Source organism: Taudactylus pleione, unplaced genomic scaffold, assembly GCF_031769625.1.
Source record: "Taudactylus pleione unplaced genomic scaffold, aTauple2 ptg001378l, whole genome shotgun sequence".
Lineage (NCBI taxonomy): Eukaryota > Metazoa > Chordata > Amphibia > Anura > Myobatrachidae > Taudactylus > Taudactylus pleione.
In genome coordinates, this window is record NW_028285778.1 from 39,424 (window position 1) to 111,512 (window position 72,089).

Here is a 72,089-nt window from a genome sequence, read left to right on the forward strand (position 1 = left end):
ATTTCCCTAACTGCAGAGGAGCCATCGATGGAAAACACATACGCATCAACCACCTGCCCACACCGGATCATATTACTACAACTATAAAGGCTTCTTCAGCATCGTTCTCATGGCAGTGGTGAACGCCAACTACGAATTTATGTTTGTAGATGTTGGCAAGAATGGGCGTGCTTCGGATGGTGGGTCCTTCAAACAAACGGCATTCTACCAGAGACTCACCAACAAAACCCTCAACTTGCCATCACTGTACGAGACACAGCGCAGCCTAAATTATGTTTTCATTGCAGACGAGGCTTTTGCTTTACATGAACATGTGATGAAGCCATTTGCACAGAGGGGCCTGACCAGACAGAAGAGGATCTACAACTATCGTCTATCCTGTGCACGACACACTGTGGAAAATGCATTTGGAATACTCAGCAACCGGTTCTACATTTTCCATGCCACCATAAACTTACGTGTGGACAAGATAGACTGGGTCGTGATGGCGTGCTGTGTGCTGCATAACTTTCTGTGAAGAAAGACTACACAATGAGGACCAGTCACAGCTAGACCAGAAGATGTAGGACATCCGGAAGAGATTGCCCAGTTTACATCAGTGATTTCACCTCCAATTCAAACAACATCAACTGCACATGCAAAAAAAGAGAGGGAGGAGTATATGGCCTATTTCAACTGAACAAGTGCGGTGCTATGGCAGGACTGTCTGTGAACTAACTGACTACAGTGGACATTTGGGATTATTTAAAAAAAAAAAAAGTTTTGGTGTATGAACAAAATCTCCTTAGATGGTCCACTCACTTCTGCCGCCTCTTCTCCCTCTTGCTCGGCCATCAGGACGACAGATGGGCATTGTGGCTCCTATTCACTGATGAAGCTTATCAAGTTATAGTACCACAGCATTGGATGATGCACGTCATCGGTGCCTGCTCCGGACCTTTTTGATTCGGCCATTTTTTCTTCTTGATGTACACCGTACACAAGTTTTGGATTTTCAGACGGACTGTTTTGAGGGTAGCATCCGCAATAAACTTTTTGGTGTACTCCAAAAACACCTCCAAAGCTGCCAATTTTTGAGACTTATTATGGTATTGTCTACAGCTTATCCGCCATAGACATTCTTTGGACTGTAGGATTTTGAGGAATCCAGTCACTGACTCTCGCTCATAATCCATGGACATTCCTAGGAAGAAGAAAAATATGGACATATAGATTTTTAGCTATAATTGGAAATTATTTTGTGATTTTTAATGTTAATGTTAAATGTTTTAATATGTTTATTTTTTACAGAATTTTAATATTTGTTATTGTATTGTAATATGTTTTTTTTACAGGAATGTAATGTGCTTTTATTTGTATTGTTATGTTTTGTTTTTTTATTGAAGCACGACACAATGATACAAGTGTAATAGAGACATATCAAAGAGTAAGCATGGGTACAAAATTGGTATTACAAGTGAGTGATGTGCATACGATATCACATAGAGAAAACAAGGATGTATCCATGCGATACAAAGGCAACACATGAAGCACATAGTAACTGTATAGAACATAATAGAGTTAATGACTAGAACCACAGTGTAGACAGTAAAGTACTAAATTGTCGCCTCAACCACTTATCTTAATTTTTCTATCCAAACAAATGTGACTATCTCTGGAGTGGTGTTAGGATCTGCGCTTAGCAGATAATTTTTTAATTGCCATTGAGACACTGCAATTAATCCTGTCTGTGTGCTGATCACATGTGTTCAGTAATTAACTGTCTGCCTGTGTGCAGTATCAGCTGCTCACTAATTTATTTGCCAGTGTGCATAGGCCAGCTGCTCATTGGTCTGTCATTAGGGAGGCTTACAAGGCTTTCTCTGATTGGCCTTTGTATCTGTTATATTCCAGCCAGTCCTGCAATCCTTGCCGGTGATAGAGTATCTTGTGCTTCCGGTTGTTCCAGTCTCCTGATTCTCAGTCGAGTTCCTGTGCCAGTTCACTGTGTTTGTTTGCTGCAGTTTGTACCATCCAGGCAGCGCAGTCTGCATTCCACCTGCTCGTGTCGCTTGTGTCATCTAGGCGGCACGGTGTGCTTCCTCCTCCTGAAGCACCAGTCTAGCCCGGCAGCTTGTGTCAACCTGGCGACATAGGCCACAACTTAGCATTCCTAGTGCGCAATCCTGTGCATCGTCTCGTGTCATCCCGGCGGCATCGGTAACAACTTTGTGTTCCCACTGCACAAACCAGCGCACCATCGCCAGTGTCATCCTGGTGGGACTGGTAGCTACTCAGCATTCTATGTGTACAAATCCGTGCACCATCACCAGTGTCATCCCGGCGACATTGGTAGCAGCACTATGTCTAAGACCCATCAGCCCAAAGGCTGCTTCTAACCCTGGGGTCCCAGGTCACAACGTGCCATGGCAAACCAGCCCTCAAGGCTGCTTCACCAGCCCAAAGGCTGCATCTTGATCCAGGCCCTCAGGCCACCAGTCAAGGCAAACCAGCCCTCAAGGCTGCTTTACCAGCCCAAAGGCTGCATCTTGCTCCTGGCCCTCAAGGCTGCTTCAACAGCCCATTGGCTGCATCACACCTTTGGTCCATTGGCCGCCACTACCTACATCTAAATCGGCCCCAAAGGCTGCTCCAACACCCCAAAGGTTAGCTCTCACCTCTAGCCTTTCGGCTACCACCAATTCATGCAAATCAGCCCTCAAGGCTGTTTACACCAGGTCTAACCAAGACTAACCCTCAGTCTTTAACATTATCGCCGGCCATACAAACTAGAGGTTAGTCATGAAACCCGGACTCAATCCAGCACAAATTCTGGCAGCCCAGATTCAAGTCCTAACCCAGGAGGTCCAGGAACTTTCCCTCAACATTGAAGAGAAACGGACAGCACCCATTCGTGCCATGGGTCTTGAGCCCAAACTCAATCTGCCTGACCATTTTTCTGGAACTCACAAGGACTTTGTTAACTTTAGAGAGAGTTGCAAACCTTATTTTAAGCTTAGGCCTCTAACCTCGGGATCTGAAGTCCAACGTGTAGGCATTATCATTTCCCTCCTGCAGGGGGACCCACAGACTTGGGCATTCGGTCTTCCTCCCAGTTCTGTGGTCCTTCAGACCGTAGACTCCTTTTTCGCTGCCCTCAGACTGCTTTACGATGACCCAGACAAAGCAGCTTTGGCAGAGGCTAGCCTCCGGTCTCTGAGACAGGACAGCTGGGCAGTGGAAGATTATTGTCCTGTGTACTGGAAGTGGGCTGTGGATTCTAGGTGGAATGATCCTGCACTGTGGAGTCAGTTCTGATCGGGGTTGTCAGACCAGATCAAGGAGAAAATAATGACATACAGATACAGTACATCCTATAGCAAGCAAATAGCTAACTTACTCCTCCATAAATAGAGAAATGACAGACCAAACCGAGCGTGTCAGCATACAATCCACCCAGCACACACCACAGGACGCCAAACTGTGACGTCTCACCGTATCCCAGTGCATTCCCTTGAGGCACGCACGCCGTTACCTGGCAACACATGACTCCAGGTCGAGAGCCTTCAAGAAATGTATGGTGGTCCATCATTCAACTTTTAGAGCGGCTGTTGCTAACCAGACCAGCGACCAGCCAGTGGCAAAACATTTAGATTTTTCTGCTTTTTTGTCTACTATAGATATTGTTGTGGTATTTATAGTTGTGGGATTTATGATTATTTTTTTTTATAATTTTTTTTGTATTTTTTACTCTTTGTCTCTTATTTTGTTTGTTTATTATTATCATCATCTTGGCTTTTATTCTTTGGTTAGATATGTCTAGATTAGGTTGAAATTTCTTGGGTGATTGGCATTGTTTTATTTACTTATGTTTTTTGTATTATAATTTTTTCATTATTATTTTTTAATATTTTTTTTCAATATGTTTCTATTCATTAAGGTTTATCTAATTTGTTTATTCATTTTTCTTTTTGGGTTTCTCCCTTCCCTTTAACTATGGTTTATTATACACTTACGGGGGGGTTGTTTCTTTGTTTGTATGTTTCCGTTTTTCATCTTGGCCTATTTTTTTGTTCCATCTAACTCTTGCTTTTAGTCTGTATTATTTTATTTCTAGCTGGTTGTTTGGGGTTCTTATACTGTAGCTTTCTACACTTGTATATCTCTTACAGCATGATTGGTTCACAGGCTCCCGGCCGCATAATATAGCCCCTCATGGGCATCTAATGATATACACCACAAAACATGTGGTGCATGTGACAACTTGACGTATAGGGATATATTTGCCACTGTGCAGGTGTCGAAAAGAACCCCCCGTGTTCGATACCTGCAAGTTACACAGTTTATGCACCTGTAACAACCCAGTCTCTTTGTGGTAGGTCGCAGTCTGTACTGATCAAAGTTGATGATGTCAGTCCAAACCACCAGGTCCCTAATGTTCCTGCCCCAGCAATAACATGCTATGGGAACTTTGTTCTTAAATGATTTCAAGTCTTTATCTGTAGACACTATAGGCCATATTGCTCTAGTAGCCTTTTGTACAATAGGGCTGCTTGCCCCGATCACTTGATCTTGTTTATTTTTAGATTTAGGTTTAATATCTTTTAAAAAGTGCTTCTCTAGGTAATTGAAGAACCTTATTCTTACGTTGCTGGAGAAGATCTTCCGGATATCCACGTATAGTGAATTTCTGTATCATCTCATTAAGTTGTTTTTCAAGTAGCGATCTGTTATTATTGATCCTGGTCACACGTAACATCTGTGAGCAGGGAAGACCGGACTTCAATGCTTCAGGATGAAAACTAGAGTATCACGATAATGTCCGTGTCCTTCTGGAACACTGTAGTCTGTAATCCGTGCTTACTCATAGTAATCCTCACATCATGATATACAATCTCCTTATAGTTCTGTATGTAAATTTGATGGGTCCCCCTAGTTGGTTAATAGTCTCAATGTGTTGATGTAGTATTTCTGCATTGCCTGTCCACAAAATGAGGTCATCAATATAACAAAAGGATATGCCAATTAATTTCTGTATAATCAAAAAAACTATTTTTTTTCTCCTGTGAAAACAAAAATATTTGCATAGGTTGGTGCGACATTCGAACCCATGGCGCATCCGGCCTCTTGCAAATAAAACTTGCCATCAAATAAAAAATCATTTTGATGCAATAGCAAAGATATTAGTTTTATAATAAAGCTAGGTCCCGGGCCCACATAGGGAGAGTTGTCAATAATAATTTCCTGTACTGCTTTCAACCCCGCTTCATGGGGAATGGAGGTGCACAAGTTGCGTACATCAAGGGTACACAGCAGAGTATTGTTAGGCAGGGTTCCCAGGTGTTGCAATTCAACCAAAAGGGAAGTCGTATCCTTAAGGTAAGTCTTTAGTGACACACGGCTGCAACAAAATATCTAAACATTGTGAAATGGGTTGGAAAATTGAACCATGGGCAGAAACAATCGGCCGACCTGGTGGGCTAGTCGCACTCTTGTGTATCTTTGGGATGGTGTATAATAAAGGAACGTACAAAAAAGCGCTCTGTGGTATTGGAGTCTAATGTCTGAGTGCCAGTTGGGAAGTGTAATGAGACAATATAACTAACAATTGTGTTAATATGTAATGGGTCTTAAAGACACGCTGGTAGGCGAAAACTTTAGGCTGGGTGTTCAGGACCAAAGTCCTTAAACGGGGATAGTCTGATTATGAAGTGAAGCTTCCTGGTGCCATAATTGTATAGCTATAGTATAATCTTGTTACCAAACTGGTGGGCAAAAACTTGGGGCTGGATGTTCAGGGCTAACAAGCCCCAGATGATATATTGCCCAAATAGACAGGATTTTTAGAACTGCTATCAAGAGGTAGACCACAGCTCCCGTGGGCAAAAACTGTAGGCAGGATATTCACATAACGTAGTACCTTGTAATGTTTAAACCAGGTAGGCAAAAACTGTGGGCAGGTGGTTCCAACCACAGAGCATTTTCTTTTTTGTACATTTGTTGAAGGAATTTGGGATATTTCCTGAAAGAGCAGCTAGTGGTTCAACATCTTGTCTTCCCCCCCCTATGAGCGCCGACTGCTGTTATCTGTTCTTGATTTATAATAAAGGAACAACAGTGTATTCCTGACCAAGTGCCTCCATGATTTGTTTGGTAATGATACCATCTGTGACAGCCTGTTGTAACACATTGTCAATTTCCAGTTTGAATGACATGGTGGGATCTCTCATTTACTGTATGTAACTCCATCATTAGGCCGATTCATGATATCAGACCTATAAATCAGACACAATCTGTATGACAATCGCTCTGCCCTTGTCAGCAGGGTGGATAACTATGTCATCATTTTTACTATATATTTTATATACACACACACAGAGATATATATATATACACACACACACACACACATAAATAAAGAGGTAAAAAAAATCACACTGTCAGGTCTGGATTATTTTGTGAACCCGGGGTGGATGCAGGAGTACATACAGGAACGGGTTTGCAGTACTGAAATGCAGCAGGTTTAATTGGATTATTAATATTCATGAAATGGTAGTAAACAAGTAACTGGCAGTAAATAAACAAGTCCGAGTGATGTGAGGCAGAAAACATGTCCTGGCAGAAGAGCAAAGTCCAAATAGTGAGGCTGAGAATCAATGACAGGGAGAGAAGCAGAGAGTCCAATGGAGGAGTAACTGAGGAACAGAAGTCTGTATACTGGAGTGGGCTCTGAGTCCGGAGAGCTGACAAAGTCACAACAGTGAGGTAAGTATCGGGGTATGGCAGGGTAGATGCGGGTATTCGGGAACAGCCTGAGGTGGAGACAGATCAGGAAACGAGTCACAGCTGGAACTGCAATAACAGGAGCTAAGGAGCACAGAGAACTCTCACACAGCTATGCCGTGTATACGTTGCACTGGCAACTAGAGGGTGTGCTGACAACCCTTAAGTACCATGGGAAGGTGCATGATTGGTTGCTGAGAGTTCACACCAGATGCTCTGACCTAATTGGCCCATTTATGTCACATGTCCAAAACCAAGATGGCGGCACCCAGCAGTGCCCATCCATGCACACCTCACGCCAACCTCCAGACACCAGCATCCCCACCGGTAGGACCGCGCCAAAGCACCCGTACAGGCAGAGACCGCGACTCACCAGATAAAAAACAGCTCTGACCGTGACACACATAAGTGAAGTCATACAGGAGCAGGTGAGGGGGTTCTTCTATCTGAAAGACCACAGAAATATCAGGTGATAGCGTTCAGTTCGATTGATTAAATCATTTGGGTGGAGGGAATTCAGTTAGAACATCCAGATTTCCTCCTGAAGGTACAGATGAAATCTGTCACCACCCCTGAGAGTCTTCATATTGAACCTATACAATTTTATTGCATCTTTATCAAGCCCTATATGAATTATTTATTGTTGTTTAGATTTCCCAAGCGCTGCACATCCCTCCTCTTTTTATATCAATGACACACATCCCAATTATCTGCGGAAAAAAAAATGAAGATGTTAAAATACTGTGTGACCGAAGTGTTGCCATAATCTTGTTTTTTATTACAGCTCATAGAAATGCTTTTCTCCTGTGCGACAGCTGATGTCTACCAAGGTGCGATTTCCGTGTAAAACATTTCCCACACTCAGAGCATGGAAATGGCCTCTCACCTGTGTGAATTTTCTCATGTCTAATGAGATCTGATTTCTGTGTAAAACATTTCCCACACTCAGAACATGGAAATGGTTTCTCACCTGTGTGATATCTCTGATGTCTAACACAATGTGATTTCTCCTTAAAGCATTTCCCACACTCAGAACATGAAAATGGTTTCTCCCCTGTGTGACTTCTCTGATGTGTAACAAGATGTGATTTGTGTGTAAAACATTTCCCACACTCTGAACAAGGAAATATTTTATCAGGTGTATGAGCTGCACTATGTGTAACAAAAGCGGAGGTATCAGAAGAACATTGGTTACAATTAGAGAGATAACATGATATAGCTGCACTGTGAGGTACTGGATGTATATTTAGCATAACAGGATTATCTCCTGGAAATTTCTGTGTGATGTCATCTTCTATTTTAATATCTGTAGACAAGATGAGATCTCCCTCCAAGTCATTCCTGCTTGTGCGTCCATCTGCTGGAAATACAATAACTGTATTATTACTCACAGTTCTTTATATAGCACAGAGACACTGAGAAGCACTTTATATAGCACAGACACACTGAGTGGCACTTTATATAGCACAGACACACTGAGCGGCACTTTATATAGCACAGACACACTGAGTGGCACTTTATATAGCACAGACACACTGAGAGGCACTTTATATAGCACAGACACACTGAGCAGCACGTTATATAGCACAGACACACTGAGAAGCACTTTATATAGCGCAGACACACCGAGAGGCACTTTATATAGCGCAGACACACCGAGCGGCACTTTATATAGCACAGACACACCGAGCGGCACTTTATATAGCACAGATATACCGAGCGGCACTTTATACAGCACAGACATACCGAGCGCCACTTTATACAGCACAGACATACCGAGCGCCACTTTATACAGCACAGACATACCGAGCGCCACTTTATACAGCACAGACATACCGAGCGCCACTTTATACAGCACAGACATACCAAGCGCCACTTTATATAGCACAGACATACCGAGCGCCACTTTATACAGCACAGACATACCAAGCGCCACTTTATATAGCACAGACATACCGAGCGGCACTTTATATAGCACATGTAATGTTCTGGTTTAGTTGTGGACCCGGGGTGGTGACAGGAGCAAACACAGAAGCAGATTAAATAAAAAGGTAGAATTTTTAATGAGTGGCTTAGAAGATATGGGAATGGCAAAAGCAAAAGTCCAGGTTTAGCACTAAAGTGCACTTGATTACTGTAGTGAGGGTAATGGTAGAATGTCCAGATAGTGGCAGATAAGAACAGTCCAGGTATGTAGGTTAGTGAACTGAAATAAACACAGGCAGAGGTGATGGGTCCAGCTGGGAGTGAAATAGAGGCAGGGTGTAGGGTGTCAGCAGGCTCAGGCACTCAGGCAGGGGAAAAGGCAGTGGAGGATGCAGGGTAGTCCAGTGGGTTATTTGGAGCGGACAAGTAGGCTGGCAGATAGCGTATACACAGGAACAAGAGATGAGCACAGAGAACTCCCTCTCAGCTAGGCTGAGATACACGTTGCACTGGCAATGAAGGAAGGCTCTGGACCTTCCTAAATACCCCGTGCCGTGCTATGACTGGCTGGAGGGAAAACATGAGTCACCAGGATTGGGCAGTTGAATCACATGGTCAGAAGGCAAGATGGCGGCGCCCATGCCAAACGGAACAGAAACACCGCCAGGCCTCACCACGTGACAATGTGCCCGCACAGAACCACGCGCAGCCAAAGCCTCTCGCCAAACACCAGCGCCACCACCAGACACCCCCCGCCATAGTGACCTCACAGGTAATACCCACCGACCACCATGCCGAGACCCTCCTGGCCGTGACAGCACAGACATACTGAGCAACACTTTATATAGCACAGATACACTGAGAAGCATATTATTTAGCAGACACTGAGTAGCACTTTATATAGCACAGACACACTGAGCAGCACTTTATATAGCAGACATACCGAGAAGCACGTTGTATAGCACAGACATACCGAGAAGCACGTTATATAGCACAGACATACCGAGAAGCACGTTGTATAGCACAGACACACCGAGAAGCACGTTGTATAGCACAGACACACCGAGAAGCACGTTATACAGCACAGACACACCGAGAAGCACTTTATATAGCACAAACAACCGAGAAGCACGTTATATAGCACAGACACACCGAGCAGCACTTTATATAGCACAGACACACTGAGAAGCACTTTATATAGCACAGACACACTGAGAAGCACTTTATATAGCACAGACATACTGAGAAACACTTTATATAGCACAGACACACTGAGAAGCACGTTATATAGAACAGACACACCGAGCAGCACTTTATATAGCACAGACACACTGAGAAGCACTTTATATAGCACAGACATACTGAGAAGCACTTTATATAGCACAGACATACCAAGAAGCACTTTATATAGCACAGACACACTGAGCAACACTTTATATAGTACAGACATACCGAGAAGCACTTTATATAGCACAGACATACCGAGAAGCACTTTATATAGCACAGACACACTGAGCAGCACTTTACGGAGAATATTTAGCCATTCACATCAGTCCATGCCCCAGTGGAACTTACAATCTATATTCCCTACCACATGGAGACACATATACACACACACTAGGGTTAATTTTTGTGTCAGAAGCCAACCTACCACTATGGCCCGTATTCAATTAGTTTCGCATTCGCAATACTTTTTCCGCATGCAATACTTTTCGCCGACTACGCGTGTTTTGGCTGTGGAAACTTTTCGTGCGCGCCCCCACTATTCGCCTTATTCAATTCCAAAGGACGAGAAAAAACGAGACCTGTCGAAACTTAAACATGCGAAAAGTACTGTAAAAAAATGGAGAAATGAGCCTGACACCCCCCAAAAGATGCACTAACATTGGGGATCACTATAGATGTCCCCGATTAGCCCTAATGGAGTAATTTGGGGCACTTAACTTGTGACAATTGCTTCCAATTAGCGCCTGAGCACAAGTGATGAAGTATAACATTTAACTTTTATTTTTTGAGAAGATAAGTAGTCCTGTCAAATTTGGGGTACATGAAAATGGGTACTAGCATGGTTTAAAGTCGCTAAAGTGAATTTTTCAAAAACAAAAAAACGCACCCTCAACAAGCACCTGCAATCAAAAGCTCACCTCACCTACACTTGCAGACCCCCAAAAAACTATTTTGCTAGTTTTGAAGTTTGTACCTCGACTTTGTACTTTTTCACACCCATTTTCAAAGTCATTTTTTGGGGTGTCTCACTTTTTTTTTTACGCAGTTATCCTTTTTGGGGCTGACCCCAAGGGCCCAGAGTGGTTTCCCCACCTTTGCACCCCAAAATAAAAATTCTGCACTTTTTTCCGCCTGCTATTCATAGGCTAATCTTTTTCGCCTATTACATTACGTATTCGGGAATGCAAAAACAAGTTTCAATTGAATACGGCGGAAAGTTTTCGCCTGGCGAAATGACGTCATCCGCTATACTTTTCCGCAGATTCAGACTTTTCGCACCTAATTGAATACGGGCCTATGGTTTTTAAAGGGTTGGAGGAAACACATACAAACTCCACAGAGATGGCACCTTGGGTTAGAATTAAACTCATGACTTCAGTGTGGAGAGATAGCAATGCTAACCACTACACCACTATGTTACTATTATGAAGAAGTATATTTGTTTAATTTGCAGGTACAAACTACAACCACATTATTACATTTACAAATATACAGACTACAGCCGTGGCCAAATGTTATGAGAATGACACAAGTTTTGGTTTTCACAAAGTTTGGTGCTTCAGTGTTTTTAGCCCTTTCTGTGAGATGTTACTATGGTATACTGTCAGATGTTACTATAGTATACTGTCATGTTACTATGTTCTACTGTCAGATGTTACTATGGTATACTGTCAGATGTTACTATGGTCTACTGTCAGATGTTACTATGGTATACTGTCATGTTACTATGTTCTACTGTCAGATGTTACTATGGTATACTGTCATGTTACTATGGTATACTGTCATGTTACTATGTTCTACTGTCAGATGTTACTATGGTATACTGTCATGTTACTATAGTATACTGTCAGATGTTACTATGGTCTACTGTCAGATGTTACTATGGTCTACTGTCAGATGTTACTATGGTCTACTGTCAGATGTTACTATGGTATACTGTCAGATGTTACTATGGTCTACTGTCAGATGTTACTATGGTATACCGGTATACTGTCAGATGTTACTATGGTATACTGTCAGATGTTACTATGGTCTACTGAAGTAAAATTACAAGCATTTCATAAGTGTCAAAGGCTTTTATTGACAATTACATTAAGTTTATGCAAAGAGTCAATATTTGCAGTGTTGATCCTTCTTTTTCAAGACCTCTGCAATTCGCCCTGGCATGCTGTCACTCAACTTCTAGGCCACATACTGACTGATGGCTGCCCATTCTTGCCTAATCAATGCTTGGAGTTTGTCAGAATTTGTGGGTTTTTGTTTGTCCACCCGCCTCTTGAGGACTGACCACAAGTTCTCAATGGGATTAATGTTTGAAGAGTTTCCTGGCCAAGTACCCAAAATTTTGATGTTTTATTCCCTGAACCACTTAGTTATCACTTTTGCCTTATAGCAAGGTGCTCCATTGTTCTGGAAAAGGCATTGTTCGTCAATAAACTGTTCATGGATGGTTGGGAGAAGTTGCTCTTGGAGGATGTTTTGGTACCATTCTTTACTCATGGCTGTGTTCATAGGCAAAAATGTGAGTGAGCCCACTCCCTTGGCTGAGAAGCAATCCCACACATGAATGGTCTCAGGATGCTTTACTGTTAGCACGACACTGGACTGAAGCAGTATGATTTACTGCCGGACCCATGCCCAGCGGTTGGAATCCTGACAGCGGCATCCCAGCAGAGGAGGAAATCCTGATCGTCAAAGGTAAATATATACTAACCTATTTCTACCCCCTAACCCTCCCTTAGGGGTGCTTAACCCTAACCTTCCCCCAGTGCGTAAACCTAACCCCCCCCCCCTTCCCCACCGCCTGAACCCAAGTCCCCCGGGGAGTTGCCTAACCCTAAGTCCCCCCGGGGGTGCCTAATGCTAACCCCCCCTTCCCCTAGCCTAAACCTAACCTCCCGGGAGGGGGGTGCCTAACCCTAAGTCCCCCCTGGGAACCCTAAACCTAGCCCTCCCCCAATGCGGCTATCCACGCTCGGCGTCCGGCGTCCCTTCATTCGGGATGACGGGCGTCGAGCTCCCGGCGTATGTCTAATGACAGGCGTCGGCATATCGACGCCTGTCTTTAGACCCTTGCCATGATATGATATGATAGTCGGGAAGCCGGTTGTCGGGATTAGGTCCGCCGGCTTCCCGACTGCATACCCACAGGACTGATGGTAGGGCTCACCTTTCCTTCTCCTGACAAGCATTTTTCCAGATGCCTCAAACAATCTGAAAGGGGATTCATCAAAGAAAATAACTTTACCCCAGTCCTCAGCAGTCCAATCCCTTACTTTTTGCAGAATATTAGTCTGTCCCTGATGTTTTTCCTGGAGAGAAGTGGCTTCTTTGCTGCCCTTCTTGACACCAGGCCATCCTCCAAAAGTCTTCGTCCTGTGTCATGCCAACAGCAAAGCATCCTGAGACTATTCATGTGTGGGTTTGCTTCTCAGTCAAGGGAGTGGGATCACTCACAATGCTTGTCATTTTACTTCAGTATACCTGTTAGGCTCTGCAGTTTCCAGCCTGAGGCACGGCATTAATTACTGCCTGTCTATGTGTGCACATTGATTGATTCTTCTGTCTGAACACAGCCCAGGTGCTCAATAATCTGTCATTATGGATACCTGCTCTGGTTGGGCCCTGTTTCTGTAAATTCCAGCCAGACCTTCACTCAATGCCGGTGATAGAGTTTTTCGTACTTCTGGTTCCCAGTCTCCTGCGTGTCAGTCGAGCTCCTGAGTCAGTCTACCTGTATTTCATGTGTGCCGTTTATTCCATCCAGGCGGCACACTTACATCTCGTCCACGCGTGCTGCTTGTACCATCTGGGCAGGACGGAGCGCTTCCTACCCCAGAAGCATCTGTCACCATTCGGTGCCAGTACCATCCCGGCGGCACCGGTAGCTACTCTGCGTTCCAGGTGCGCAATCTAGCACACAGTCGCCAGTGTCATCCCGGCGGCACTGGTAGCAGCTTTGCGTTCTTGTTGCATACCTCACCTGAGTCTAATCAGCCCAAAGGCTGCAACGGTCCTGGGCCCCAGGTCACAATCAGCCCTCAAGGTTACTCCCACAGCCCAAAGGCTGCTAAACACCATTATTATAACACCTATAAAGGCCACAACCAGGCCTCTAGGCTGCTCCAACAGCCCAAAGGCTGCATCTCACCTCCGCGCCTCTGGCCACAATGAGCCAAAGCTCGCCAGCCCCAAGGCTGCCTCCCAAAGCCCAAAAAACCTGTACCACCTCCGTAAGCCTCGTGGCCACAATTAGTCCGTGCAAAATCCACCCTCAAGACTGGCACTATTTCTGACCAGACTACAATCAGTTTCTAACAATACCATAATAACATCTGACAATAAGGGCCAAAAACATTGAAGCAGCAAACTTTGCCAAAACCAATACTGGTGTCATTCTCAACTTTTGGCCATGGCTGTACAAATAAGACTCTAAATGAACAGATAAAATATTTGCTTATAAAGTCACAATCACATTAACAGCATATTTCAAACATGAAGATGGCACATATCTCACCCAAATACAGACTTTGCTGGGTAACGTTCCCTAGCCATCATCACAGAGCAGGAAGCCTCATTAGCCAGTGACAGTGGTTCACCACAATATCCATCTAGACCGCCCTCACACATAAACATGGGAAACTTGTAGACTACCAACAACTGCTGATTCCACGCTACACAAAGTTCTCCAGGTGGATATATATGTAGCAAAAGCAGCTCTATATGGTCCTCTGGTCATCCTCAGGGAGAGTAGCCCCACCAAAGTCATGCTACTAAATTAGGGTAATGAGTCACTGTATAATAAGAGATATGGTAAGAACTTACCCTTGTTATCTCTATTTCTACGAAGTCCATAGGGTTCCACAGGATACCTTGGGGTATAGGCGATGACGTCAGACATCGGGCACCACAGAGTTAATTTTCAGCCTCCCATGGTGCACTGGGGTCCATCTCCTATACCCCACCCCCTAGCCAGGGCAAGCCAGGTTATGTGACAAAAGCCATAGGCCGGAGAAGGAGGAGAAGAAAGTCTGAAACAATCAAGAATTACATTCTCACCAAAAGGAGACGGAAAAACCGGTGACCAGAGCAAAGCCCATCTGCAGTACAGGTGCGACAGGGCGGGAGTCCTGTGGAAGCCTATGGACTTCGTAGAAATAGAGATAACAAGGGTAAGTTCTTACCATCTCTCTTATTTTCTACTGGAGGGTCCATAGGGTTTCCACAGGATACCTTGGGGATATCCCAAAGCAGTGTCCTTTAAGGGCGGGGATGCTCCTGTGCTGGAAGGAGAATCCGCCGTCCGAAGGGAGCATCCTGAGAGGCAAAGGTATAAAAAGCATAATACCTCATAAAAGGTATGGACAGAAGACCACGTGGCTGCCTTGCAAAGCTGAACAGCAGAGTCACCATGGTGAGTTGCCCATGAAGGACCCACAGACAGAGTAGAATGAGCTCTAACAGAGGATGGTACAGAAAAGCCTTCATGAATGTATGCCTCTGAAATCGCCATGCGAATCCATCCTGCCAAAGATTGCTTAGTGGCAGGCCAACCCTTCTTATGGAAACTATAGAGGAGAAACAGAGAGTCTGATTTCCTAAATGAACTGGTACGGTCAACATAAATCCGTAAAGCCTGTATCACATCCAAGGAGGACTCACCAGCAGAGAGGTCTGGGGAATTAAAGGCCGGTACTATGATTTCCTCATTGATGTGGAAACTAGATACCACCTTAGGTAGGAACCCAGGGCGAGTGCGAAAATCAGAAAGGGAGGGCGACATGAGAGAGCCCCCAAATCTGACACCCTTCTGGCCGAAGCAATGGCCAGAAGAAACACAGTTTTAGCTGTAAGCCATTTTAAATCCACTGAGCCCAGTGGTTCAAATGGCGGTCCTTGAAGAGCCCTCAGGACAACAGTCAGAGTCCAAGGAGCCACAGGTGGAACAAAGGGAGGGTGTATGCAAAGTACACCTTGCATAAAGGTGCGGACATAAGGAAGTGTAGCAACCCTACGCTGAAACCACACTGAGAGGGCAGAAACCTGCACCTTCAGGGAAGCAAGGCGAAGACCGTGATCTAAGCCCGCCTGTAGGAAAGCCAAAACCCTGGATATCCTAAAAACCTGAGGATCATAGCCTCTAGGGCGACACCATTCAAAGAAAGTATGCCACACTCGGTGGTAAATTCTTGCAGAAGCCGGCTTCCGAGCTCTGAGCATGGTGTTAACTACAGAGCTGGAAAAACCCTGGACCTCAAGAGGGCAGTCTCAACAGCCACGCCGTCAAAGACAGACGACCCAGGTCCGGGTGATGGCAAGGACCTTGAGATAACAGGTCCGGACGTAGAGGCAACAGCATCGGAGCGTCTATGGATAGACTCCGGAAGTCTGAGTACCAGTGCCGTCTGGGACACGCTGGAGCTATCAGCAGGAGCGTGCCGCCTTCTTGCTTGAATTTGTGAATCACGTGAGGAAGAAGGGAGAACGGAGGTATGCAAACTGTAAGGTCCACCGGTCTGGCAGAGTGTCTACCACCAGAAGTGCCTCTGTGTCTCTTGTTCTTGACCCGTACACAGGAAACTAGTTGTGTCGGAAGACCATGAGGTCTATCTCTGGAAGGCCCCACTTGTTCACCAGTAGCTGAAACACCTCCTGGTGGAGAGACCACTCTCCTGGATGCATGTCTTGACAGCTGGGAAAGTCTGCTTCCCAGTTGAAAGACTCCTTTTATGAGCACTGCCAAGATGGCAGGGAGATTGCATTCCGCCCATGCTAGCATGCGGGACACCTCTGTCAGGGCCGCCTGACTGCAGATTCCTCCTTGGCGATTTATGCAAGCCACTGTGGTGGCGTTGTCTGACTGCACCTGCACGGGTTTTCCGTGGATGACATGTCTTGCTTATTGGAGAGCCTTGAATACTGCCCTTAGTTCCAAGATGTTTATTAGAAGTGCAGATTCTGTTGGCGTCCACCTTCCCTGAAAGTAGTGTGGACCCGTCACTGCTCTCCAGTCTCAGAGACTGGCGTCCGTCATCAGAAGGACCCAGTCCGCAATCCAAAAGGGACGGCCCCTGTTCAGGTGAGCAGTCTGCAGTCACCAGGCTAGGGACAGACGTTCCTCCGGGGAAAGCACAATTGTCTGTGTCTTTATCCGATTGGGCAACCCATTCCATCTGGAGAGGATCAACCTCTGCAGAGGTCTGGAGTGGAACTGGGCATATTCCACCATGTCGAACATCGACACCATGGAGCCCAGTAACCTCATTGCTGAGTGCACAGACTGCGGAGGCAACTGCGTATCCTTGCCTGTAATGCAGATATCTAGTCTTCTGTCACAAAGATCCTCTGGTATTGGGAGTCCAACAGGGCTCCGAGATGGAGCATCCTCTGTGAGGGAACCAAGGAGGACTTCTTCCCGTTTATCAGCCAGCCATGATTCTGCCGCACAGATATTGTCAGTTGCAGATGGTGCTGAAGGATTTCTGGAGACCCTGCTAACAACAGGAGGTCATGCAGATAGGGCAACAGGCGGACCCCCTGCATCCGCAGGTGGGCTGCCATGACCGCCATGACTTTGGTAAATACTCGAGGCGCAGTGGCCAGACCAAAGGGCAGTGCTTGAAACTGAAAATGGCGGTTTAGCACCGCAAACCTGAGGAATTGCTGGTGCGCCAAAACAATAGGGACATGCAGGTAGGCATCCTGAATGTCCATGGACACCATGAAATCCCCAGGTTCCATTGCCAATATAATGGAACAGAGGGTCTGCATCCAGAACAGAGGAACCCTCAAAGACTTGTTTAGGGACTTGAGGCTGAGGATGGGCCGGTAAGACCCATTGGGTTTCTGTACCAGAAAGAGATTCGAGTAATATCCCGTTCCCTGCTGGGATAACAGAACAGGCACTATAACTCCAGCCTGCAGCATAGAGTGCAGCATTTTCTGGGGTTCCAGGGCCTTGACCTGATCTGATGGAAGGCCTGTAGTGAAACAACCTTTGCCGAAAAGGAAAGGGCGTACCCCCGAGAGACCACTTCTCTGACCCAAGTGTCCACGGTAGTCAGATACCAGAACTGGGCGAACTGAAGATGCCGGCCTCCCACTTTGGGGTCCCCCAAGGGGAGGCCCGTCCAACCAGGCTGAAGGCTTATCGTCAAACTTGGGAGTAGGATGTCTTGTACTCCAAGCCTGCTTCTTTGGCTTGGCAGATTTCCTGGTTGCTGACTGCCTAAAAAAGGACTGCACTTTGGACTTACCCTGGGCCCTATAGGGCCGAAAGGACGAAGCACCAGACACTGATGGGACCGTAGCCGATGGCAGACAAGCAGACTTAGCTGCTGCCAGAGTAGCCACAATTTTGTCCAGATCAGGGTCAAAGGACCTGTCCATTAAAGGGCAAGCATTCCAAACCCTTTTTGGAATTTGCATCCGCTTTCCAAAAGCACAACCATAGGGTGCTGCAAGCTGCCATGGCTGCCGAGACTCTGGAAGCGAGGAGACCTATGTCCAGGGCTGCCGCATTAATATACATGGCTGAGTCTCTGAGATTGCCCACCAACTCTGCTTGTTCAGTCGACGAGTCAGAGTCCAGAGACAATTCCAAGCTATCAGCCCAGCGCTCCATGGCTCTGGCTACCAAGCACATGGCCATAGCCGGTCTGGACGCCCCTCCAGCAAGGGAATAAATGGATTTTAGGCATATTTCAACCATACAATCCGTGGCATCCTTTAAGGAGGACACGGAGGGCATGGGTAATGTAGCACTCCTCACTAGGCGTGTCACATGAGAATCCACCTGTGGAGGAGTTTCCCACTTGGAAAAAATAATTATCCTCAAAGAAGTATGCAACCGCCAAACGTTTCTGAGGCTGGAATCTGCTACCCGGATTTCTCCACGCCTCCTCTAAATGATCCACCAACTGACCAGATCGAGGAATACAGTGGCATAACCTTTAATACCCTTAAAGAAGGCATATTTAGTTTTGGCCATGGGGGGATCGTCATCTTCAACAACCAAGACCACACGGACTGCCCGTATAATGCCTGGTATATATATTTTAGGCAGACTTAGACCGCCTACTTAGTACGAAGGGGCTCCTGGTCTGAAAGGTCAAAAATGTAAAAGTCATCAGATGTCATGTCATCCTCATCATGCAGAACATTCTGAGACACTACAGGCCGCTTAGCAGGCCACAATGATGACTCCCCCTGTAACACGTCCGTTAGGTGCTGCACCCTATTGGACAGTGAACTCACCCACGCAGGCTCCTGCGAGGCTTGGGGGGGCGAGCTGTATAGGTGAGGACACTACCGACTGCTGTGATAACCCCATTTGGGGCAACGCAGGGGGTGTGGCCAGCTGACCCACAAGGGTTGTAAGTGCCTTAGCAAAACAAGCCCAGGGTGGTTCCTGCACAGGCGCAGTGACAGTAATCGGGCGTGATATCAGAAAACATGCCCTGCATAAACCCTAAGTGGTTACAGCACCCTCCACTATTGGTACATTACATGTGGTACACTTTAGCAGTAGGGAAAAATCACGTTCACTCTCAGACATGATGAGTGCAACGGAGGGTATGTGACCCCCCACAAATAAATGCTTTTATAGTGAGACAATAACTACCCTGCAGCACCGGACCGCAAGGGCTTGTAGCAGAGAAAGGACAGGGATAGTAAAATGGCTGACAGAGTGAAAGTACAGGCAGACAGCGCTAGCAGTAAGTCACATACAATGCAGAAATAACTCCCTGCACTACTAACACTGTAATCAACTACACAGACACAGAGCCTGGTAGGAAACAGTGCTGCATACTCTGACCTTAGCTCGAAAGAGAGGTATGCGGGGGCACCCGGACCACACAGCCACCAGCTTCAGCGTCCAGCAGCGCTTGCACATCTGAATAAAATGGCCGCCGAGGTGCAGAGAGGAGGCGATCCCGGGGAGGAACGCTGAACACTGCCTGCCAAACCGCTGTGGAGAGGCACTGTGCAGTGGGGGAGCCGTCGGCTGTCAGACAGGGAAGGCGCACTCCCCTGGCATACTATTAACCCCTGGAGTGTATCCTCAACGCCGCAGCCCGCTGTCCCTGGTGGTCTAGTGGAAGCGCAGGATCAGTACCTGGCTCCACGTGCATGCCTGTCCCCAGGAAGCCCCCTGCCTGGAGACAAGACTGTGTTATTGGCAGGAACCCTCCGTGGGACCCCGCCGCTTACCTGCCCCCCTTGAATCCGGCCACAGTCCAGGTTATCCGGGGTCACCGCTAGCTGTGACCTCAGATACCTACCAGCATCCCCGGATCAGTACCGGCGTTCTGGACCGGCGGGGTGTAGGAGCGACAGCATGGACATCAGTACTGACTGTCCATGCTCTACAGCTCATCTTGTACAGCCACAGCTGCCTTGAAGAAATTTTCAGGGGCCATTACAGCCCCCCTCTGTTATGGTGATCCGACTTCTGGCCGGGCACCTACAAAACTGGCTTGCCCTGGCTAGGAGGCGGGGTATAGGAGAGGGACCCCAGTGCATCCTGGGAGGCTGAAAATTAACTCTGTGGTCACCTATACCCCAAGGTATCCTGTGGATACCCTATGGACCCTGAAGTAGCAATAACCGCAGAGAGGGAAGGAGAGTGATAGGACAGAGCAACACAGAATTATGGCGGTACAGAGCGGGGGAGGCAGCAGGACAGAGTAGGGGAATGGTGCAGGGCACAGAGCGGAGGAGGCAGCAGCATAGGGTAGGGGAATGGTGCAGGGCACAGAGCAGGGGAGGCAGCAGGACAGGGTAGGGGAATGGTGCAGGGCACAGAGCGGAGGAGGCAGCAGCACAGGATAGGGGAATGGTGCAGGGCACAGAGCAGGGGAGGCAGCAGGACAGGGTAGGGGAATGGTGCAGGGCACAGAGCGGGGGAGGCAGCAGGACAGGGTAGGGGAATGGCGCAGGGTACAGATGTGCAAAAGCAGAATGAGGAAGTAGGGAGAAGGACAGAGCAGGATACAGAGACAGGTCAGCAGATAAAACGCAAAAGTACAGATCATCCAAGCACAGAGACTGGAGGAAGCCATTGTGATATGACGGGAGTGTGGTTATAGCTCTGTGTGTGTGTAAGAAGGTCGAGTTTGTGTGACATTTGCATTGTCTAATATAGAGTATATTTGGGCAAGTAACACACAGTGACATGATGTGAGGAGGAGAGCAGGAGTATAATAGGGGCTGATGGCTCCTGATGTATGACATACACCAGAGAGTGTGAGGAGGAGACTGGTCAGATCTCTGGGCTGGTAACACACAGTGACATGATGTGAGGAGAGCAGGAGTATAATAGGGGCTGATGGATCCTGACTCCCCCACTTGTTAGATAAATTTCTCTCATTAGTCTGTAGGACAGAGGAGGATGTATAATAAGAACGTGTTGTAGTGACTGAACAAGGAGAATATATGACTCTTTTCTGTAATGTGTTTATTACTCACCTGTGCTGATATCTGTAGGGATTTCCTCCTCCTTACACTGCTGATCACCCCTCATATACGTCTCTTCTTCTCCCTCTATATAGTCTGCCTTTATATCAGTCACATACGTCTCTTCTTCTCCCTCTATATCGTCTGCCTTTATATCAGTCACATACGTCTCTTCTTCTCCCTCTATATCTTCTGCCTTCATATCAGTCACATATGTCTCTTTTTCTTCTATATAATTTATCTTAATATTAGTCAGATCTTCACCCTAATTAAATAATAAAAATTGCATAATGTCTGATGTTACTACTTGAAATTACACAGTATAATATCAGTGTATAAGACACTCACAGCTTCTCTATAGATCACACAGAGAAAGTCACTTTGGTATATTGGTGTTGGGCATGGGTACCCGGCGGTCGGGATGCCACCACTGGTCAGAATACAGACAGCGGCATCTTGACAGTGAGAATCCCGAATCCCTTAAAGTAAGTATCCCAATCCTCCCTACTCGGTGCCTAAATCTAACTTCCCCCTCCCGCATCCTAAACCAGACCCTCCTCCCTTAGTGCCTAACCCTCCCCTAACTGCCGATACTTACCTTCGGGATGCCGGTGGTCGGGATACTGTTGTCGGGATTTCGATGCCGATATTTAGACAGTCGGCATCCCGCACACCAGGATGCTGACTACATCCCATTGTTTAGATCATAAATCCCATCTACCTGATTTTTCTGTGGGGTCCTGTGATTCTCCTCTGTACAATCCTGGGAATAATGAGGACGGGGACATCTCTCTGGGGTATTTCTGTTACTGGGTCCATCTGTAGGAGACACACAGTGACTGAGTACATTGTATATATGTGATTATCAGGTGATGTGTATATATAGGGGGCTCCCATACCTGCTCTCCCCTGTATAATAAATGACAGTCTTTTCTTACCCAGTGATGTGAGGGGCCGGTGATTCTCCATCATTACGTCCTTGCACAAAGCCCTGTGTTCCTCTATATACTCCCCCTCCTGCATGGAGACATAGACAGTGACATCCTGACACCTTATAGGAACCTGACACACACAATGATAGTCATCACCCAGACACATCCCCTGGTGTTACTGTATAATGTCCCATTCCCAGCAGTCACCTCTCCAATCATCACCCAGATACATCCCCTGATGTTACTGTATAATGTCCCATTCCCAGCAGTCACCTCTCCAGTCATCACCCAGACACATCCTCTGGGGTTACTGTATAATGTCCCATTCCCAGCAGTCACCTCTCCAGTCCTCACCCAGACACATCCCCTGGTGTTACTGTATAATGTCCCATTCCCAGCAGTCACCTCTCCAGTCATCACCCAGACACATCCCCTGGTGTTACTGTATACTGTCCCATTCCCAGCAGTCACCTCTCCAGTCCTCACCCAGACACATCCCCTGGTGTTACTGTACAATGCCCCATTCCCAGCAGTCACCTCTCCAATCATCACCCAGATACATCCCCTGATGTTACTGTATAATGTCCCATTCCCAGCAGTCACCTCTCCAGTCATCACCCAGACACATCCCCTGGTGTTACTGTATAATGTCCCATTCCCAGCAGTCACCTCTCCAGTCATCACCCAGACACACCCCCTGGTGTTACTGTATAATGTCCCATTCCCAGCAGTCACCTCTCCAGTCATCACCCAGACACATCCCCTGGTGTTACTGTATAATGTCCCATTCCCAGCAGTCACCTCTCCAGTCATCACCCAGACACATCCTCTGGTGTTACTGTATAATGTCCCATTCCCAGCAGTCACCTCTCCAGTCCTCACCCAGACACATCCCCTGGTGTTACTGTATAATGTCCCATTCCCAGCAGTCACCTCTCCAGTCCTCACCCAGACACATCCCCTGGTGTTACTGTATAATGTCCCATTCCCAGCAGTCACCTCTCCAGTCCTCACCCAGACACATCCCCTGGTGTTACTGTATAATGTCCCATTCCCAGCAGTCGCCTCTCCAGTCAGAAGCTGAATTTTCTTGTTGGTGAGTTCCAGGATCTTCTGGTCATTGTGTCTCTCATGTATCAGTGAGTGAGGTGGAGGCACCGTGATGGGGCTCTGGGTCCTGCTCAGTCCTCCTGACACATGGGGATGACTGCTGGGTGTCTCACAGTCACCGGATGTCTTCTTCACTACTGTGTAACCCTGTGTTTTAAGGGAGACATCAATGAGAAAAATCTTTTAATTTGGATTTGTAAGTTTAAGGGGTTAATTATGCAAAAATCTATTAACAGAACCAGTAGTCCATATGTAACAGGAAAGTGGAGTGTATCAAGTGCTTATCACTACTGCAGGACCAGGCTTCTACAGTTAGTTTATTGTTCTGTGTCCTCTGTATGTGGGCAGCCGGAGAATATAAATAGCATAGTGCAAACAGCAATATCACTCTATGGTATTGGCTGGGAAACCACAGAGCACTCAGTAAAGCTACAGGAGTAATAATAATAATAATAATTAGATGTATTATTTATTTGAATAAATTATATATGTGATGTCACTGTGACACTCCCAGATCCTCTCACCTCCCCAGTAATGTCCCTGTATTATTACTATAGATATAAGTGATGTCACTGTGACACTCCCAGATCCTCTCACTTCCCCAGTCATGTCCCTGTATTATTACTATAGATATAAGTGATGTCACTGTGACACTCCCAGATCCTCTCACCTCCCCAGCCATGTCCCTGTATTATTACTATAGATATAAGTGATGTCAGTGTGACACTCCCAGATCCCTCTCACCTCCCCAGTAATGTCCCTGTATTATTACTATAGATATAAGTGATGTCAGTGTGACACACCCAGATCCCCTCACCTCCCCAGTAACGTCTCTGTATTATTACTATAGATATAAGTGATGTCACTGTGACACTCCCAGATCCCCTCACCTCCCCAGTCATGTCCCTGTATTATTACTATAGGTATAAGTGATGTCACTGTGACACTCCCAGATCCCCTCACCTCCCCAGTCATGTCCCTGTATTATTACTATAGATATAAGTGATGTCACTGTGACACTACCAGATCCCCTCACCTCCCCAGTCATGTTTCTGTATTATTACTATAGATATAAGTGATGTCACTGTGACACTCCCAGATCCCCTCACCTCCCCAGTCATGTCCCTGTATTATTACTATAGATATAAGTGATGTCACTGTGACACTACCAGATCCCCTCACCTCCCCAGTCATGTTTCTGTATTATTACTATAGATATAAGTGATGTCACTGTGACACTCCCAGATCCCCTCACCTCCCCAGTCATGTCCCTGTATTATTACTATAGATATAAGTGATGTCACTGTGACACTCCCAGATCCCCTCACCTCCCCAGTCATGTCCCTGTGTTATTACTATAGATATAAGTGATGTCACTGTGACACTCCCAGATCCCTTCTCCTCCCCAGTCATGTCCCTGTATTATTACTATAGATATAAGTGATGTCACTGTGACACTCCCAGATCCTCTCACCTCCCCAGTCATGTCCCTGTATTATTACTATAGATATAAGTGATGTCACTGTGACACTCCCAGATCCCCTCACCTCCCCAGTCATGTCCCTGTATTATTACTATAGAGAATGATGTCACTGTGACACTCCCAGATCCCCTCACCTCCCCAGTCATGTCCCTGTGTTATTACTATAGATATAAGTGATGTCACTGTGACACTCCCAGATCCCTTCACCTCCCCAGTCATGTCCCTGTATTATTACTATAGATATAAGTGATGTCACTGTGACACTCCCAGATCCCCTCACCTCCCCAGTCATGTCCCTGTATTATTACTATAGGTATAAGTGATGTCACTGTGACACTCCCAGATCCCCTCACCTCCCCAGTCATGTCCCTGTATTATTACTATAGAGAATGATGTCACTGTGACACTCCCAGATCCCCCTCACCTCCCCAGTCATGTCCCTGTATTATTACTATAGATATAAGTGATGTCACTGTGACACTCCCAGATCCCCTCACCTCCCCAGTCATGTCCCTGTATTATTACTATAGAGAATGATGTCACTGTGACACTCCCAGATCCCCTCACCTCCCCAGTCATGTCCCTGTGTTATTACTATAGATATAAGTGATGTCACTGTGACACTCCCAGATCCCTTCACCTCCCCAGTCATGTCCCTGTATTATTACTATAGATATAAGTGATGTCACTGTGACACTCCCAGATCCCCTCACCTCCCCAGTCATGTCCCTGTATTATTACTATAGGTATAAGTGATGTCACTGTGACACTCCCAGATCCCCTCACCTCCCCAGTCATGTCCCTGTATTATTACTATAGAGAATGATGTCACTGTGACACTCCCAGATCCCCTCACCTCCCCAGTCATGTCCCTGTGTTATTACTATAGATATAAGTGATGTCACTGTGACACTCCCAGATCCCTTCACCTCCCCAGTCATGTCCCTGTATTATTACTATAGATATAAGTGATGTCACTGTGACACTCCCAGATCCTCTCACCTCCCCAGTCATGTCCCTGTATTATTACTATAGATATAAGTGATGTCACTGTGACACTCCCAGATCCCCTCACCTCCCCAGTCATGTCCCTGTATTATTACTATAGAGAATGATGTCACTGTGACACTCCCAGATCCCCTCACCTCCCCAGTCATGTCCCTGTGTTATTACTATAGATATAAGTGATGTCACTGTGACACTCCCAGATCCCTTCACCTCCCCAGTCATGTCCCTGTATTATTACTATAGATATAAGTGATGTCACTGTGACACTCCCAGATCCTCTCACCTCCCCAGTCATGTCCCTGTATTATTACTATAGATATAAGTGATGTCACTGTGACACTCCCAGATCCTCTCACCTCCCCAGTCAGCAGGTAGATGATCTCCAGGGTGAGATTTAGTATCCTCTCAGTTATGTGACTTTTGTCCATGTCCAACCTCAGTGATCAGCAACACGTCTCACCGTCACGTAACTTCTAGTAAAGATTCTCTAGTTCCTCACGTGTCTAAAAGTAAATATAATTATAATAAATATCAGAGTACATGTAACATATTCATTCAGGAAACACTGAGTAACTATTAAGCCCTCCTCTTTCCTGAGCCATATCACTCACTGATCACTATACACAGGTCACACTAATATCACACACCTGATACACACTGATCATTACACACAGGTCACACTAATATCACACACCTGATACACACTGATCACTATACACAGGACACACACCTCGAACACAATTATCATTATATACAGGTCACACAAATATCAGACACCTGATACACACTGATCACTATACACAGGTCACACACTGATCACTATACACAGGTCACCCTGATATCACACACCTGATACACACTAATCATCACTATACACAGGTCACACACCTGATAACCAGTAATTACTACACATAGTATAATATACACAAGTACACAACACCATATGACAAGATATTTCCCCAGGCCAGACCCCTCACAGCCCACCCACCTTTTCCTCCTCATTCCACCCTCAGGTCATTCTCCCCAGTAACCTAGGCTAAAGTCTCTGCCCCCATCATCTTACCCTACTTCTCTGCTCCCCCTCCCCATTATACACCCTCCGATAGCGCACCACATCTCCCAGCCCAGCCTCTCTCCCCCACTACTGCCCTATTCCTCTGTCTCCTAATATCTGGGCGACTTGTGTACAATCACCCATATTATTTTCTCTGCTCCCACATCTGCAATAATTACTGAGTGTCAGCAGTGTTGTACAGTCTGTGACTCCGCAGCTGTAGTGGGACCATAAGTCCCAGCATGCCATGTCATGCTGGAATACACAGTAAGGATGTACGTTACATGTGTGACAATCCTGCCGGCCATGTTTATGTAGCACAGGGGAGAGGCTGAAGAATTTATTGAAGGATAATCAGTTACTCACTGAGGATCTAGAACAGTGTTTCCTATCTCCAGTCACCAGGGATTCCTAACAGGGCATGTTTTCCATATCTCCATACTGGAGCCTTCATTACTGACTGACAATCTAAATGATCCACAGGTTAGCGATAATTATCTAACAGGTGATTCTGAGGAGACCTGGAAAACATGCACTGTCATGGATCCCTGAGGATTGCAGCTGGGAAACACTGGCACCCTACACACATGACAGTGAGAAAAAGTGCTGGGAGCAGAGGGAGCTCCCTACAGGTTGGCGATAATTAGAGGAATGAAAAGAAAGTCTCAGACAGGTGAGGAGTCAGCAGGGCCTATTACAGAGGACGTCTGTGCATCTTATACATCACCCGGTGTACACTATGGTGTCTCTCTGTTTATTCTGTCACTTACACACTAATAACCACCTACTGACGGTACTAACCGCCAGCTACAGCTGATACATCCTGTATGGGGGGTCTGAGTGCACCGGTCACCTCCCTTTCTCTATAGTCTGCTACCCACCGAGCAGTGACTGCTCCAGCTGTATTATAGTAACACCAGGGTCTGCTCCACCTGTATTATATGTAACACCAGGGTCTGCTCCACCTGTATTATATGTAACACCAGGGTCTGCTCCACCTGTATTATATGTAACACCAGGGTCTGCTCCACCTGTATTATATGTAACACTAATAACCACCTACTGAGGGTACTGACCGCCAGCTACAGCTGATACGTTCTGTATGGGGGGGTCTGAGTGCTCCGGACACCTCCCTTTCTCTATAGTCTGTTACCCACCGAGCAGTGACTACTCCAGCTGTATTATATGTAACACCAGGGTCTACTCCAGCTGTACTATATGCAGGGTTGCATAAAAATGGGATTTTAAAAAATAAAATAAAAAAATAAATAAAAAAATCGGATTTATTTGATTTAAATAAGATTTTTGGGATTTAAATAGGATTTCTTTAAGTAAACTGTTTAATTTTAGATGTTTACACCTTGTTTTAGTAATACATGAACAATTTTTGAAGTGAGAAAAGTAACAAATTGAACACAGTAATAGAATAAATACACACTAAACAGTTGCATCAAGAAGTACAATTAGGCTGAATTTCATGGAATCAGTTGTGTGAGTCTGAGTAAAACATAAACATGTCTTTGTCCACGTCCTCACGTTTGTCCTCAACAGAAAAGGCTCTTACCATGGAACCAGATTAGCTGCTTTTTCATTTCCCAATCTGTTGCGCGTTTGGAATTGTACAAAACCGTACGTTGAAAAAATCCTTTCAATTCCTGCACTTGATGAAACTGAGGTGACCATCTGCTTCATAGGATTTACTACAGAAGTGTCTAACTGAGGTGACCATCTGCTTCATAGGATTTACTACAGAAGTGTCTAACTGAGGTGACCATCTGCTTCATAGGATTTACTACAGAAGTGTCTAACTGAGGTGACCATCTGCTTCATAGGATTTACTACAGAAGTGTCTAACTGCGGTGACCATCTGCTTCATAGGATTTACTACAGAAGTGTCTAACTGAGGTGACCATCTGCTTCATAGGATTTACTACAGAAGTGTCTAACTGAGGTGACCATCTGCTTCATAGGATTTACTACAGAAGTGTCTAACTGAGGTGACCATCTGCTTCATAGGATTTACTACAGAAGTGTCTAACTGAGGTGACCATCTGCTTCATAGGATTTACTACAGAAGTGTCTAACTGAGGTGACCATCTGCTTCATAGGATTTACTACAGAAGTGTCTAACTGAGGTGACCATCTGCTTCATAGGATTTACTACAGAAGTGTCTAACTGAGGTGACCATCTGCTTCATAGGATTTACTACAGAAGTGTCTAACTGAGGTGACCATCTGCTTCATAGGATTTACTACAGAAGTGTCTAACTGAGGTGACCATCTGCTTCATAGGATTTACTACAGAAGTGTCTAACTGAGGTGACCATCTGCTTCATAGGATTTACTACAGAAGTGTCTAACTGAGGTGACCATCTGCTTCATAGGATTTACTACAGAAGTGTCTAACTGAGGTGACCTTCTGCTTCATAGGATTTACTACAGAAGTGTCTAACTGAGGTGACCTTCTGCTTCATAGGATTTACTACAGAAGTGTCTAACTAAGGTGACCATCTGCTTCATAGGATTTACTACAGAAGTGTCTAACTGAGGTGACATCTGCTTCATAGGATTTACTACAGAAGTGTCTAACTGCGGTGACCATCTGCTTCAGAGGATTTACTACAGAAGTGTCTAACTAAGGTGACCATCTGCTTCAGAGGATTTACTACAGAAGTGTCTAACTGAGGTGACATCTGCTTCAGAGGATTTACTACAGAAGTGTCTAACTGAGGTGACCATCTGCTTCAGAGGATTTAGTACAGAAGTGTCTAACTGACGTGGAGCTGCGTAGGACATCCACCAGGCTAGAGGAGATACTTGGTGTCCACTTCAAACATGTATGGTGCAAATGGTTTCATGGATGCACGAAAGTTGATGATGACCGGCATAATCTGATGATTAATGGCATGAGCAAACTCTATAGCAGTCTCAAATTCAGCAGAACTAAGCTTTGTTTCCCCTGTACTGAGGATCAGATAGATGGGATTATTCTATGTATGTTACATGTGACTGCATCATGTCAGATATATTATTCCATGTGTGTTACATGTGAATGCACCATGTCAGATAAATGTGATTACTCTATGTATGTTACATGTGAATGCATCATGTCAGATATATTATTCCATATGTGTTACATGTGAATGCACCATGTCAGATAGATGGGATTATTCTATGTATGTTACATGTGAATGCACCATGTCAGATATATGGGATTATTCTATGTATGTTACATGTGAATGCATCATGTCAGATATATTATTCCATATGTGTTACATGTGAATGCACCATGTCAGATAGATGGGATTATTCTATGTATGTTACATGTGAATGCACCATGTCAGATATATGGGATTATTCTGGGTGTAGCAGGTATTACCGCCAGCCGCATGGGGGGGGTGCCTAACCCTAACTCACCCCGGGAGCCCTAAAACCTAACCACACACACTGAAACCCTCCCCCGCGGCTGTCCGCGCCCGGTGTACCTTCGTTCGGTATGCCGGACGTCGGTCTTCCGGCATCTGGTTAATGACAGGCGTCTAGTTTTCGAAGCCTGTCATTAGTATAACGCCGGGATTAGAGAGTCTGGAAGCCGTGGGTCGGCATTTAGACCGTCGGCTTCCAGACTACATCCCAATTATTCTATGTATGTTACATAAGAGTGCACCATGTCAGATATATGTGATTATTCTATGTATGTTACATAAGAGTGCACCATGTCAGATATATGGAATTATCCTATGTATGTTACATGTGACTGCACCACGTCAGATATATGGTATAATTCTATGTATGTTACATGTGAATGCACTATGGGATTATCCTATGTATGTTACATGTGACTGCACCACGTCAGATATATGGTATAATTCTATGTATGTTACACGTGAATGCACCATGTCAGATATATGGGATTATTCTATGTATGTTACACGTGAATGGACCATGTCAGATATATGGGATTATTCTATGTATGTTACACGTGAATGGACCATGTCAGATATATGGGATTATTCTATGGGCGGAATTCAATAGTTTACGCGGTCCGGATCTCCCATCTAAAGTGACAGGAGATCGCGGGTTGCTATTCAATTGTTGCCATTTTTCGCGCTAATCGCGCCCAAAGTCGTCGAGTTTAGCCGCGTAAAGCAGCTACCCCCGACCAAATTGCTGGGCGTGACCGCGAAAAGTGATGTTTGGACGCCCAAACAGGTCACTTTTCGCACAGTTCAGCTCTCACCCCCCTGGGGCTGCGAGCTGAAATGGAGCGCTGACAGTTGATCGCGCCCGACAGGAGCAGCAATTAAAGAGCTCCGCCGGGCGCGATGGGGGCTGGAAACAAATGAATTCTGCCCTATGTATGTTACATGTGACACCATGTCAGATATATGGGATTATTCTAAGTATGTTACATGTGACACCATGTCAGATATATGGGATTATTCTAAGGGTATGCAATCGGGAAGCCGGCAGCCTTAATACTGGCAGCCGGCTTCCCGAATGTCATATCCTGGCGAGGGTGAAATGCCGGGCGTTTAGATGTAGACGCCCGGCATTTCCCCGTTGCCGGGGGACCGGCGCCCGGCATCCCGATCGTAGTGATGCCGGGCGCCGCGAGCGGACAGCCGCGGGGGGGGGGCGGGGGGGGGGTTAGTGTAAGGTTTAGGCCACCCAGGGGGGACTTAGGGTTAGGCACCCCCCAGGGAGGGTTAGGCTAGGGGGAGGGAGGGTTAGGGTTAGGCACCCCCCCGGGGGACTTAGGTTTAGGCAGCGGGGAAGGGGGTGGCTAGGGTTAGGCACTTAGAGGGGAGGTTAGGGTTAGGCACCCCTAAGGAGGGTTAGGGTTAGGGGGGTTAGGTTAGAGAATACTTATCTATCCACGATCGAGATTTCCAGCGCTGTCGGGCTGCCGCTGCCGGGAATCGAACTTTCATACCGATTCCATTCTAAGAGGGGTATTCAATATGAAACATAAACTTCGCTGTCGAAGTTTACGTTTCATATCGGAGATTTTACCTGGGATAAAGTATCGGGCGCGCGCCCGCTTATCCCCGTATTCAATATGAAACTAACGAAAACGGGAGCCTCCGAAGTGGGATTTGCGTAAAGTTACAAATTTTTCCTTAAAAAAATTGTAGGACCCCCCTAAAGTTGTAAAAACACTATGGATCCCCCCGTTTTAGCCTGCAAATATAAGTCGGGGATTTAAACAGCTGTGGCAGGTGCTTTTTTCCCGACATTCAAGAAGTGATGCAGAAGAGCACTTAGGTTATTTTTTTCGTTTTTTTAAGTTGTTCCATCAAATTTGGGGTACATGAAAATGGGTACTAGCATATTTTGATGTCACTAAAGTAAGTTTTTAAAACTTCTGCATTTGTGCACCTGCCGCTATAATTCTATTCTAGAATACACCTGCCGCTAATAATCTATTCTAGAATACACCTGCCGCTAATAATCTATTCTAGAATACACCTGCCGCTAATAATCTATTCTAGAATACACCTGCCGCTAATAATCTATTCTAGAATACACCTGCCGCTAATAATCTATTCTAGAATACACCTGCCGCTAATAATCTATTCTAGAATACACCTGCCGCTATAAATCTATTCTAGAATACACCTGCCGCTAATAATCTATTCTAGAATACACCTGCCGCTAATAATCTATTCTAGAATACACCTGCCGCTAATAATCTATTCTAGAATACACCTGCCGCTATAAATCTATTCTAGAATACACCTGCCGCTATAAATCTATTCTAGAATACACCTGCCGCTAATAATCTATTCTAGAATACACCTGCCGCTAATAATCTATTCTAGAATACACCTGCCGCTAATAATCTATTCTAGAATACACCTGCCGCTAATAATCTATTCTAGGATACACCTGCCGCTAATAATCTATTCTAGAATACACCTGCCGCTAATAATCTATTCTAGAATACACCTGCCGCTAATAATCTATTCTAGAATACACCTGCCGCTATAAATCTATTCTAGAATACACCTGCCGCTAATAATCTATTCTAGAATACACCTGCCGCTAATAATCTATTCTAGAATACACCTGCCGCTAATAATCTATTCTAGAATACACCTGCCGCTATAAATCTATTCTAGAATACACCTGCCGCTAATAATCTATTCTAGAATACACCTGCCGCTAATAATCTATTCTAGAATACACCTGCCGCTATAAATCTATTCTAGAATACACCTGCCGCTAATAATCTATTCTAGAAAACACCTGCCGCTAATAATCTATTCTAGAAAACACCTGCCGCTAATAATCTATTCTAGAATACACCTGCCGCTATAAATCTATTCTATAATACACCTGCCGCTATAAATCTATTCTAGAATACACCTGCCGCTAATAATCTATTCTAGAATACACCTGCCGCTAATAATCTATTCTAGAATACACCTGCCGCTAATAATCTATTCTAGAATACACCTGCCGCTAATAATCTATTCTAGAATACACCTGTCGCTATAAATCTATTCTAGAATACACCTGCCGCTAATAATCTATTCTAGAATACACCTGCCGCTAATAATCTATTCTAGAATACACCTGCCGCTAATAATCTATTCTAGAATACACCTGCCGCTAATAATCTATTCTAGAATACACCTGTCGCTATAAATCTATTCTAGAATACACCTGCCGCTATAAATCTATTCTAGAATACACCTGTCGCTATAAACCTATTCTAGAATACACCTGCCGCTAATAATCTATTCTAGAATACATCTGCCGCTAATAATCTATTCTAGAATACACCTGTCGCTAATAATTATTCTAGAATACACCTGCCGCTAATAATTATTCTAGAATACACCTGCCGCTATAAATCTATTCTAGAATACACCTGCTGCTAATAATCTATTCTAGAATACACCTGCCGCTAATAATCTACTATAGAATACACCTGCCGCTAATAATCTATTCTAGAATACACCTGCCGCTAACAATCTATTCTAGAATACACCTGCCGCTAATAATCTATTCTAGAATGCACCTGCCGCTAATAATCTATTCTAGAATACACCTGCCGCTAATAATCTATTCTAGAATACACCTGCCGCTAATAATCTATTCTAGAATACACCTGCCACTAATAATCTATTCTAGAATACATCTGCCGCATCCTTACAGAATAGCCCTGAACCTATTTCCCTATTGTTAAACAATTTTTTTCCCATTTTTTTTTTTCCACCCCAATTTTTAACTCAATTTTTTGGGGTGTCCCTATTTTTTTTTTTAAAACTTTTTTTTGACACAGTTATTTTTTAAATGTCATTCCCAGGGGTGCAGGCTATTTTTTTTAAGCCTGCACCCCTAAACCCCAATTCTGCACTTTTTTTCTACACCTATTCAATGTCGAAAAGTTATCCCCGTTTTTTATCAAAGACTTTTCGAACCTGCGAAAAGTCTTTGAAATTGAATACGGTGTAAAACTAAAACCTGCGATAATGACGTCATAGGTGCGATATTAAGGCAAAAACTGAGTTATCGCACCCATATTGAATTCCCCTATAAGTATGTTACATGTGAATGCACCAGGTCATATATGAGCACTTAGATAGGTCAGACAATAACATATTATCAGGTGATGGCCGACGCTGTATTATAAAGAGGAAATCTTCCTCCTCACACTTATTGTGAAAAAAAATAAATTATATATATATATATGAGAAGGTAGCACTCATTGATAATAGGCAAGGGGGTGCACGGTCCTTAACAAAACATAAACCACTAACACTTCCTGAAGCAGCAAAGTGTAAAAACCAGCACTCACGTTTGGTAGGTAGAAATGTTCCTTTATTCACATAGTGATAAGCAGCAGCCCGACGTCCTTTACCGCTGTAACTGCCCCTGAGGAAAACGGACATTACAGGTGTAAATGTAAGTATATATATTCCCCATACCTCTGAGCACTGGGCCATGATGTATGTGTCTGACCATAAATGATACAGATAATCACTATATACGTCTTCCATCACACATAGCGTTCCCACTAGGCTGTTTTAGCGGGGCGCGGCGCCCTGCCTTCCTTCTGGAGGGCAAAAAGCACCCTGCCCTCCAGGAGGAGGGCAAAAAGCGCCCTGCCACAGCCTGCGGGAGCCATTCTCACCCGCGGGACGCAGTGTCCCGCGGGTGGAGAAATATGCGGTGACCCGGTCACCGCCAGGGAATAGACGCTGGGCGCATGCGCCCGGCATCTATTCTCCCTGTCTGCAGGGCTTGGGGGCTGCCCGGCGTGTCCGTAAGTGCCGGGCACGCCCTCAAGAGTGACGAAAAGGGGACCCGTCTTATAGACACGCCCCCTTCTCGGTCGTGCGCGCGCGTGCATGCCCTCTCTAGCTCCGGCGCCCTGCCTCCCACCGGAGCTAGAAGGAACACTACACACAGCTGGTCAGTGCTGAGGGGTTATTGGCCCTGGTTAGACCAGGCTTTATATATTAACTTTCTGTTACATTCTGTGTATTTGCTGAATTAGGCCCGGATTCAGAGCCGGACGCTCTGACAGAGCGCTCGCTCTGAATCAAGGCCGGGCTATTTTTGTTTTAGAACGGCCTCCTGGCCGCTCACATAGCTGTGGGTGACCACCCACAGCTATAGCGAGCGGCCAGGAAGATGGTCGCGATGGTCAAGACCATCGGGCTTGCGACAAGACCCCTGTGGTAGGGTCTCGTTGCCGCAAGCCCCAGAGAGATTTTGGCTCTAACAGAGCCGAAATCTCTCCCACAGACATCACTCATGATGTTAGTGGGGCCGCCCCCAAACGGAGGCGTTCACATAGGAACGCCTCCGTTTGGGCAGCCACTCCCCCGGCACGCCCCCTTTGGTAGCGATTGCCCGTCGCTATCCGGATGGTGCGCTCTGGGCCACCATCGACCTGGTTGCGAGCGCTTGCGACCGGGTCTGAATCAGGCCTTTATTGCACTATACAGTTAACACCTCGGTCATTTCTTACTGACACTATTACAGGTTACGCTTTATTAGTAGGGTGAGTGCCCCCAAATATAGAGAACTTCCTATTTCTTTTGATATCACCTGTATAATGATAATGCAGCACCAAAGTCTACTCCAGCTGAATATTAGTAACAAAAAGTTCTACTCCACCTGTATTATACCAACACTGCTGTCTGCTCCACTTGTATAATAATGCAACACCAGAGTCTGCTCTACCTAAATTATAGCAACACTTGGGTCTGCTCCATCTGTATAAAGAAAATGCAGCACCAGAGGCTGTTCCAGCTGTACTTTTATAACAAAAGGATCTGCTCCACCTGTATTATACCAACACTGGCGTCTGCTCTACCTGTACAATGATAATGCTACCCCAGAAGGATCTACTCCACCTGTATCATATAAACACTGAGGTCTGCTCCACCTGTATGATAATAATAAGGCACCAGATTCTGCTTCTCAAGTATGATAATAAAAAATACCATTACCTGCTGCCAGACACAACAATGGCCGATTTCTGCCTCTTCCCGCTGAGACCCGGAAACTGCAGATACACAAGAAGTAACGCCCCTATAGATAGCCACGCCCCTCCCCTCCTCCGTGTAACTATGGCTCCTGTCTGCCCCGCCCCTAATATCATAGTGACCGCCCTCCTCTCATTCCCCTCAGTGCGGTGATTGGCAGCAGCCAGTAGCCAATCAGACGGCACAAAGTAGGAAGGACGTCCTATAACTAGCAGCCACCTGCACCTGCCGCTCACATCTTCATCACTAGAGTAACAGCTGTACAGTGTAATGGTGTCCTCATGTACGGTGACCGGCGGCCATGTTCTTATAGTCTCCCAATCACAGAGCAGGGGGGGGCGGGGCCACAGGGGCTTTAGCTACCATTTTGTCATAGATATTCCTGATACAGCCGGAGCCAGGTAACGTGTCCTGTATATATTATATTAATATTATATAGGGGAGAGGGGACCGTACAGTGATATATGAGGGGGAATAACACAGCTCCCAGCACACACTGATATGTGATATTATTATTATATAGGGGAGAGGGGACTGTACAGTGATATATGAGGGGGAATAACACAGCTCCCAGCACACACTGATATGTGATATTATTATTATATAGGGGAGAGGGGACTGTACAGTGATATATGGGGGGGAATAACACAGCTCCCAGCACACACTGATATGTGGTATTATTATTATATAGGGGAGAGGGGACTGTACAGTGATGTATGAGGGGGAATAACACAGCTCCCAGCACACACTGATATGTGATATTATTATTATATAGGGGAGAGGGGACTGTACAGTGATATATGAGGGGGAATAACACAGCTCCCAGCACACACTGATATGTGGTATTATTATCATATAGGGGAGAGGACCCTACAGTGATATATGAGGGGGAATAACACAGCTCCCAGCACACACTGATATGTGGTATTATTATATAGGGGAGAGGGGACTGTACAGTGATATATGAGGGGGAATAACACAGCTCCCAGCACACACTGATATGTGGTATTATTATTATATAAGGGGGAGGAGACTGTGCAGTGATATATGAGGGGGAATAACACAGCTCCCAGCACACACTGATATGTGGTATTATTATATAGGGGAGAGTGGACTGTACAGTGATATATGAGGGGGAATAACACAGCTCCCAGCACACACTGATATGTGGTATTATTATTATTATTATTATTATATAGGGGAGAGGGGACTGTACAATGATATATGAGGGGGATTAACACAGCTCCCAGCACACACTGATATGTGGTATTATTATTATATAGGGGGGAGGGGACTGTACAGTGATATATGAGGGGGAATAACACAGCTCCCAGCACACACTGATATGTGGCATTATTATTATATAGGGGGGAGGGGACCGTACAGTGATATATGAGGGGGAATAACACAGCTCCCAACACACACTGATATGTGGTATTATTATTATATAGGGGAGAGGGGACCGTACAGTGATATATGAGGAGGAATAATATAGCTCCCAGCACACACTGATATGTGGTATTCTTATTATATAGGGGAGAGGGGACTGTACAGTGATATATGAGAGGTAATAACACAGCTCCCAGCACACACTGATATGTGTTATTATAATTTTCTACTTCAGGGTCCATAGGGTATCCACAGGATACCTTGGGGTATAGGTGTGACGTCAGTCGCAGGGCACCAAAGAGTTAAGCTTTCAGCCTCCCAGGATGCACTAGGTCCCCCTCCTATACCCCGCCCCCGGGCCAAGGCACCTCAGTTTAGTTTGGTGCCCGGCCGGCGTCGGGTGCACCTGTCGGAGTGGGGGCTAGAAGAGCCCCTGAAGCTTTCTTCAGTGCAGCTGTGGCTGCACATCTGGATGTACAGCATGGACAGTCAGTCCTGACGTCCATGCTGTCTTCCCTACACCCCCGCCGCTACCAGAACGCCGGTACCGATCCGGGGATGCTGGTGAGCATCTGGGGTCACAGCTAGCGGTGACCCCAGATGTTCCGGACCATGGCCGGATCCAAGGGGGACAAAGATAAGCAGCGGGGTCCCGCGGTGGGTCCCCGCTGGTCACATGGTCCTAAGTCCCCAGGCAGGGGGCTCTCAGGGGACTGGCTGCAGCGTGGAGCCAGGTACTGAACCTGCGCTTTCCACTACCCCCTGGGACAGCGGACCGCAGCAGAGCGGTAGCGCTGCGGCGTCCCAGGGGTTAAATGCATGCCAGGGGAGCGCGCCTTCCCTGTCTCACAGCCGGCGCCTCCCCCGCTGCACACAGCCCTCTCTGCACTGTGCTGACTGGTCCTGTGTCAGCGCTCCTCCCCCAGGCCAGCTTCTCTCTGCTCCTCGGCGGCCATCTTCTCTGCAACGCATGGTGAACGCTGCTGGAAGCCTGGAAGGAAGCATCGTGGTCTGGGTCCCCCAGCGTACCTCTCCTCCGCTGTGGCTCAGGTCTGTGTATGCAGCGCTGTGTCCTACCAGGCCCTGTGTCTGTGTAGTTGAGTGATCAGCGCTGTTAGTGCAGGAATTGTTATTTCTCTGCATTGTATGTGACTGTGCTAGCGCTGCTGCCTGTAACTTTATCTTCTCAAAACTGTCAGCTTTATTACTGCCCCTGTTCTTTCTGCTAAAGCCCTTGCAGTGCGGTGCTGCAGGGTGGTCTCTCGCCTATTTAATACTTAATTGGTGAGAGAGGTCACATACGTGGTGCCATCATGTCTGAAAGTGATTTTCCCCTCCGGCTACAGTGTACAACGTGCAAAGTACCGTTAGCGGAGGGGGAGGGTAGCGCGGAGGGCCTTTGCCGGCAGTGTTTGTCCATGGCGCGGCCTATTACGGTTACAGCACCGGTACAGGAGCCGCCCTGGGCTTGTTTCGCTCAGGCGTTAACAGCTTTAGTGGGCCAGTTAGCTCCGCAGCCCGCGTTTACTCCGATGGGTTTGTCCCAGCAGTCTGTGGTGTCGTCACCCATGCAGGGGTTCCCACGACAATTGGTGGTACCCCACAGTCTCCCTATTTCCCCGCTCCCGGGTTCTCAGGAGCCAGCGTGGGTTAACTCCCTGACGAGTGCTGTACAGCACTTGTCGGATGTGTTGCAAGGGGAGTCTGTGATGCGGCCTCATAAAAGGCCGGTGGCGTCTCTGTCCGCTCCTTATGAGGATGACGAAGGGACGTCTGATGATGGGGAGATTCTGGATCCTTACGATCAGGAACCTCTCCATACTAAGGACGCTGATGCTAAGTCCAAAGTATATATTCCTGGACTTATTCGGGCGGTCCGCACAGCCTTGGTGATTGAGGACGAAGTTCCCCCAGCGGCTCAATCTAAGTATGCCTTTTCAAAGATGTGAAGGGCGATGCCACAGTCTTTCCTCTTTCGGGTCAGTTGGTGGACCATTTAGAGGAGGCGTGGAAACAACCTGGCAAAAGATACCAGCCGCAGAGACGCCTGGCGGTGGCTTATCCGATAATTATTTTGCTAAGTGGGAATCCCCTCCACAGGTGGATTCTCACGTGACCCGTCTTGTCCGTAGTGCCACATTGCCGATGCCATCCATGTCCTCCCTTAAGGATGCTACGGACCGCAAGGTAGAAATCTGCCTGAAGTCCGCTTATTCCCTTGCAGGGGGGGCAGCACGGCCGGCTATGGCCATTTGCTGGGTTGCCAGAGCGATGGAGCGCTGGGCGGATTCATTAGAGGCTTCTTTTGAATCCGACTGTCCGGCCGAACAGGCGGAGTTGATTGGCAATCTCCGTGATTCGGCCACCTACATCAACGAGGCGGCTCTAGACATTAGTACTCTGGTGTCTAGAATTTCTTCAGCAGCGGTAGCTGCTCGTCGCACCTTGTGGCTGCGATCCTGGAAGGCGGACGCAGATTCCAAGAAAGGTCTGGAAGCGTTGCCGTTTACCGGAGAAGTTCTCTTCGGTCCGGATCTGGATAAGATTGTGGCCACGCTGGCGGCAGCCAAATCTGCTTGTCTCCCGTCGGCCGCTGCTCCTTCTGGTTCTGGACCATCGTCCTTTCGGTCATCTAGGGCCCAGGGCAGGCCCAAACCACAGTCGTTTCCTCGACAGGCTGGCCCTAAGAAATCGGTCAAGCCCCGGAAACAGGCATGGAGTACCAGACGTCCGGCCCCCAAGCCAGATGACAAGCCTGCGGCCTGACGGTCCGGGCCTCCCTTTGGGGGATCCCAGGGTGGGAGGCCGCCTGCTGCAGTTCTCCCGGTGTTGGTCGTTCACTACGACAGACACTTGGGTTCTGGAGGTGGTCTCCCACGGGTACGCCCTCTCCTTCCGGCACAGACCCCCGGCTCGATTCTTCACCACGGGTCTACCATCAGACCGGAACAAGGCTACGGAGCTGCGGAAGGTATTGCACACTATGCTCCAGGCTGGAGTTATAGTGCCTGTTCCATTCTCCCAGAGGGGCCAGGGTTTCTATTCAAATCTATTTTTGGTACAGAAACCCAATGGGTCATATCGTCCGATTCTCAACCTCAAAGCACTCAACAAGTCTTTGCGGGTCCCGAAGTTTCGGATGGAGACCCTATGGTCCATCATTCTGGCGCTGGAACATGGGGACTACATGGTGTCATTGGACATACAGGACGCTTACCTGCATGTCCCTATTCTTTTGCGCCATCAAGAGTTCCTTCGGTTTGCAATCCGCAGTGACCACTTCCAGTTTCGGGCGTTACCTTTTGGCCTGGCGACAGCACCACGTGTTTTCACCAAGGTGATGGCGGTCATGGCGGCTTCTCTGCGGCTGCAAGGAGTCCGCATGTTGCCGTACTTGGACGACCTGTTATTGGTGGCAGGATCTCCAGAGCTCCTGTTACACCACTTGGACCTGACCATTGCACTGCTGCAACGGCACGGCTGGCTAATCAACTGGCAGAAGTCCACTCTAATCCCGTCTCGGAGGATTCTGCATCTTGGAGCCTTATTGGACTCGGGACAGCAAAGGATCTTCGTGACGGAGGACAAGATCTCTGCTTTACAGTCAAGGGTGCGCAGTTGTCTGCACAGCCGCCGGGTGTCCTTACACTCGGCGATGAGGTTACTGGGCTCCATGGTGTCGGTGTTCGACATGGTGGAATACGCCCAGTTTCACTCCAGACCTCTGCAGCACCTGATCCTGTCCAAGTGGAACGGGCTGCCTCAGTCTCTGAAGTTCCAGATGATTGTGCTCACCCCGGAGGTTCGCCTGTCCCTTGCATGGTGGTTAAAGACGACCCACCTCAACAAGGGACGTCCGTTCTGGGTTCCAAATTGGGTCCTGTTGACAACGGACGCCAGTCTTCGGGGCTGGGGAGCAGTTTCGGGTCCACACTTGTTCCAGGGCAGGTGGACGCCGACAGAAGCGGAGCTTCCAATAAATATCTTGGAACTCCGTGCGGTCTTCAATGCTCTCCTGCAGGCACAGCGGTTTCTCCAGGGTCACCCGGTGCAGGTCCAGTCGGACAACGCTACCACCGTGGCCTACATAAACAGGCAAGGAGGAACTCGCAGTCGGGCGGCTCTCGTAGAGGTCTCTCGGATCCTGGTTTGGGCGGAGCGCAATCTTCCGGCCATATCAGCGGTCTTCATCCCGGGAGTGCTAAATTGGGAGGCGGACTTTCTAAGTCGCCAGGACGTTCATCCAGGGGAATGGTCCCTGCACCCGGACGTTTTTCAACTACTGGTGGACAGGTGGGGTCTTCCAGAAATCGACCTCATGGCGTCTCGGCACAACAACAAGTTGCCGGTGTACGGGTCTCGCACAAGAGACGAAGGGGCGTCTCTGGTGGATGCTCTGTCCGTCCGGTGGACGTTTCGGTTCGCATACCTGTTCCCTCCGGTCTCCCTTCTTCCACGGGTAATCCGGAAATTCAAACAGGAAGGAGGGACGCTCCTGTTGATAGCTCCCGCGTGGCCCAGACGGCACTGGTTCTCAGACCTTCAGGGTCTGTCCGTGGACAGTCCTCTGCGGTTGCTGCTACGACCGGACCTTCTGTCTCAGGGTCCTTGCCTTCACCCGGACCTGACTCGGCTGTCTTTGACGGCGTGGCTGTTGAGATGGCCATGCTGAGGTCCCGGGGGTTTTCCAGCTCTGTGGTGCGTACCATGTTACGAGCTCGGAAACCGTCTTCCGCGAGGATATACCATCGCGTGTGGCATACGTTCTTCCAGTGGTGTCGACCAAGAGGTTATGCACCGCGGGAGTTTCGTCTGTCTCGGATTCTCGCCTTCCTGCAAGCGGGACTAGATCATGGGCTTCGCCTTGCTTCTTTGAAGGTACAGGTTTCGGCCCTATCTGTCTGGTTTCACCGTAGGATTGCTACAATCCCGGATGTGCGCACCTTTATGCAAGGTGTTCTCCGTATTCAGCCGCCCTTTGTTCCACCTGTGGCGCCTTGGGATTTGGCTGTGGTCCTGAGGGCTCTCCAAGGACCGCCGTTTGAACCACTGGGCTCAGTGGATATTAAATGGCTAACAGCTAAGACTGTTTTCCTTCTGGCCATTGCTTCGGCCAGACGTGTTTCTGAGTTAGGGGCTCTTTCTTGTAGACCCCCTTTCTTGGTTTTTCATGGGAACAGGGCAGTGCTCCGCACTCGGCCCGAGTTTCTTTCCAAAGTTGTTTCCCAGTTTCATGTTAACGAAGAAATAGTTGTTCCGGCCTTTAACTCACCGGGTCTTTCCGTGGGTGAGGTCTCTTTGGATGTTGTGCGGGCCTTAAGGACTTATGTTGACCGCACTTCTTCGTTTAGGAAGTCGGACGCTTTGTTTGTCCTCTATGGCTTCCGTAAAAAGGGTTGGCCTGCTTCAAAGCAAACTTTGGCAGCCTGGATCCGTATGGCTATTTCTGAAGCTTATCTTCATGAAGGCCTACCGGTCCCTCCTTCTCTGAAGGCTCATTCCACTAGGTCTGTGGGTCCTTCGTGGGCAACTCGACGTGGTGCCTCGGCAGTTCAGATCTGCAAGGCTGCTACGTGGTCTTCTGTCCATACCTTCGTGAGGTATTACAGGTTTGACACCTTCGCCTCTCAGGATGCTTCCTTCGGGCGGCGGATTCTCCTTTCTGCACAGGAGCGTCCCCACCCTTAAAGGATACTGCTTTGGGACATCCCCAAGGTATCCTGTGGATACCCTATGGACCCTGAAGTAGAAAATATGAGATATGGTAAGAACTTACCCTTGTTATCTCTATTTCTACGAAGTCCATAGGGTTCCACAGGACTCCCGCCCTGTCGCACCTGTGCTGCAGATGGGCTTTGCTCTGGTCACCGGTTTTCCGTCTCCCTCTGGTGAGAATGTGATTCTTGTATGTGTCCAGATCTTTGTTCTCTCTCTTCCTTCTCCTCCTCCGGCCTATGGCTTGGTAACTAACTGAGGTGCCTTGGCCCGGGGGCGGGGTATAGGAGGGGGACCTGGTGCATCCTGGGAGGCTGAAAGCTTAACTCTTTGGTGCCCTGCGACTGACGTCACACCTATACCCCAAGGTATCCTGTGGAACCCTATGGACTTCGTAGAAATAGAGATAACAAGGGTAAGTTCTTACCATATCTCATATTATTATTATATAGGGGAGAGGGGACCGTACAGTGATATATGAGAAGTAATAACACAGCTCCCAGCACACACTGATATGTGGTATTATTTAGGGGAGAGGGGACCATACAGTGATATTTGAGGGGGAATAACACAGCTCCTGGCACACACTATGTGGTATTATTATTATATAGGAGAGAGGGGACTGTACAGTGATACATGAGGGGGAAAAACACAGCTCCCAGCACACGCTATGTGGTATTATTATTATATAGGAGAGAGGGGACTGTACAGTGATATATGAGGGGGAATAACACAGCTCCCAGCACACACTGGGCCTGATTCAGAGCCGGACGCTCTGACCAGAGCGCTCGCTCTGAATCAGTGCCCTCCTACCTAAAAATGGAGCGGCCTCTCGGACGCTCGCATAGCTGTGGGTTACCACCCACAGCTATATCAAGCGTCCATGATGATGGTCGCGATCGTCAAGACCATCGCGACCATCGGGCTTGCGACGAGACCCTGTGGTAGGGTCTCGCTGCCGGAAGCCCTGGAGTGATTTTGGCTCTATCAGAGCCAAAATCACTCCCACTGACATCACTAGTGATGTCAGTGGGGCCGGACCCAGACGGTAGGCGTTCCCATGGGAACGCCTCCGTCTGGCAGCCACGCCCCCGTCACGCCCACCAAAGGGGGCGTGCTGTCACTCACCATCGACAGCACGCCCCCTTTGGTGTGAGACCCCGAGCGACGGATTCCCCGTCGCTCGTCGGGTCTCGCGCATGCGCACGACGGAGCTCCCTCCGTCGTGTGCATGCCCACTACGGCACCATCGACCCGTTTGCGAGCGGAAAGCGCTCGCGAGCGGGTTAGAATCAGGCCCACTATGTGGTATTATTAGTATATATGGGGGAGGGGACTGTATAGTGATATATGAGGGGGAATAACACAGCTCCCAGCACACACTGATATGTGGTATTATTATTATATAGGGGAGAGGCGACCATACAGTGATATATGAGGGGGAATAACAGCTTCCAGCACTCACTGATATGTGGTATTATTAGTGTTCATTCTAGGTCCGGCAAGAGGTATGTCACTCAAGCGCTCGCCTGCAGTGTCCTATATACAGGGAGAACAGGCTGCAGTGTTCTACACTATACAGGGGGTGTGGCCTGTAGTGTCCTACTATACAAGGTTATCGGCGTGTGGTGTCCTCGTTTATAGGGTTTTCTGTCTATTGCATCCTACTATATAGGGGGTGCAGCCCCTTGTATCCTACTATACAGGGGGAGCATCATGTGGTGTCCTACTATACAGGGAGAGCATCCTGTTGTGTCCTGTTATTTTTATTATACATGGGGAGCAGCCTGTTGTGTCCTGTTACTAATATTATACAGGGGTAGCAGCCTCTTGTGTCCTGTTATATCAGCAGCTGTAGAGTAATAATAACAGTAATGAGTGGTGTGGGAATAACACATAATGGGTATAACATGTATGTACTGTATATACCAGATGATACATAACAGGAGCTGGGGAAGGATGTGTGAGAAGGATACAGACAGGCCATGTAACAAAGGGCTGCACTCCCTGACCTGAGACTGTCTGTCAGGGCCTCTTGTTACCCTGAGCAATAGAGACTCTCATAGACAGCCAGTGGCTGTGACAGTCCCCAGATCCTCAGAGTGTCACTGATTATCTCCCAGGACATGTCTCACCCCACCCTACGCTGCACACACTCGGCCGGCAGGCTGGTCACACATGTAACATACATCTGAGGTGCGGTCATTTGTCATTTCATCATTTGTGCAGAGTGACTGATGGGATTCTGTATTGCTTAACCCTTTGTTTGTCCCCTGGGCTGCCTGCTGTCCTATCCCTGTGTTATTAACCTCTTCTGTTCCCCTCCCCTGTGTTACTGCTACCTCTGTAGAGCTGTTACACCCCCTGTTGTGTGCTCTGTATTCCTACGTTACTTCCCCTCTCCCCATATCTGCACACCTTCTGCTCTCCTGTGTACTCTCTCCTCACACCCCTGTTATCTGTATGACCTCAGTATAGTCTCAGATTCTCTCAGTTTCTGGAATAAATGTAAAACAAAAGTGAAAAGTCCCCAAATCCCTAATTCATGTGTCTGTAAAACATTCACGTGGAGCAAATTGCACCAAATCTGTGTCTGGGAGGAATAAGACCCCCGGCCAGGAGAGGAGCATTGGTGTAACCTTATACAGTACAGCGTTGTGTGACGGCCTCTGAGGACCCTTATGGGGCTGGGTCACAGGAACCTCTGACGGACTCTAACCAGGGCTCTATGGCTGGGGGGAAAGGGGAGACTTACTGGTCACTCAGTGTTACATGTCTTACTGTGTTACATGTGTTCTCTGTGATATTTATTCTATTTATTCCTAGATAGTCCTGCTGTGAGGAACCAGAGTCTTTATTACACATCACACATTCTATATTCTCACTGATTAATTGAGGATAGACAAGGACATGAGTCACAGGACTGAGAGGATCTTACATCTCACCCTGGAGATCATCTACCTGCTGACTGGGGAGGTGAGAGGGCCTGGGGGTGTCACAGTGACATCACTTATATCTATAGTAATAATACAGGGACATGACTGGGGAGGTGAGAGGGCCTGGGGGTGTCACAGTGACATCACTTATATCTATAGTAATAATACAGGGACATCACTAGGTAGGTGAGGGGATCTGGGAGTGTCACAGTGACATCACTTATGTCTATAATAATAATACAGGGACATGACTGGGGAGGTGAGGGGATCTGATAGTGTCACAGTGACATCACTTACATCTATAGTAATAATACAGGGACACGACTAGGGAGGTGAGGGGATCTGGGAGTGTCACAGTGACATCACATATATATAGTAATAATACAGGGATATGACTGGTGAGGTGAGAGTGTATGTAGTGATGTTTGGTGTCTTCCCCAATTCACAGGATTACACAGTAGTGAAGAAGACATCCGGTGAGTGTGAGACACCCAGCAGCCATCCTCGTGTGTCGGGAGGACTGAGCAGGACCCAGAGCCTCATCACGGTGACTCCACCTCAGTCACTGATATATGAGATCTACAATGAACAGAAGATCATGGATCTCACCAACAAGATCATTCAGCTGCTGACTGGAGAGGTGACTGCTGGGAATGGGACATTATACAGTAACACCAGGGGATGTGTCTGGGTGATGACTGGTTGAGTTGACTTCTGGGAATGGGACATTATACAGTAACACCAGGGGATGTGTCTGGGTGATGACTGGAGAGGTGACTGCTGGGAATGGGACATTATACAGTAACATCAGGGGATGTGTCTGGGTGATGACTGTATCATTGTTTGTGTCATGTTCCTACAAGTTGTCAGGATGTCACTGACTATGTCTCAATGCAGGAGGAGGAATATATAGAGGAACATGGGTCTGTTCAAGGACGTAATGAAAGAGAATCACAGGCCCCTCACATCACTGGGTAAGAGGAGACTGTAATTTATTGTACAGGGGAGAGCAGGTATGGGGGCCCCCTCTATACACTCATCACCTGATAATCACATATATACAATGTACGCAGTCACTGTGTGTCTCCTACAGATGGACCCAGTAACAGAAATACCCCAGAGATATGTCCCCGTCCTCTTTATTCACAGGATTATACAGAGGAGAATCACAGGACCCCACAGGAGCATCAGGTAGATGGGATTTAGGGTCTCACCAATATACCAAAGTCAATGTCACTATATGATCTGTTGCTGTTTGTCTCTCATACATTGATATTCTACATTTTATTCTCAATTAAATCAAACATTAAAAAAACATTTTGGTTAGGGTACAGCTCAGACTAATGAGCTAGAAGATACAGAGGGAGAAGAAGAGATGTATGTGACTGATATGAAGGCAGAAGATACAGAGGGAGAAGAAGAGACGTATGTGACTGATATCAAGATAGAAGATACAGAGGGGGAAGAAGAGACGTATGTGACTGATATGAAGGCTGAAGATACAGAGGGAGAAGAAGAGACGTATGTGACTGATTTGAAGGCAGAAGATATAGAGGGAGAAGAAGAGATGTATGTGACTGATATGAAGGTAGAAGATATAGAGGGAGAAGAAGAGATGTATGTGAGTGGTGATCAGCAGTGTAAGGAGGAGGAAATCCCTACAGATATCAGCACAGGTGAGTACCACTTTTTATAGAAAAAACTGACATATTCTCCATGCTCAGTCACTGCAGCAATCTATTATTCTATGTATCCTATTATTCTAAACCCTCCTCTGTCATTACAAACTAATGGGGTAAATGTCTGCCCAGTTGGGGAGTCGGGAGCCATCAGCCTCTATTAATACTCCTTATCTTCCCCTCACATCATGTCACTGTGTGTTACCAGCCGAGAAAACTGACCAGTCTCCTCCCCACACTCTCTGGTGTATCTCATATATCAGGAGCCATTAGCCCCTATTATACTCCTGCTCTCCTCCTCACATCATGTCACTGTGTGCTACCAGCCCAGGTATCTGACCAGTCTCCTCCCCACACCGTCTGGTGTATCTCGCATACTGAAATGAAGATCACTGCAGGATGCAGCTAGTATGTTCTGTGTGTGATATAATGTATAGACCATTCCTGCACTCTGTTACACATACTGAGATTGAAATCCGGAGAGTGTGAGGACATAGCAGTATGCAGCTAGTATGACCTGTGTGTGATATAATGTATAGACCATGCCTGCACTCTGTTACACATACTGAGATTGAGATCCGGAGAGTGTGAGGACATAGCAGTATGCAGCTAGTATGACCTGTGTGTGATATAATGTATAGACCATGCCTGCACTCTGTTACACATACTGAGATTGAGATCCGGAGAGTGTGAGGACATAGCAGTATGCAGCTAGTATGACCTGTGTGTGAGATAATGTATAGACCATGCCTGCACTCTGTTACACATACTGAGATGGAGATATGGAGAGTGTGAGGACACAGCAGGGTGCAGCTAGTATTACCTGTGTGATATAATGTATAGACCATGCCTGCACTCTGTTACACATACTGAGATGGAGATATGGAGAGTGTGAGGACACAGCAGGGTGCAGCTAGTATGACCTCTGTGTGATATAATGTATAGACCATGCCTGCACTCTTACACATACTGAGATGGAGATACGGAGAGTGTGAGGACACAGCAGGATACAGCTAGTATGACCTGTGTGTGATATAATGTTTAGACCATGCCTGCACTCTGTTACACATACTGAGATGGAGATCCGGAGAATGTGTGAGGACACAGCAGGATGCAGCTAGTTTGACCTGTGTGTGAGATAATGTATAGACCATGCCTGCACTCTGTTACACATACTGAGATGGAGATCCAGAGAGTGTGAGGACACAGCAGGATGCAGCTAGTATGACCTCTGTGTGATATAATGTATAGAACATGCCTGCACTCTGTTACACATACTGAGATGGAGATATGGAGAGTGTGAGGACACAGCAGGATACAGCTAGTATGACCTCTGTGTGATATAATGTATAGACCATGCCTGCACTCTTACACATACTGAGATGGAGATCCGGAGAGTGTGAGGACACATCAGGGTGCAGCTAGTATGACCTGTGTGTGAGATAATGTATAGACCACTCTGCTCTCTGTTAGTAGTAATGGTTGTGTAACAACCATTACAGTGTAGTTTTATAGGTAAGGTGTCTGAATTCAGTGCAGCAAATCAGAGGTTTAAGCCCAGATGTTACACCCATCGTACACAGCATGTCATAAAAGAGTGAATCATGGGGAAATGTATGAAGCCCTAGAGAGAGATACAGTGGAGAAATTGCCCACAGCAGCCAATCAGCTTCTAGCTATCATTTAAAGTACAGTCAGTAAAATGACAGAAGCTGGTTGGTTGCTAAGGGCAACTACTCCACAAACCTTCTGTAAGGTTTGGTACAACCCCCCCCTCCTTTGTCTTTTTTAGTGATTACTCCCTGACCAGTGTTACTGCTACAACTTAAACCTCCTCAAGAAAAAAAACCTCACCAAATACATGATGAAGTCATTGGCCGCCATTCACTATAGCGCAATCTTTCTGAGGGTGCAAGGAGAAATTCGATGAAAGCTTCGGCTGCACGGCTGTTTGACAGCTTAACACAGCACTAACAGCCTCACAGCCACACTTTAGTCGGAGAATGCCAGTTCTCACTGCTAAATACCCAGGTTAAATCGTGAGAACTGGCATTCTCTGACTTAACACCGCGCTGAATTGAATTGCTCCGGCAGCTCCCACAATCTCGGCCACTGACTGTTTGGAGACGTTGGGATACAACTGGGGACGTCTTATTATAGTTACACAGTATGGTATAGTTCTGCAGGGGCGCTAATTCCCATATAATTATTCTGTTTCCGGCAGATGGACACAGCAGCAGGAATAACTCGGGGAGACGTCTCATATTATCTCCAGATTGTGACCTAGATCATGATAACTTCTCACAGGACTCTCCAGGAGAAAACCCCATTATCCCCAGTGTACATCCAGCATCTCACAGTGTAGATATATCATCTGATCCCTCTAACCATGAGGAATATTCCCCTGGTTATCCCAGTAGTGTTGCACACAGCTCAGATCACACAGGTGATAAACTATTGTCATGTTCTGAATGTGGGAAAGTATTTACCAAACAGATCAGTCTTTCTATACATCAGAAGAGAGTTCACACAGCTGAAAGGCCTTTTCTATGTTCTGAATGTGGAAAATGTTTTACTCTGAAAAGTGATGTTACTAGACATACAAAGATTCACACAGGTGAGAGACCATATTCATGTTCTGAGTGTGGGAAATGTTTTCTACAGCAGGGAGCACTTGCTGTACATGAGAGAAGTCACACAGGTGAGAGGCCATTTCCATGTTCTGAGTGTGGGAAATGTTTTACACGGAAATCAGATCTTGTTACACACCAGAGAACTCACACAGGTGACAAACCATTTTCATGTTCTGAATGTGGTAAATGTTTTACACACAAATCAGCACTTGTTATACATCAGAGATGTCACACAGGTGAGAAACCATTTTCATGTTCTGAATGTGGGAAATGTTTTACACAGAAATCGTCTCTTGTTATACATCAGAGATGTCACACAGGTGAGAAACCATTTTCATGTTCTGAATGTGGGAAATGGTTTACACACAAATCAGCTCTTGTTAAACATCAGAGAATTCACACAGGTGAGAAACAATTTCCATGTTCTGAGTGTGGGAAATGTTTTGCACAGAAATCAGATCTAGTTGCACATCAGAGAGTTCACACAGGTGAGAAACCATTTTCATGTTCCGATTGCGGAAAATGTATTACACAGAAATCAGATCTAGTTAAACATCAGAGAACTCACACAGGTGAGAGGCCATTTTCATGTCCTGTGTGTGGGAAAAGGTTTACACAGAAATCAGCTCTTGTTACACATCAGAGAAGTCACACAGGTGAGAAACCATTTCCATGCTCAGAGTGTGGGAAATGTTTTACAAAGAAATCACATCTTGTTACACATCAGAGAAGTCACACAGGTGAGAAACCATTTTCATGTTCCGATTGTGGGAAATCTTTTACATGTCATTCAATACTTGCTTCTCATAAGAGATCTCATACCGCTGAAAAACCATTTCCATGTCCTCAGTGTAGGAAATGTTTTACACAGAAAGCAGATCTTGTTAGACATCAGAGAATTCACACAGGTGAGAAACCATTTCCATGCTCTGAGTGTGGGAAATATTTTACGCAGAAATCAGATCTTGTTACACATCAGAGAATTCACACAGGTGAGAAACCATTTCCATGCTCTGAATGTGGGAAATGTTTTACGGTTAAATCATATCTTGTTACACATCAGCGAAGTCACACAGGTGAGAAACCATTTTCATGTTCTGAGTGTGGGAAATGTTTTACACACAAATCAGTTCTTGTTAGACATCAGAGAATTCACACAGGTGAGAAACCATTTTCATGTTCTGAGTGTGGGGAATGTTTTACAAAGCAATCAGCTCTTTTAAGTCATCAGAAACGTCACACAGCAGAAAAACAATGTGTATGAGCGTCTAGAAATATATATAAACTTCGGCGATATTTGCAGTACTGTAATATCATTGGGAATTATCAGAACAAGCATAAATACAATGTTAGCCTAGATTGCTGTCCCTGCTTGATGAAGGGTAAATGACATTTGCATTATCACACTATGGGCCTGATTCAGCAGCGGAAGCAAATGCAGCTGCAGCCTCTTACAGATCGCAGGTACTAATATATGCTAATGCCGAGGCACAGCCGCCATAACCACGCCCACTGCTGCCTTCTCATTATCCTCCAATGTCGCCCTCCTGTGTAATCATCGCTACCATCTTTGTACATCAAGCAGTTACGCAGCATTTACATCAGGTCTGACCAGCCGCAAACACTGCAGATCTCCTGACACGTAAAGAGGTCTCATGCTGCAGCTGTTATCGCTATGGCTAATTTATACACGCCCATGACATGGCGATCACACGGACACACACACCTGCATGATGGTGATCACACGGACAGACACGCCTGCAGTTTTCTGTCCACCCCCTGTTACCTCCCCCAAACGCTGTCACCCTGCCACTCACTATGTGATGTATTCCTCTGTACGTCCGTAATCGCAATGTGATCGCTGTGTGTGCGCAGTGTGACTTATACACAGGTGTGATGGCAAACATTCGCTCTATCTGCGTAACTATCATCATTGTGTCCTCTGCTGAATAAGCCCCTATATACTAATATATTACACTTTATTATATATCCACACGGATGTCACCAACATAGGGCTCCAACATGTTCCTCATGTAATGGCTGTCAGTTTACTTATTCTATCAGATCAGAGGTTCCCAAACTCTGATATTACAGGCTGGGTATTAAGGACATCCATGCTTGAGCACAAGTTACTTAATTAGTGCCTCAGTCAGTTTGATTTAACCATTTGGACTCAGGCATGGATATCCTTAAACCCGGGCCTGTAAAGGGGGAGTTTGGGAAGCTCTGTATTAGAATATTATTGTGCTCTTGGCCTATTTGTAAAGTAACACGATCGCATGATGTAATATAGGGACATACCTAATCTGTCACAATGACAATGTGCTGGGGATGTAATATGGAAAGTGGGAAACTATGACATCATGTGATGACTGGGCTGTAAGTGATGGTGTGAGATGGGGCGATATAATGACATCTGTAACCTCTGATGTTATCTCACTGAATCCAGTGTTCTCTGGTTGGGTTTCCTGGTAAATGAATCTCTAATCTCCTTACAGCAGTCTGATGTCTGGTTCCTTCTAATTACATCCTCTGTAACCTACTATTTACACTATTCCAAAAGATAAGGACATTAATATCATGATCACTTATGTAATTTATACATTATTAGATAATGTAATTATTGTTGGGACACAGGAAGCTGCTGGTCCTGGTATTTTGATATATATATTGTGTTTTGATGGCAGTTTTGCAGCGGTTTTGGCCTCAGTAAATCTGCAGATAGCAAAACTGCCGCCAAACCACAGTCAAAACACATTATAGAATAGAATAGAACAGGGCTGTCATTTAGAAACTGCTGCAAAACCAAACCCCTGGGGTTTAGAATAGAATAGAAACCGCCACCAAATCCCCGGGGTTTAGAATAGAATAGAAACCGCCACCAAACCCTCGGGGTTTAGAATAGAATAGAAACCGCCACCAAACCCCCGGGGTTTAGAATAGAATTGAAACCGCCACCAAACCCCCGGGGTTTAGAATAGAATAGAAACCGCCGTCAAGCCTCCACTTAGTAAATTTTGCCCAAAGAGTTTGGTAACGAGTGAGAAAACCAAACGCCACATGGACCTGTCTGACGTCCATGTGGGGTAACACAGCTGCGTGTGGCGCTTGTTTGTTAGTATTTACCACACTTTTTGACCTGAAAGTTTTTGTACATTGTGAGTAAAGCTGGAATAGTTGCCCTCTCGGTGGTGCACATGTTCTGTGATGGCCTAGGTGTAAGATCTAGTGATTTGGTGTAAGACGTGATTTTGTGGAAACATTGATGTTACCAGAGATGTCACAAGGAAGTATAGAGGTTTCTGCATGAGGGTGAGTTGTGTCTCACGGACTGGTCACACTAGGCCACAGCTGGCAGGAGAAAATAACAGAGATAGGGACAGGGCAGTCAGCTATAGACCAGGGTACGAGCCGAAGTCAGGGCCACAGAAGAACAAACATCAGACATAAGCCGGGTCGGTATTTGTCAGTCAGACAATTACTCATTCAGAACTGGATATAAACTGACGTAAAGCTGTATTACTCTGTCACTTTAGGTACCGGTGATTATAGGTATATATATTGGGGTTGCACCAGCTCTTTGTATTCCTAGTTTCTTGTTATGCAGTTATTTATTGTTCTGTGTTTTAGCTTTTTCCTAACTTTGCTTTTGGTATCTTTATACTGTGACTGTCTTAGTAAAATATTTAAACAGAGCGCTGTCGACACAATCTAGATAGATTATATATAATAAATATTCCTAGCGCTGTAAGGCCAAGAGGAACTTACTGTGAGGGTTCAATAATAAATTGACGAGAAAAAACACACAGGTCTTGCGCTGCTAGGAATAGTATCAACATTTTAATAAAATATCAAAATATTAAATAATAATAAATACATATATATGGCACATAAATATAGGAACTAAAAATAAAGGAAGAAAATATAATACAGCATCATAACATAGATTGAAATGAATATCTAAACCAGAAATCCAAGATTCTCAATTGTAGCAATCAAACAATGTATCTCTTCATATGAAAAGAAACGTAGTATCTTATGTTCGAATCAGTCATGTATCCCCTGTGAGAGAAAACAAATAGATCTATTTGTGGTTTGAATTAATTCCTTGAATAAGGCAGGGGGCTCACTTAGCGTACTGATAAGTCCCGTTGGTAACAGCTGATGTAAACACTCCCAGTTATAACATATTCTGGGATCCTGATATCTGCCGTAATAAAACTGGGCTGGATGTAATCAAAAGACAATCGTCACACTATAACTAGCGCGTGTTCACACTGTATTTCCAAGTGGATAAGCAGTAATAAGTACCTGGTCCGTCCGAGCGTCCTCGGAACAATGCGGGGACCAGAGCTCCACTAGCGGCAGTGTCCGAGTGAGCGGTGGCTGTCCGGATCAGCCGGGTGCTCAGCCCAAGAAAGAGCAGCAGGTACAGATGAGCCCTTGAATCAGGCCCTCAGTGTGAACATGCTAGTTATAGTGTGACGATTGTCTTTTGATTACATCCAGCCCAGTTTTATTACGGCAGATATCAGGATCCCAGAATATGTTATAACTGGGAGTGTTTACATCAGCTGTTACCAACGGGACTTATCAGTACGCTAAGTGAGCCCCCTGCCTTATTCAAGGAATTAATTCAAACCACAAATAGATCTATTTGTTTTCTCTCACAGGGGATACATGACTGATTCGAACATAAGATACTACGTTTCTTTTCATATGAAGAGATACATTGTTTGATTGCTACAATTGAGAATTTGGATTTCTGGTTTAGATATTCATTTCAATCTATTTTATGATGCTGTATTATATTTTTTTCCTTTATTTTTAGTTCCTATATTTATGTGCCATATATATGTATTTATTATTATTTAATATTTTGATATTTTATTAAACTTTTGATACTATTCCTAGCAGCGCAAGACCTGTGTGTGTTTTTTCTTGTGACTGATTTAGTGTCCATTTCTCATACCCAAACAAGAAAGGTTTTGTCTTACACGTGTGCCCCTCTTTCCTGTCTCCTGTCACTGTGACACCGCTCTGGTGTTGGGGATTTGCTCTCTGATGGGCACCTGCATGGATACACTGGCCTGTCCTGTTATTACCTCCTATCATGATATATATCAGCATTTTATTAGTACATATGTATTAGATAATATGTAATCTCTATTGTATGTGTGCCATGGAGGGAATGACAGCACTGTGCGAGTATCATATCCTGCAGCTTATAATACATGAGTAATACAGAAATGACACATTGTACACAAGCCATGAATAATAACAGGAATTGCTCTGTATGAGTAACTGGACGTTACAGGACTATTATGTGCAGGATGTTACTCTCATCATTAATGTAAGGACCATATTATACCAAAGAGAGAAAGCCAGGACAGCTATTCCTCATGGATGGCTCCTAATACGTACAGACCCCACCTGATGGAAAATGCCAGGATGCTGCACATCTCTGAGCATTGGATGTATGATCTGTTATCTATATACAGGTGCACAGCACAGCGTCACTGCACCAGTATGCCGGGAGCCTCACATCATTACTGTGTTCTGTTACCTAGCTGTATCCATGTCAGTCTTGTCTGATCATAGTTGTAATGGAGTTACATTAACTGAAATACTCTGTGCTGCAGTTACAGTTTTCTTTAGTTACAGATTTCCAGCACCACCCACCTTATCTGCTGCTTGTGTGTCTGCCCCCAGGTTTGCAGGATACAGCAGCTGCTCATTTTATAATCTGCTTTTCTTGCCGCATTCACACAATATTAAAGTAAACTGTGGTATTACGTATGCAATAAATAACATTCCAAGTGTTACTACAGAAGGAAACTATATTCTTGTAATTTTGCAATAAAATGACTGATGTAGAAAATTCTGCCTCACTGCTGTGTTTAGTGATAACTTGTGTATAAAGGAAAAGGCGGGGTGTGGGGGGAATGAGGGAGAGGGTGATACATAATAATTTAATGGTAATGTTCAATAAACAAGAAATGTAATGTGTGGGGAAAAAAACTACAAATGTACAGTAAGTAAAGCCCATAATTTGGTGTAATGGGTACGAGGACCTGTGTATAATGTGGTGTAATGGGTAGGAGGACCTGTGTATAATGTGGTGTAATGGGTACGAGGACCTGTGTATAACGTGGTGTAATGGGTAGGAGGACCTGTGTATAATGTGGTGTAATGGGTAGGAGGACCTGTGTATAATGTGGGGTAATGGGTAGGAGGACCTGTGTATAATGTGGGGTAATGGGTAGGAGGACCTGTGTATAATGTGGTGTAATGGGTACGAGGACCTGTGTATGATGTGGTGTAATGGGTACGAGGACCTGTGTATAATGTGGGGTAATGGGTACGAGGACCTGTGTATAATGTGGGGTAATGGGTACGAGGACCTGTGTATAATGTGGTGTAATGGGTACGAGGACCTGTGTATAATGTGGGGTAATGGGTACAAGGACCTGTGTATGAGCCTGTCTGGGTCACAGCGTCTCCCTATGTCAGTAATGTGTATCTGCTCTATGTCAGTCATACTGATATAATAGGACAATACCACCTTATACATGGACACATGTAGCTGCCCCTCTGCACATTCCCCACCTTTAGTTACAGGACTGGAGGAAGTTACATTATTGCTGGAACCATCTATGGTAAATCACATTCTCTCACATGATAACGTTAATAACTAGTGTTACAGATGTTTGTATTATAGTAGGGATTGGACATAAGGAGAACATAGTGTCAGTGTAATTAGCATTCATTACACAACATTGTTTAGGCCTAAGCACTGATCCCGGAACATCGATGGTTTCCGATGTTACCACACAAGACTCCTCGTCATCTCCTCAGGGCTGGCTGAGCTGACTCCTCCTGTTACTAATAGTGGTGGACTGACTGCTGCTGTGCTTCATGCTCTGCAGTGATCACACATTGCTCCTCGACCCATGTGACTGCCCTGACAGACTGTGAGCTTAACCAGTCAGCCGGGCACTCAGTCATTGGCAGGCAGTGATACGCTGAGTGCCATCATCACGTCATAGACACAGTGACAGGCTCAGAGTGACTGCCCGCCACCCAAGACACCTGCTCCTGTGCTGCATGCCTGACTGATAATGCTCTGCATTAGGCGGAGAGAGGCCACAGGAGCGAGTTACAGTGACCCAACATCGGTACAACACTATTGTGAGGAAACATCGGAACCTCACCACCTTTGGATAAACCATTAACCACTAAAAACAAACCAATCAACTCCCATCATTACCATATAGCTGACCATAGTGTTAGAGCCACTCAGCTATATTTGGTGAGGTAATGCCTTTAGGACCATTCATGGCTCATTTGGTTTCCATCATGTTTTTTTTTTTTTAAACCTTTTTTTATTGGTATCCAAAATACAATACAAAGAAAAAAAAACATGGAGATTAGTCAACATAATGGGTAATATACATTAAAAAATATATTTTTTTTTACTAGAAACAGTAGTATAAACAAAATACACCAGTATATAATTAAAGTAATAACAATCATTGCAAATCATACAATATGGAGTATTAGTGGCGTATGATGAAAATCGAAAGAAGGTTTAGTATTATCCTCTATCTCACACTCCATAGTAACCATAATCATAAGGTGCAAATACCAATATTTTCAACATTAAAAAAAGAGGGACAAATAAAAATAAGGGAAAAATTGAGAGAGAAAGAAATTGAAGAAACTTTATATTGTTACTTTACTATAGATACAAATGGCATAGAAAGAGATTATCATTTGGTTGTTAAGAAATATTCCATAGACAAAAAACTTACGGTTTCACATGTCCCATTAAACTTCAAAAAGCAATAAAATTACGATCATTAAGGCTGACGCCTTAATGGACGTGTTCCTTGCGTAATACAGATATAGTATGCCATCACACCATGTGGTTAACTGCAGATGCAGCACTCTCTTCCCTAGCCCTTCCCCATGAGGCCATGGCCTTTTTTTCAGGTGCACTATCTAATGTCTCTATTTATAAAATGGTGGAGGGAGGGCACCAATGCTCTATCTGGCAAAGGGAACCAAGAAGTTTAGTTAAGGCTCTGGTGTATTCCATTGAGCACACAATTCTGTGAATTAGCAGCTCCACCATTTTGTGACTGACAGCAATCTCATTCTGTGAGAGTGCTGAATCTGCCATTAACCACAGGGTGTGTTATAATGTAATTAGCCCTTTGTACAATCCTTCCTATACCTTCTAAACTTTTATACGCTCCTGCCTATACCTTCTAAAATTGTCGCTATTTGCGTACGCAGTCATACAGTAAATAAATGCCTTCAGACTTTGAAATGTGTTTCCAACGCACAAAGGATATTATTCAACATAAAAACAGTAGGATACACGCTGTGATCTAAAGACAATTTAGCGCAAAGAAATTATACAGACCCAAGGTACAGCTATACATACGCACGCGCACTGGGACCAGTTACCGGCATCAACAAGAAACCTCCGTCAACAGCATCAGCATGAAGACTCCAGATTGGGGTCTGAACGCACATATATACCCTTACAGGGAGAAGCAATACAATAAGCAAGTTTGGCATGATTCCATTGCTTCTCCGTCACGGTGCTTCTGTTACAGGACATTTAACAGGTCGATTCAAATGGACACAGGTCAGCCTCCGACAGCCTTTTGTCTCCTTTTTCCTGCTGCATGCAAATCTAAGCTGCTAACATTACAAAGTACATTTTAGTGCTTTAACTCTCTACAGTCCATAAGTTGAGAACGCATGTTGCGATCTTCTCCCCAATGACACCGGATAGCTGTTGAGACAGAGTAGATCAGTACAACACCAAACATGGTTGGCTTATCATGTACTAAACCTTAGATATAAAATAGTCTTTATTTCACAAAATTAGTAATAAATGAATAAACCTTGAATATTTCACTTTGAAGCTATGGAATCTTTTATGTGAGTGTGCAGTGTGTAAGTATGAGGGGTTTGGGAAAAGACGCTAGTCAGATTTATGTAGTAAGGACTTTATACTTGGGGCAGATGTGTACGCATGAAGCTAATAAACAGCGTTCGCATACAGGATATTATGCATTCGCTAAAGTGCGTATTTGTAATGTGTGTATGGGGTATGGTGAAATATGCGATCGCTAATAATTGCATCGCCATTTTATTACGCAAGGAACACTTCCACTAATGCGTCAGCCTTAATGATCATAACTTCATTGCTTTTTAAAGTTTGAGTGGCAGAAATTCAATAGGTTTTGTGAAATTTCATGTCTAAGAAGCCCTAATGGGACACGTGACACCGTAAGGTTTTCTTGTCTATGGAATTTCATTGCTTTTTAAAATGTATTGGGACATCAATGTGTTTTCCACAGAGATACAATCAATAGTCACCAAATCAAATTGGACTTGATAGTTCCAAATGGCTGGATACCACTGATATAGCACTAGGAAGAGGTACCGCTGGATCTTCCTTCTTGTAACACCATAAACATGGAGAAATATAAGGAGAGAGTAGAATAATAGTGCAGTATGCCCTGAAAACGATGGTTTTAATAACAGATGTACACTTACAGGAAATATATGAATAAAAAGCATGTAACAAATCCAATGAGTGACTGCGCCCAGCATCCACGTCAGTGTGTAGATATCAATCCCAGATGTAGCCAGGGAATAGTAAGTTCATCACTCCGGATGTGGCGATCCACTGTGATGAAATACACAGACCGGTGACAGGTGCCGCAGTAAGTCCATGAGGTGAGCCTCGGGGATACAACTTATTACTCAATACTTTATTAAAGGAACGATTATAATTTGTAGGGGCATAAATATCACATAAAGTGTAAAGAACACCAGAAAGCGTAATCTGAGGAATAACAAATCGGGCATTTGGGTCAGATATCTGCTTTTCAACTACAAATGGGAGCCCTTTCCGTATAAGAATAGCAACTCCACGCGCTTTAGAGGTATACGATGAAAAAGCTACAACCCGTTGTCGCAACACAGATAATTTCACATGTTCCGAATCTGTCAGGTGTGTTTCCTGTAAAAATGATATATCGGCTTTTTTTAAATTGAGATATGAAGTTATTTTGTGATATTTCACAGGGGAATTAGGGCCTGATTCAGACCCGCTTGCGGGCGCATAGCATAGCGCTCGCAAGCGGGTCGATGGTGGCCCAGTGCACACGTGCGGTGCGCAAGCCCCGTAGCGAATGAGAACTTCACTTGCTCCGGGGCTCCATTTTGTGGGCAAATAGGGGCACGCCCCATTTTGTAGGCGGGTAGTGGACTTCCTGCTCTATTATAGCAGGAAGTCCACTCGGCATTGAGAGTGCTGAGACCCTACCTTAGGGTCTCCTCACAATGCCGAACGTTGTGATATCGCAACCATCTCCAGCCCGCCCTCACAAGCTGTGGGTGGGCACCCACAGCTTAGCGAGTGGGCAGGAGAAAAAAAAAAAATCTCGCCCTGATTCAGAGCGAGCTCTTGCAAACAGCGAGCACCTCTGAATCAGGTTCTTAATGCCTTGGACATTCCAAGAACACACTCTAATATTATTCAATATTTAGGGAGTTTAGAGAAAATAGCGCAGACATCCCACCCAAAAAAGCACACCATCGCATTGCTATAGAACAAAAAACATCGATTTTATTAGTTGTAACATCTCCCAATCTCGGAAAAAAGAGGAAAACAGAAGAAAATAAAGGAAAAAATTAAATAAAACAGAAATAATCCACGGTATGAATACAGTTAGAGACATACAAGAACAAGGAAGAGCCGCGCACCCCTGTAATAATGTTGATAAAAATATATAGAGCAGTGGTGTCAAACTCGGGCCCTTCAGCTGCAATGGAACTACACATCCCAGCATGCACTGTCAGAGTTTTGCTATTAGGACTTGCTAAAATTGTGGCAGGGCATGCTGGGATATGTAGTCCCACAGCAGCTGGAGGGCCCGAGTTTGACACCACTGATATAGAGTATCAGAAAGAAATCTATACATAGGCATATCAATATCAGATGTTCAAATAATAATATGCCGGAATATTTCTAACATGAAAAGCACAAAAGTCTAAAGAGAAAAATCGGTTAGAATAAAACCAATTTTAAATATGCTGCAAAGTTCCAACAATGATATCCCAGGGCAGCAACATAAAAGTGCAATAATATAGAAACACCATCATCGGAAAACACACAACAGAATCAAAGTATTAATTGTATTAGAGCAAAGCAGTATCTGAGAGTCCAGTACAAGAATCTGACAATAAGCAGAAAATGATACTTAGGTATATAAAGGAAATTTATCAGTCAGGATTAGCCATGCACTCTTCCTCCTCCTCTTCCATGTATGCTCGGGCATCGGCGGGCACAGTAAAGTCTTTAAAATCTTTACCTTGGAAGATTCTGAGCTTAGCGAGATAAAGAAGAGCGAATTTCCTCTGTGTCTGGACAAGCTTTGAGCAGATAGGGCTCATCTCCTTGCAGGCCCTAGTGACTTCGGCCATGGGAACGCCTCCGTCTGGCAGGCACACCCCCGGCACGCCCACCAAAGGGGGCGTGCTGTCAATCAACATCAACAGCACGCCCCCTTTGGTGCGAGACCCGGAGCGATGGAAAGCCCGTCGCTCATCGGGTCTCGCGCATGCGCACAACGGAGCTCCCTCCATCGTGCGCATGCGCAGTGGGGAACATCGACCCGCTTGCGAGCGTCCTACCGCTCGCGAGCGGGTCTGAATGACCCCCAGAGTTCAAGCAACAAAGTATCACTGTGCGTGGGCGTGAGGAATCGGAGAAAGATCCTAAACTGTGCACCCTTTCAACAGTAAAGTCAGGTATAACATCAGCAACTCCCAAAATCTGTGGTAGATCAGAGGGTAGGAATTTGATGAGGTCAGGGCCCCTCAGACTTTCTGGAAGGCCTACCTCACGCAAATTATTCTGGCAGGAATGATTTTCCAAGTCATCTACTTTGCCGATCAGCTGGATTTTTGCAGGGACGCTGCCTGTTGTTTCAATTCGAAGATATCTTGTTCATGCTCACTAATCTTCTGTTCGTTAGATACCACTTGTACATCGGTGGATTCCAGTTGGGATTTTACCTCTTTCAGAGCCGCCACAAACGTAGCAGACTGCTGTTGCATAATTGGGGCCATAGTATCCTTAATCGCTCTCACCATATCTTCATAGACTAATGGAAATGCAGGGGAGCATCTGCTTGGGGCAGGGTGGAGTGTGGTAAGTTGGTGATACTTATAGAGGATGACTGAGAAGGCTGAGAGGACATCACGACTAGCAATGAAGGCTCTGCAGGGATAGCAATATCTCCACGTTTACCCGATTTGTTTCTGAGGGTTTTTTCATGGGGTAGGGGCAATTAGGAATTTCTCCATGTCCCGTATTGATAATTAGGAATGTACTATATAGATTATGAGCACCACTAGTAGCAGTTGAGGTGTAATAAAGCAAAACAATAGTAGTTCCAATAAATAGGCAAGATATAGATTGGGATGGATACCCTTGCGCACAGAGTATGTGCTTGTGTAACTAAGGTAAGTGCTTCTGCCATGAGTGGGGATACCCATCCCCACTGGGTAAACTAGAAAATTGGGTTATGTAGCGCTCAGACATATTGCTAAGTGGTATTGTATCAAATGATTCGGTGATGTGGAAAAGAAGAATGGACCCAAAATGTTGCAAGATAAAGTTTACTGGTCTCAATAAACAGCAGCATTAAACATAATATTGGTTATGTACAGAGAGATGTAGCAATCATAGATGTGGGTTGGTTGGTATGAACAAATATTGTAATGTGCACAACCAGGCTGCAGGGCCAGTCTTGGTTTTAATTATAGGGGGAAAAAACTGCATAGGGGGTCCCCCTATAATTAAAACCAGCCCCGGACCCTTTCTAGCGGGGGCTAATGCCACAGCCAGGGGAACCCTTTCACCGGGCCCCCCAGCCGCAGCATCAGTCCTGACCGCTAGTCAGCCCAGGCCAGGGATCCCTGGGGAGTTGGGGACCCCCCCAATAATTTGTGAGACGTTATAAAGGTTATAGGAGGAGGTCATATCTGGCTAGCCGATCCGGAATAGGTCACATCGTATAAACTGTAGAATGATTGATTATAATCGCAGCTAGCTACATATTGTGAGGCAATGGTGACATACATCATTCCTCTGCAGAGTTAGGAAAGAACTGAATAATCACATAAGTTTCAGCAATATCTGTAAGTGAAGTTACCTATAATATACCGCAAGAATCAGGACATAGGAACCTTAACATTTACATAAAGGAGACTATTAACAGTTTGCATATGACTAAGTTCAAACTTTAGTAACTACAATTAAAACCCGGGCACCTTTTACCATACTGCACAATCCAAAAATAACTACATGCAGTAGTCTAGAATAATTGTCTGTGCACAACTAGGGGCGTTGGGTTCAGGTGTTACTTTAGTACCTAATGTGTTGTAGGAAAAGTTGTGATGTGAAGATGCACTAACAATTTCCTCCACAGTCCGAGGCAAGTGCAAAGGTGATCTATTGTTCCAGATTAATAACATTACCCGGGACCTGCGTGTACTATTACTGTGTGAACCTTTATTGTAATGCTTTTACATAGATGTATTGTACTGGTTTTAATAGCTGTACTGCTATTACATGGTAGTAATTGACTCCTTAGGGAGATTGTACTGAATAAAATCCCTTTTGGTTGTTCAAATACAAGACAGTATACTTGTTTGCCTGCATCTTACTAAAACCAAGCCGAAATTCTGGTGGCTGTTGACTACGGTAAGAACACTCTGCACCACACCACAGGTTGGGTAAAGGGTGTTAAATTATCAGCTGCAGCACATTATCCCCTTCGGCACTGTGGAGGATCATTTTTACATCCAGAGTGTCAAGGACCTCAGGGTCCTGCTCTCACCTCCCATCCTCTAGGAGCCAGCTGCCGGGCTGCCAGTCTATGACCTCTGCTGTGATACAGGTGTAGATGACCAACCCCAGCTCTCCTCCCCTGCTCTCACCTCCCGTCCTCTAGGAGCCAGCTACTGGGCTGCCAGTCTGTGACCTCCGCTGTGATACAAGTGCAGATGACCATCCCCAGCTCTCCTCCCCTGCTCTCACCTCCCATCCTCTAGGAGCCAGCTGCCGGGCTGCCAGTCTATGACCTCTGCTGTGATACAGGTGTAGATGACCATCCCCAGCTCTCCTCCCCTGCTCTCACCTCCCGTCCTCTAGAAGCCAGCTGCCGGGCTGCCAGTCTATGACCTCTGCTGTGATACAAGTGCAGACGACCGACCCCAGCTCTCCTCCCCTGCTCTCACCTCCCGTCCTCTAGGAGCCAGCTGCTGGGCTGCCAGTCTATGACCTCTGCTGTGATACAGTTGCAGATAACCATCCCCAGCTCTCCTCCCCTGCTCTCACCTCCCATCCTCTAGGAGCCAGCTGCCGGGCTGCCAGTCTATGACCTCTGCTGTGATACAGGTGCAGATGACCATCCCCAGCTCTCACCTCCCATCCTCTAGGAGCCAGCTGCTGGGCTGCCAGTCTATGACCTCTGCTGTGATACAGGTGCAGATGACCATCCCCAGCTCTCCTCCCCTGCTCTCACCTCCTGTCCTCTAGGAGCCAGCTGCTGGGCTGCCAGTCTATGACCTCTGCTGTGATACAGGTGCAGATGACCATCCCCAGCTCTCCTCCCCTGCTCTCACCTCCCGTCCTCTAGGAGCCAGCTGCTGGGCTGCCAGTCTATGACCTCTGCTGTGATACAGGTGCAGATGACTATTCCCAGCTCTTCTCCTGCTCTCACCTCCCGTCCTCTAGGAGCCAGCTGCTGGGCTGCCAGTCTATAACCTCTGCTGTGATACAGGTGCAGATGACCATCCCCAGCTCTCCTCCCCTGCCCTCACCTCCCATCCTCTAGGAGTCAGCTGCTGCACTACCAGTCTATGACCTGTGCTGTGATACAGATGCAGATGACCATTCCCAGCTCTCCTCCCCTGCTCTCACCTCCCATCCTCTAGGAGCCAGCTGCTGGGCTGCCAGTCTATGACCTCCGCTGTGATACAGGTGCAGATGACCATCCCCAGCTCTCCTCCCCTGCTCTCACCTCCCGTCCTCTAGGAGCCAGCTGCTGGGCTGCCAGTCTATGACCTCTGCTGTGATACAGGTGCAGATGACCATCCCCAGCTCTCCTCCCCTACTCTCACCTCCTGTCCTCTAGGAGCCAGCTGCTGGGCTGCCAGTCTAGGACCTCTGCTGTGATACAGGTGCAGATGAACATCCCCAGCTCTCCTCCCCTGCTCTCACCTCCTGTCCTCTAGGAGCCAGCTGCTGGGCTGCCAGTCTATGACCTCTGCTGTGATACAAGAGCAGATGACCATTCCCAGCTCTTCTCCTGCACTCTCCTCCCGTCCTCTAGGAGCCAGCTGCTGGGCTGCCAGTCTATGACCTCTGCTGTGATACAGGTGCAGATGACCATCCCCAGCTCTCACCTCCTGTCCCCTAGGAGCCAGCTGCTGGGCTGCAAGTCTATGACACCTGCTGTGATACAAGTGCAGATGACCATTCCCAGCTCTCCTCCCCTGCTCTCACCTCCCGTCCTCTAGGAGCCAGCTGCTGGGCTGCCAGTCTATGACCTCTGCTGTGATACAGGTGCAGATGACCATCCCCAGCTCTTCTCCTGCTCTCACCTCCTGTCCTCTAGGAGCCAGCAGCTGGGCTGCCAGTCTTTGACCTCTGCTGTAATACAGGTGCAGATGACCATCCCCAGCTCTTCTCCTGCTCTCACCTCCCATCCTCTAGGAGCCAGCTGCTGGGCTGCCAGTCTATGACCTCTGCTGTGATACAAGTGCAGATGACCATCCCCAGCTCTCCTCCCCTGCTCTCACCTCCCGTCCTCTAGGAGCCAGCTCCTGGGCTGCCAGTCTATGACCTCTGCTGTGATACAGGTGCAGATGACCATCCCCAGCTCTCCTCCCCTGCTCTCACCTCCCATCCTCTAGGAGCCAGCTGCCGGGCTGCCAGTCTATGACCTCTGCTGTGATACAGGTGCAGATGACCATCCCCAGCTCTCACCTCCCGTCCTCTAGGAGCCAGCTGCTGGGCTGCCAGTCTATGACCTCTGCTGTGATACAGGTGCAGATGACCATCCCTAGCTCTCCTCCCCTGCTCTCACCTCCCGTCCTCTAGGAGCCAGCTGCTGGGCTGCCAGTCTATGACCTCTGCTGTGATACAGGTGCAGATGACCATCCCCAGCTCTCGTCCCCTGCTCTCACCTCCCGTCCTCTAGGAGCCAGCTGCTGGGCTGCCAGTCTATGACCTCTGCTGTGATACAGGTGCAGATGACCATTCCCAGCTCTTCTCCTGCTCTCACCTCCAGTCCTCTAAGAGCCAGCTGCTGGGCTGCCAGTCTATGACCTCTGCTGTGAAACAGGTGCAGATGACCATCCCCAGCTCTCCTCCCCTGCCCTCAGCTCCCATCCTCTAGGAGTCAGCTGCTGCACTGCCAGTCTATGACCTGTGCTGTGATACAGATGCAGATGACCATTCCCAGCTCTCCTCCCCTGCTCTCACCTCCCATCCTCTAGGAGCCAGATGCTGGGCTGCCAGTCTATGACCTCTGCTGTGATACAGGTGCAGATGACCATCCCCAGCTCTCCTCCCCTGCCCTCACCTCCCATCCTCTAGGAGTCAGCTGCTGCACTGCCAGTCTATGACCTGTGCTGTGATACAGATGCAGATGACCATCCCCAGCTCTCCTCCCCTGCTCTCACCTCCCATCCTCTAGGAGCCAGCTACTGGGCTGCCAGTCTATGACCTCTGCTGTGATACAGGTGCAGATAACCATCCCCAGCTCTCCTCCCCTGCTCTCACCTCCTGTCCCCTAGGAGCCAGCTGCTGGGCTGCCAGTCTATGACCTCTGCTGTGATACAAGTGCAGAAGACCAATCCCAGCTCTCCTCCCCTGCTCTCACCTCCAGTCCTCTAGGAGCCAGCTGCTGGGCTGCCAGTCTATGACCTCTGCTGTAATACAGAAGCAGATGACCATCCCCAGCTCTTCTCCTGCTCTCACCTCCCATCCTCTAGGAGTCAGCTGCTGGGCTGCCAGTCTATGACCTCTGCTGTGATACAAGTGCAGATGACCATCCCCAAATCTCCTCCCCTGCTCTCACCTCCCGTCCTCTAGGAGCCAGCTCCTGGGCTGCCAGTCTATGACCTCTGCTGTGATACAGGTACAGATGACCATCCCCAGCTCTCCTCCCCTGCTCTCACCTCCCATCCTCTAGGAGCCAGCTGCCGGGCTGCCAGTCTATGACCTCTGCTGTGATACAGGTGCAGATGACCATCCCCAGCTCTCACCTCCCGTCCTCTAGGAGCCAGCTGCTGGGCTGCCAGTCTATGACCTCTGCTGTGATACAGGTGCAGATGACCATCCCCAGCTCTCCTCCCCTGCTCTCACCTCCTGTCCTCTAGCAGCCAGCTGCTGGGCTGCCAGTCTATGACCTCTGCTGTGATACAGGTGCAGATGACCATCCCCAGCTCTCCTCCCCTGCTCTCACCTCCCGTCCTCTAGGAGCCAGCTGCTGGGCTGCCAGTCTATGACCTCTGCTGTGATACAGGTGCAGATGACCATTCCCAGCTCTTCTCCTGCTCTCACCTCCCGTCCTCTAGGAGCCAGCTGCTGGGCTGCCAGTCTATGACCTCTGCTGTGATACAGGTGCAGATGACCATCCCCAGCTCTCCTCCCCTGCCCTCACCTCCCATCCTCTAGGAGTCAGCTGCTGCACTGCCAGTCTATGACCTGTGCTGTGATACAGATGCAGATGACCATTCCCAGCTCTCCTCCCCTGCTCTCACCTCCCATCCTCTAGGAGCCAGCTGCTGGGCTGCCAGTCTATGACCTCCGCTGTGATACAGGTGCAGATGACCATCCCCAGCTCTCCTCCCCTGCTCTCACCTCCCGTCCTCTAGGAGCCAGCTGCTGGGCTGCCAGTCTATGACCTCTGCTGTGATACAGGTGCAGATGACCATCCCCAGCTCTCCTCCCCTACTCTCACCTCCTGTCCTCTAGGAGCCAGCTGCAGGGCTGCCAGTCTATGACCTCTGCTGTGATACAGGTGCAGATGACCATCCCCAGCTCTTCTCCTGCTCTCACCTCCTGTCATCTAGGAGCCAGCTGCTGGGCTGCCAGTCTAGGACCTCTGCTGTGATACAGGTGCAGATGAACATCCCCAGCTCTCCTCCCCTGCTCTCACCTCCTGTCCTCTAGGAGCCAGCTGCTGGGCTGCCAGTCTATGACCTCTGCTGTGATACAAGAGCAGATGACCATTCCCAGCTCTTCTCCTGCACTCACCTCCCGTCCTCTAGGAGCCAGCTGCTGGGCTGCCAGTCTATGACCTCTGCTGTGATACAGGTGCAGATGACCATCCCCAGCTCTCCTCCCCTGCTCTCACCTCCTGTCCCCTAGGAGCCAGCTGCTGGGCTGCCAGTCTATGACCCCTGCTGTGATACAAGTGCAGATGACCATTCCCAGCTCTCCTCCCCTGCTCTCACCTCCCGTCCTCTAGGAGGCAGCTGCTGGGCTGCCAGTCTATGACCTCTGCTGTGATACAGGTGCAGATGACCATCCCCAGCTCTTCTCCTGCTCTCACCTCCTGTCCTCTAGGAGCCAGCTGCTGGGCTGCCAGTCTTTGACCTCTGCTGTAATACAGGTGCAGATGACCATCCCTAGCTCTTCTCCTGCTCTCACCTCCCATCCTCTAGGAGCCAGCTGCTGGGCTGCCAGTCTATGACCTCTGCTGTGATACAAGTGCAGATGACCATCCCCAGCACTCCTCCCCTGCTCTCACCTCCCGTCCTCTAGGAGCCAGCTCCTGGGCTGCCAGTCTATGACCTCTGCTGTGATACAGGTGCAGATGACCATCCCCAGCTCTCCTCCCCTGCTCTCACCTCCCATCCTCTAGGAGCCAGCTGCCGGGCTGCCAGTCTATGACCTCTGCTGTGATACAGGTGCAGATGACCATCCCCAGCTCTCACCTCCCGTCCTCTAGGAGCCAGCTGCTGGGCTGCCAGTCTATGACCTCTGCTGTGATACAGGTGCAGATGACCATCCCCAGCTCTCCTCCCCTGCTCTCACCTCCCGTCCTCTAGGAGCCAGCTGCTGGGCTGCCAGTCTATGACCTCTGCTGTGATACAGGTGCAGATGACCATCCCCAGCTCTCCTCCCCTGCTCTCACCTCCCGTCCTCTAGGAGCCAGCTGCTGGGCTGCCAGTCTATGACCTCTGCTGTGATACAGGTGCAGATGACCATCCCCAGCTCTCCTCCCCTGCCCTCACCTCCCATCCTCTAGGAGTCAGCTGCTGCACTGCCAGTCTATGACCTGTGCTGTGATACAGATGCAGATGACCATTCCCAGCTCTCCTCCCCTGCTCTCACCTCCCATCCTCTAGGAGCCAGCTGCTGGGCTGCCAGTCTATGACCTCCGCTGTGATACAGGTGCAGATGACCATCCCCAGCTCTCCTCCCCTGCTCTCACCTCCTGTCCTCTAGGAGCCAGCTGCTGGGCTGCCAGTCTATGACCTCTGCTGTGATAAAGGTGCAGATGACCATCCCCAGCTCTCCTCCCCTACTCTCACCTCCTGTCCTCTAGGAGCCAGCTGCAGGGCTGCCAGTCTATGACCTCTGCTGTGATACAGGTGCAGATGACCATCCCCAGCTCTTCTCCTGCTCTCACCTCCTGTCCTCTAGGAGCCAGCTGCTGGGCTGCCAGTCTATGACCTTTGCTGTGATACAGGTGCAGATGAACATACCCAGCTCTCCTCCCCTGCTCTCACCTCCCATCCTCTAGGAGCCAGCTGCTGGGCTGCCAGTCTATGACCTCTGCTGTGATACAAGTGCAGATGAACATTCCCAGCTCTTCTCCTGCTCTCACCTCCCGTCCTCTAGGAGCCAGCTGCTGGGCTGCCAGTCTATGACCTCTGCTGTGATACAGGTGCAGATGACCATCCCCAGCTCTCACCTGCTCTCACCTCCCATCCTCTAGGAGCCAGCTGCTGGGCTGCCAGTCTATGACCTCTGCTGTGATACAGGTGCAGATGACCATTCCCAGCTCTCCTCCCCTGCTCTCACCTCCCATCCTCTAGGAGCCAGCTGCTGGGCTGCCAGTCTATGACCTCCGCTGTGATACAGTTGCAGATGACCATCCCCAGCTCTCCTCCCCTGCTCTCACCTCCTGTCCTCTAGGAGCCAGTTGCAGGGCTGCCAGTCTATGACCTCTGCTGTGATACAGGTGCAGATGACCATCCCCAGCTCTCCTCCCCTACTTTCACCTCCTGTCCTCTAGGAGCCAGCTGCTGGGCTGCCAGTCTATGACCTCTACTGCGATACAAGTGCAGATGACCATCCCCAGCTCTCCTCCCCTGCTCTCACCTCCCGTCCTCTAGGAGCCAGCTGCCGGGCTGCCAGTCTATGACCTCTGCAGTGATAAAGGTGCAGATGACCATTCCCAGCTCTCCTCCCCTACTCTCACCTCCCGTCCTCTAGGAGCCAGCTGCCGGGCTGCCAGTCTATGACCTCTGCTGTGATACAGGTGCAGATGACCATCCCCAGCTCTCCTCCCCTACTCTCACCTCCAGTTCTCTAGGAGCCAGCTGCTGGGCTGCCAGTCTATGACCTCTACAGCGATACAAGTGCAGATGACCATCCCCTACTCTCACCTCCCATTCTCTAGGAGCCAGCTGCCGGGCTGCCAGTCTGTGACCTCTGCTGTGATACAAGTGCAGACGACCATCCCCAGCTCTCCTCCCCTACTCTCACCTCCCATCCTCTAGGAGCCAGCTGCTGGGCTGCCAGTCTATGACCTCCGCTGTGATACAAGTGCAGATGACCATCCCCAGCTCTCCTCCCCTACTCTCACCTCCCATCCTCTAGGAGCCAGCTGCTGGGCTGCCAGTCTGTGACCTCTGCTGTGATACAAGTGCAGATGACCATTCCCAGCTCTCCTCCCCTGCTCTCACCTCCCGTCCTCTAGGAGCCAGCTGCTGGGCTGCCAGTCTATGACCTCTGCTGTAATACAGGTGCAGATGACCATCCCCAGCTCTCCTCCCCTGCTCTCACCTCCCGTCCTCTAGGAGCCAGCTGTGGAGCTGCCAGTCTATGACCTCTGCTGTGATACAAGTGCAGATGACTATTCCCAGCTCTCCTCCCCTGCTCTCACCTCCCGTCCTCTAGGAACCAGCTGCTGGGCTGCCAGTCT

General features: G+C 47.1%; 2 protein-coding genes and 1 long non-coding RNA gene across 8 annotated transcripts; 1 reads left to right on the top strand and 2 right to left on the bottom strand.

The window, feature by feature from the left end:
• Positions 1-6,552: 6,552 nt before the first annotated feature.
• LOC148442962 (uncharacterized) lies at positions 6,553-22,953 on the bottom strand. Of its 5 annotated transcripts, XR_015875767.1 has the most exons (6): positions 22,578-22,595; positions 22,311-22,389; positions 22,094-22,191; positions 21,385-21,637; positions 7,136-8,122; positions 6,772-6,791 (listed from the first exon to the last, which is right to left on the bottom strand). XR_015875767.1 is itself a non-coding variant. In XM_088463458.1 (5 exons), the coding sequence occupies exons 1-5, from the start codon at positions 22,917-22,919 to the stop codon at positions 7,548-7,550; spliced, it is 1,017 nt and encodes a 338-aa protein (XP_088319584.1). In that variant the 5' UTR covers positions 22,920-22,953; the 3' UTR covers positions 6,553-7,547. The 5 variants fall into 5 exon arrangements, 4 of the variants coding, with proteins under 4 accessions (XP_088319584.1, XP_088319583.1, XP_088319585.1 ...); XM_088463458.1 differs by lacking the exon at positions 22,578-22,595 and adding an exon at positions 22,908-22,953 and having other exon boundaries at positions 6,553-8,122; XM_088463457.1 differs by lacking the exon at positions 22,578-22,595 and adding an exon at positions 22,710-22,745 and having other exon boundaries at positions 6,553-8,122.
• A 384-nt stretch (positions 22,954-23,337) lies between these two features.
• Positions 23,338-36,517, bottom strand: LOC148442963 (uncharacterized). The gene is made up of 4 exons (XR_015875768.1): positions 36,433-36,517; positions 34,770-34,846; positions 26,262-26,408; positions 23,338-23,561 (listed from the first exon to the last, which is right to left on the bottom strand). It is a non-coding gene; the product is annotated as an uncharacterized LOC148442963 (long non-coding RNA).
• A 10,542-nt stretch (positions 36,518-47,059) lies between these two features.
• LOC148442964 (uncharacterized) lies at positions 47,060-54,644 on the top strand. Of its 2 annotated transcripts, XM_088463450.1 has the most exons (5): positions 47,060-47,148; positions 47,406-47,482; positions 47,602-47,699; positions 47,836-48,184; positions 50,412-54,644. In XM_088463450.1, the coding sequence occupies exons 2-5, from the start codon at positions 47,428-47,430 to the stop codon at positions 52,082-52,084; spliced, it is 2,175 nt and encodes a 724-aa protein (XP_088319576.1). In that variant the 5' UTR covers positions 47,060-47,148; positions 47,406-47,427; the 3' UTR covers positions 52,085-54,644. The 2 variants fall into 2 exon arrangements, with proteins under 2 accessions (XP_088319576.1, XP_088319577.1); XM_088463451.1 differs by lacking the exon at positions 47,060-47,148 and having other exon boundaries at positions 47,843-48,184.
• Positions 54,645-72,089: the final 17,445 nt, after the last annotated feature.

Excerpts from the sequence above, each read along its gene's own strand:
- LOC148442962 (XM_088463458.1), bottom strand. Across the intron at positions 22,192-22,310 it reads CCGGCCCCTCACATCACTGG|ATGGACCCAGTAACAGAAAT; the intron begins GTAAGAAAAGAC and ends TGTCTCCTACAG. Across the intron at positions 21,638-22,093 it reads GGACCCCACAGAAAAATCAG|GGTGAAGATCTGACTAATAT; the intron begins GTAGATGGGATT and ends TTATTTAATTAG.
- LOC148442964 (XM_088463450.1), top strand. The coding sequence starts at position 47,428 with ATGGGTCTGTTCAAGGACGTAATGAAAGAGAATCACAGGCCCCTCACA. Across the intron at positions 47,700-47,835 it reads GGACCCCACAGGAGCATCAG|GGTACAGCTCAGACTAATGA; the intron begins GTAGATGGGATT and ends CATTTTGGTTAG. Across the intron at positions 48,185-50,411 it reads CCCTACAGATATCAGCACAG|ATGGACACAGCAGCAGGAAT; the intron begins GTGAGTACCACT and ends TGTTTCCGGCAG.